We start from the raw sequence: 72089 nt of genomic DNA on the forward strand, positions 1-72089 counted from the left end.
AGGATAATGCAGTCAGTTCGTAACAAGCTCTGCCATCCAAACTCCTTCACTTTTACCCAATCCTGATTCTTAAGAGCCTTTACCCAGCATGTTTTAGTTGAGTCCCTGCTCCAACACATTTAATTCACTTGTTGAAATAACGTGTTTTGCTGAAGTTAACAATAAATTGAGGGTTGCAGGTTTGATTCCCATTCAGCCTGTTGCAGTCGTTTCCTTCAGCAAGACTCTTAAAGGGGGCATATCATGCTAAACTCATATTTTGCATCCTTTTTGTGCTGCCCTGCAGGCCTCTTCTGCCTCTATAAACACACCAAAACTGAAGAAAATATGTTCATCTGTTTTCTGTCAGTGGCTTTAGATATTATAGACCCAAAACAAGCTGTTTCAAAAAGTCCCAACTTGTGATGTCACAGCTGGGGAAGTAAGCATAGAACCATTCTTACCTGCAGGAAAGAAGCTATTGGAGAATTAGCACCTCTACTTTAAGTCCCTCCTGGATATCAGAGCTTCTCAGCTCATAGCAGCCTGAGCAGGGAAGGGGTGGGTGTGGCCAGCTTGTTTTCTTAAAGTGACAGAGCCTTGAAACAGTTTATTCTGGAAGGTACCGAAAGAGCCAAGAACAAAATTCCTGAAGTCACTTTATGTGAGCGGGATCTTGTGCAAAGAACTTCATAAACATGTTTTGTATCAACCTTAGAACTATTGTAACTTATGGAAAAAAGTCATAATATGTCCCCTTTAACCCACCTTAGCTGCTGGTGGTGGTGAATGGGTGAATGCTTGGATGGGTTGTAAAGCCATATGTTATAGAAATGATAAATGATGCGCACTTGTATAGCGCCTCTCAGAGTAAGGACTCCAAAGCGCTTTACACTACGGTGCATCATTCATCCATTCACACACACATTCACACACTGATGGTGATGAGCTACGATGTAGCCACAGCTGCCCTGGGGCGCACTGACAGAGGCGAGGCTGCCGAGCACTGGCGCCACCGGTCCCTTCGACCACCACCAGCAGGCAAGGTGTGTTAAGTGTTTTGCCCAAGGACACAACCGCAGAATTCTCCGTCCGGAGCCGGGATCGAACCTGCAACCTTCTGGTTACTGGACAACCCGCTCAACCTGTTGAGCTACTGCTGCCCCGCAAAAGGTGTTTCCTCAGAGAATGACTCACAAAACATTCATTTACATTAGAAACTATAGCAAATGTACTGCATTAAAATGAGAGAGAGCTTCAATTATTCTATTTTATTGGATGTTTTGAATGATTGTTGATGTGTAAATGGATGATACTTTGTTTATATGCTGTATTATGATGATTAAGCTATTCTATTCTATTACCATTGCATATATAATTCTAAACACTGACTTAGTTTTGTGATTTATAACAAAAACATGCAACAAAAACTCTTTTTGTAGATATTGCTTCCCAGGTCTTTGAGTTGGACAGAAAAAAACATGCAAATCTACTAAAAATATTTGATTTTAACTAAGTTATCAAAAACGTGTACAAAGACTTTCTTAAAAACTTTCTTCCACAGAACTGTCACTATGTAGAGGTTTGATGCCTCTGGAGACTGAATGTTATCATGATGGAAAAAAAACTGTAAAACAGATTTTAACACAGTTGTAATGTAGCTGACAGTTTTCTCCTTTTTGTTTGACTAATCAAATCACTAAAGCAGTGGAAGGTGTTTCGTGGGGAATCACAGTGGGTCTCTGGGGGGCTAACGTTGCACCGTTTTAGCTCAGGTGTCAGTAGTTCTATGGCAACCCATGAGTAAATTCATTTTTCAGTGACAGTTAAGGGATGATGGATGGATTTACCAGAAAGTGCAATTCCCTCACCAGAAGTATTAAAGTTAACTTTGTGCACTTGTTCAATAGCTGCATGGTGGAGTAGCATTTTTGCTTCTTAGGTTTGAAACCTGCCGAAGCCTTTCTGTGTGGCGTTTGCATTTTCCCCCATGTGTGGATTTTCTCTGCATGCTTATGGTTACCTCCTACAGTCCAAAGCATGCATGTCAGAATAACTCACTGAATTACACGAATGGGTGAAAATGTCTGCTAAATAAACGTTTCTGAAGACGGTTAAAATTCAGCTTCTGCTGACTAAAATTCTAGCTTTAACTTTGTATCATTTAATATAATTTAAGCTGAGAGAAAATACTTATATTTTATTGCAAAGAAAGTAAATAAACCAAGATAAAAAATTAATAAAAACATGTTAAAACTTTAGGCAGTGGCTCATTAGAATCATCATGGTAACCACACTTCTGCCTCTCAAACAGAAAATGTTTACTTCCAGTTTTGAGCTAAAGTTGAACTAAAGTCTACGCGAACTTGGGTGTGCGCTCACTGAAATCTGAGGGGATGTGACAGAAGAAGACTGGATTTTCTTATGTTCTTCCTTTAGCTTGATGCTTGGAAACAATTGTGATTTATTTTGTCCACAGTGTGCAAAAAACTGCTGTGAAAACTTCTAGCCCATTATTCCTAGCTAAACTGCCTGTTTTGATGTATAATTTGGAGATTTAGTTGAAGCTGATGGCCATAAAAACAGAAAAAATGGCACTTTGAACTGGTTCTATAACATTTTACACGGGTACCTATGATGGTGCACATACAGCCTAAATTGATTTTATTTAAAGGGACTTTACGGAGTTTTGAATTTTTATGCTCGCGATTGCCCCCTCAGGCCAAAAGCGTAACGGCAGCTTCAATAGTAGGCTCGTGCACGAGGCACACATGCTGTACGTGCACACTCCTTAACGAAAATAACAGCTGAGACAGTCCCTTGTGTGTGATGGTGTGTGTGTGTGGCCCGGAGGACAGAGGACAGGAGAATGCGCAGCTAATTAATTAAATAGTTTGGTTCTGTACCTTTCTCTTCAGCACAGCCGACAAAGGTTTATGATGGGTCAGTCTTCCTGCATGCTCAGATCATTCCCTTCCCTTGCTTGAAAAATTGTTCCAAAATGAGAGTTGAACCCACATCTTTATCTGTGAATTCAATGCCGTTCGGCGAGTCTCAAATAAAAATTTGGGCATCTTACTGTAAAAAAATATATACCATTAATGTAAAAAAGAAACTCTAAATAAACTATGTTCACACCCAGAATCAAACCCAGATCTTCTGCACGTAAGTCTGACTTTTTACAAGTCCTACTTTTTACCGGGTTAGCTAAAGCACCAGTGACGTTCTTTGTATCTATAACCTTTATATCCTTGATGACAGCTGAAACAACGTTCAAAGAACGGCGCGGAGCAAAAATGGTTATTTTGTTGCTAATTTGCAGGAAATATCTAGAAGAAAGATCTACAGAAAGTAGCTAAGGGTCCTCAGAAATGTAGCTAGCTTTGTCACAAGGCGTTAGGAACAGCGACAAAGTGGCACTGCCTCTCTCTCTGCTGCTAAAGCTACGGATAGCAAATGCTACGGGCGATGCCTGAGCGTGAACGCGCATGAAGCAGCCTGCTCGACCCGAGCATCTCTCTTTTTCTGTGATTTTACAGAAAAACAGGCAATCACAGTAAAAATGCCAGAGCTCATTCTACAGGACCAGGGCATTGCAGGAGAATGTATGAAGAAGAAATTTTATTATTTCTATACATGTTTTGGCTATCAAACTTCCATAACGTCCCTTTAATATGCATTCAGAGAACTTATCAATTCTGCTATTATTACTTTTTTGCTGCAAGTTATAAAATAATATGCAACAAAAGAGACAGAATTTAAACTGTGCAGCTGAAGGATTTACTCGGTTTATTCCCTTTTTGTGTTTGTTGCTGTTGAGTAAGAAGGACATTATTACTCCAACCCTCCACCCACACAACCACCCATCATCATACAGTTCATTCTTCCCTTCATCCTTCGTGTTTCCTGTTTCAGACCAGCTGCATTTGCTTCAGTTTGTCTTAAAATATTATAAAGGTTGTAATTACATTTGCTCCTTAAACCCATCTCATGTCCCAGTTATGAATCATAATACTCTTTTTTTTCATTGCTTCCTCTGCAGTGTATTTCCCCTTTTTACATCCAGCATCTGTGCTGTTGCCCCCACCAACTCAATTGATGCCATCTGAGGTTGCAAGCCCAGGCCGCCGGAGCTGCAAATTTACCCAGCAGCACACGTCACTAACAGGGGAGCGCAGTGCTCCCAAAATAGCCCAAAACAGCAATTGGTAAAAAAAAAAAAAAAAAAAAGCAGGGGTCCAAGTGGTTGTTGCCATGGACCAATTCTGAGAACAAAATTAAGCTTTCAGGGATTTTTTGCAAGCATCCCTTTTTTAATAGGTCACCCACACAAACTGTGCAAAGTGCATGAAGGAAATATTATGTCCTTTAAAAAATCAGATTGTATCTTTGGGTACATGTGAATATGGCGACCTGAGGCAGTCGTGTTCATCATCACATCCTGTTCTCCCGGCGTGAGTCATGTGGGAGGACTTATCCCACTGATTAGCTCATTAAAATTCCACCAACACAAAGTTGAAAAATAAAAAAAACCTCTTGCAGGATTTTCTTTATTTAAAAGAAATAATTTGATGTCAGATTAATTGAAAAAAGCTTGAAATTAGAATTGATGCAAGTGGAGCAAGAAAGCTGAAACGGCGTCGCCGCCCATCTCACTTCGTGCCCTGGCCCAGGGAAAGCTTTGGATGTTTGTGTAATCGCGGGCTTTTGTCAGGTCAGAGGAAAAGACACAGAGGGTTTAATTAAAAGCAGCTAACAAAGACAACACTGAAGGGTTTTCCTAGAATTCCAGTGTGTCTTGTATTTGTGGAAAGGGCTGGTTTATGAATCCAGCGCTTGGCTTGGAACTGCATTAAAGCCAAATAGCTGTTTTGTTTCATGTACAGCCCAAACTGTTAACCCATGTGCATCAAAGGCTGTGAACTACACACGACCTCTCGTAATTGCTCTGTTAGGTCACTTTTAATTAACTGATGGCAACTTCTTCCTGTTTGGAAACAAAAACGCTGCATTTAGTTGGTCTAATGAGTTTTCTGTAAAAGTGGATTTGCAAATGCACAACAACAAGCCACGGGGCGCTTCTTCTTTTATTGATATTTTGTCCAAGTTTACGACACAAAGTCCTGCCACAGACCTTCCACCCCCGGGGTTTGTCTCAACGTGACCCCACCTCATCCACTTAGCCGATCTGTTTTTCAATTAAATCATTACAGCTGAGCTCTTTCTAATAGATCTTTACTGCTCGCATGGTGGGATAATCACGAGCCAATTACAGATGTAAAACAGATGAAGTCTGTACTTTAACACATATTTCATATGGAGTGACTTCACTCGACTTCTCCGAGGCGGAGTGAGAGAAAGACGGAGGGAGTCTTTGCGGCGATGTTGTTTGTGGGCTGATCAGACCAGCGGAGGTTCATTAAATCAGCTCTCAAAGCGTTTCCAGGATTCCTCTCAATATTGCTCGCGTTACAATCTGACTGAGTTCATTATTTCAATAAACAACAGGGTTGTTTGTCTCTCTTTTGAGCTCAGTTGGAGAAGAAATAGAAAAGGTGGTGGCTGTTTTCAAAAAGCTTTTGGAAGGAATGTAGCTGTTGGGTATTGTTAGAGTTTATGGAGAAAAGACGTGCCTCTCTTCAGTTTAAGCAGCTTTAATGCCATCTTGATCTATTTTTTAATGAACATGAAATATCCGTACTGTTGGAGGAGTTGGGTGAATGCAACAGACGAATCCTCAGTCCATCTTTAGCTATGAGGGGTTTGCTTGTGAGCTGGTGAAAGTGGGATAGAAAATGAAAAGCAGATTTAATGATCTATTTACTTTCCAACCCTCACCTTGGCACACAAGATTGTGACCAATAGAATTCAATTCCTGACACAAGCTGCTGAAATAGGCGTTTTTTTGTTGGGTGGGTAGTTTCAGCCTTAGGGCTAAGGTGAGGAGCATCATCTTCCAGGGGAGCTGCTATAGATAGATAGATAGATAGATGATAGATAGATGATAGATGATAGATAGATATAGAGATAGATAGATAGATAGATAGATAGATAGATAGATAGATAGATAGATAGATAGATAGATAGATAGATAGATAGATAGATAGATAGATAGATAGATAGATAGATAGATAGATAGATAGATAGATAGATAGATAGATAGATAGATAGATAGATAGATAGATAGATAAACTTTATTGTCCACCTCAAATTGAGGCAGAAATTTGCCTTTGACATGACTCAACTTACAATACTGTAATTTTGTGAAAATTAATCTAAGATACTTAAATTAATAACCAAAGTTTATTTATTAAACAGATGATTCAGTAGGATTATTTTCATCCGATAAACTGGATATATGCCGGATTCCTGGAAGGAGTGGAAGATCATATGCCTCAGCCAGCTGTCCATTGTCCAAATTCTTGTTATCTGAATCTGACGCCCTGGTAGCCTTGAGCGGTGAGCAACAACCCCCCGCCCCCCCGCCCGCCTTCAGATTAGTGGACTTCAGCCTGGCAAGGTCTTCAATCTGCAGGAGTCAATGTGCTCTTCGCTTCTCCCAAGATCTTCCTCCCACTTGTGACTTACAGCAGATGAGCGCCGTAGATGGCTGCTCTCGCTGGGGGAAGCAGGATCACTGGACAGTCATCAAGTCTCATCTCCCTCCATGTCTCCAGGAGATCCCCGACTCATGCAAACCTGACCTCAAGCCTCCCCTCAGAAACCACTGCTCTGCGGTGAAACCGTAAGCCACCTTTCCTCACTTCAGTAAACCCGTGTCAGATTCTAAGACAGCTCACTAATATCTGTCTGTTTTTGGACCGCAACCTGAAGACAGTCCTGCTTGGTTTTCTGAAACAGCGCCCTTAGTTCTACCTTGTTTAAGTAAAGCTTATTTTCCCTTTATCACAGTCTCCTGGTTGATTCTGCCTGTTATGGTTCAGACACGTACCTCGAATCATGACAGTCTAACTCTTAAATCGCTTCATAGTTCATCCAACTTAAAAAAATCATTTGTAATTCACTTAAAATGTTCTTGCCTAAATTTAACTTTTTGATATTAATAAAGATAAATGCACAAAAGTTGAAAACAATGCTTTTATTGTGAAAGGCTCAGTTGGTATTTTCCTGATACATATTTACAAAAATAAATATTAAATATTTGCAGTCACGTTTTATTTTTTTCTTGTTTATTTCATTCAAAATAAAAACTAATAAAACATATAAACAATAAGATATACATAACAAAAAAAATCAAATTTGAATGAAAAGGAGCAGAATGAAGAAAAACATGTTATAATTTCTGCCACCTTTTCCAGAAAAAATAATTTATTTATATACAATTTCCATTTGTCAGACACACATACAGATTCATTTTAAACTTTTTCCTGTTCTTAATTCCAGTGCGATCATGTTCATTGATTTAATTTACATTTTCATAATTATTTAGTACACTCAATTTGGTACATTTTTTGAATATATTAAACGACAGTTTTTTTTATTTCCCTTTTAAGGTTATCCCATAATTTAACACCATTTACAGATATATTCCATTCCTTAATTTTAGTTCTAAATCTAGGTTTTGTAAACACATCAGTTTCTTTCTGTCACAAACTCATCCCGCTGACTTCTGTCCCATCATTCCTGCCACCAACGTGGCGGCTGACGTCATCACGCCGACACTACTTAAGGAAGTGCCGGCGTTTCATTCATCACTCAGTCATCGTTCTCACCAGACTTTGTATCGAGTCTCCAGGCTTACCAGCCCTCTAACCCTCCATCCAAACCCTCAGGAGATAACCACGCTGGTTATTTCCATCACTCCGCGTCTGGGCAACAGATCCCCTCAGTCACGCTTCAGATCTGCCAACGAACCTGACACTTTCAGCATGTAATTATTAGTTCTCTTTTCAAATACCCCCTGAATGTTTGTTGACAGAGTACCTAAATTGGCTTTTTACATAGTTTGTAAGATTTTCCAGTTTTTTTAATCATGAAATTTCAGTAATTTATATTTAATAAACAATGGGTTTGATGGATCTCTACAGCCACTATAATTGATGATTCTCAGAGCTCCTTTCTGTAAAACAAATAAGGGTTGTGTATAGCTTTTGTATGTTGCTCCCCAGATTTCTACACAATAGGTAAAGTATGGAACAATCAGTGAATTGTACAATGCCAATAAAATACCTTTTATGTAACTAATATGGGATTTCCATAACAAGTCTTCATCAATAAGAACTCCAAGAAATTTAGTTTCTTTTACTCTTTGAATTTCAACCCCATCTATTTCCAATGACACATCACTGTTATTTTTATCATTAAACAGTATAAAATTTGTTTTAAGATTCAGTGTCAATCTATTTATGTCAAACCAGTTTTTAATTTTAATCAGTTCATCATTTATCACTTTAGCGACCTCCTCAATATTTGATCCTGAGTAAAACAGTGTTGTGTCATCTGCAAATAGAATGGAACTGAGTGTTGTAGACACATTTACCAAGTCGTTAATAAACAAAATTAAAGTTTTGGTCCGAGGACCGACCCTTGTGGCACTCCACAATTAATATCACATAGTTTTGATTTATGGTCCTTTATCTGAATGGTTTCCTTTTTTCTAAATAACTTTTAACCCATTGATGAGCCACACCCCTTATTCCAAACTGACTTAATTTTCGAAGTAACCTTGAGTGATCAATGACGTCAAATGCTTTTTTCAAATGAATGAAAACACTAACGTCATTTTTGTTGTCAATTACTGTTGATATTTTATCCGTTAATTCCATTGTCAAGTGCTTCTTTTTCTGTGAGGCGTCTACACTTGAAAAGACCAGACTTTGGCTTCACTCAGATGTTTTTATTTGACCAGTTTCAGAATCATCATAAAGGTCAGCATCAGGTGAAAACCTTTAAATACAAAACAGAACGTTTTAACAACCACACAAACACCAAACTAAATCAACAAATAACATAAATTAAAAAGCATTTAAGCCAACATCTGTAATTTACTTTATACACAGTTACCTTTTCAGTATTTAACCTGTGTTTTTTTTTTTACATTTTTATTAAGGTTTGAAATAAGGATTATTGTTTACAAAGAATCTGATTTAATTCTAACCAAACTCAAAGAAAACACAAACTTTCTCCTAACACATTTGTTAGCCACAAGAGCTTGCCACAAGCCCATATGAATCAGTCCAAAAGCTTACCGATAGCCTGTCAAGATCAAAAGTCCTCCTCACAGTTGAATTGTTGGCTTGCCTCTGCCATCTCAGTTTCTCAAACACTGGCTGAATGCCTGCTGCATGCCTTGAGAAGCCACTGAACTGTGAGGTTGTGTGCTCTTGATTTCTTAATTTGTACCATAAAACCCTGTGGAACCAGACCCAGTCCCAGTAATAATTGAACCATATTTGTGATTTTACTACATATTATATGCATCTGTAACAGAAAACAAACATATTGGTCAGGGGCACCCTCTAGTGGTCAGATACAATCAGTTGATCAGTGGTAAAGTCTTGCAGCCAAAATGGCAATCTTTAATCCGAGTTTCAAAGAGAAGTATGACATGCAACAGCTTCAGAGATGGTTGTTTCTTGAAGGATTGAAAAAAGTTTTGTCCAGAAGCTTAACTTCACTCACTTACTTGAGGTGGAATGATTACACATCATAAAACTTCCATGATTTTTGAAAACGGTGAAACCATTGTTCAATTTCCTTCTTCTACACAGATTCAAATATAAGCACAAATGTGAACTGATGTTTCAGAACATTTCTCTTAGTAAGTTATAGACAAAATGTGTGTGTGTTTTTTTTTTTGCACTGAATGACATATACTCATACAATTCTGGATGATTTGACCACTCTTGACAGAATTGATTTTCTTACCAGGTTTAAACAAACTGCATAAATGTAAGTTTGAGGCTGGACTTTTGAAATGACCTGTTCAGAAGCTAAATGTTAGCCAGCTCTATCAGAAACTATTTCTGATGTTTGTTTGGGATCATTGTCTTGTTTCAACAACCTACAACACCTTTAGCAACTGAATTATTTAATTCAACATGATAGCCAACCTGTGTGACCGGTGTCAGAGCTTGGTCCGCATTGCTGGCAGTAAGTCGGGCTTGTTCCCAGAGAGAACTGGACCAAGCCAAGGCTGCCCTTTGTCACCGATTCTACTCATAACTTTTATGGACAGGATTTCTAGGCGTATAGCCAAGGTGTTGAGGGGATCCGTTTTGGTGGCCTGAGGATCAGGTCTCTGCTTTTTGCAGACGATGTTAACCTTTTGGCTTCATCAGAACGTGATGTTCGGCTTTCGCTGGAGCGGTTTACAGCCGAGTGTGAAGCAGCTGGGAGGGAATCAGCTCCTCTCAATCTGAGACCATGGTTTTGATTTGAAAAAGGGTAGAATGTCTTCTCCGGATCAGGGATGAGGTCCTGCCCCAAGTGGAGGAGTTTAAGTTTCTCTGGGTCTTGTTCATGAGAGAGGGAATGCTGGAACGAGAGATCGACAAGCGGATTGGTGCTGCGTCTGCAGTGATACGGGTGTTGTACCGGTCTGTCGTGGTGAAGAGAGAGCTGAGCCAGAAGGCAAAGCTCTCGATTTACCGGTCGATCTAAGTTCCTACTAGGGATGCACCGATACCAGTATCGGTATTGGTGCAGATACAAATACCGATACCAGTATCGGTATTTGTATCTGCACCAATACCGATACCAGTATCGGTATTGGTGCAGATACAAATACCGATACCAGTATCGGCAAGGGCGTCAGTTTGTTTTCAGAATTGCTGGGGACAATAACCATACACTTGAGTGGGGTTTAAAAATTGCTGGGGACAATAAAGTAGGCTAGCACAGGGGTCGGCGGCTCTGTAGCCGCATGCGGCTCTTCCATCCATCTGATGCGGCTCTCTGTGCTTATAAAATAATGAATGAATATTTAAATAAAAAGCTTTATATTTTACTGCATTAATTTTACATCTGTATGCTAATTCCAAATGTAAAGATTGTCTGCGTAAACCTGAACAGGTCAACCCGGTCTTACTGTGAGACCGGGTTGACGCGTCACGCTTGTGCGTAATCATATGCGCTTCCTGAGCTGGAGGATGTCAGATTCTGGGATTCTCCTCAGACGGCTCCTGGATGCGTCGCCACATTGGAGACAGGAATAAGCACTATTCAGCCAAAGTTTCATAATCAGGGAACATTTTCTAAGTGACAAATCTCTCTGAGAGACCGGGTTTGGAAAACTCTCGCTTCAGTGGGAGGAACCTTCCCGCATGCGCTCTGGTTCTGAGAGCCTGGATTTGTATTCTGAACAGTCTAAACATGTTTTTAAAAGAAACGTATGACAAAAGTGGCACCTGCTCAGTAAAACCACCAACAGGGTGAAAAATATCAAAATATTGTATAGGCAGAGACGGGCTACAACTTCTGGATCATCTTTATATAAATCGTTTTATGATTATCTTCTTATGAAAGATAACTTTGACGTACACGAGCGACCAGGCGCGTTGCAAGATTTTCAAAAGTGTGGGAGATGTTGTCTGTGCCTAAAATAATTTGATGTTATTCACCTTGTTAGTTTAATTTCCATAATAGCGGAGCAGGTGCGAATTTTAGACGCGTCACGCATGTCTCTGTTTTAAACATGTTTAAACTGTTCAGAATACAAATCCAGGCTCTGTCTCGTTAGATTGGTGTAACTAAAGTTTGTACTGAATGAAACTTAACATTAAACCATGTTGAAAAGAAAAGGATCCGATTAAATCGTTTCCCCTCATTTTACAGTCGGTACAGCGCATTGCGCGTGGCTCTGGGGTTAATCAAGTTTAGTTGTTTCTCTTTGCAACAATCTTCACAAGAAGGCAAAACAGTTAAATGGCAGGTTACAGATATTTCCATTTGACTGTATTTTGATGGATAAATTCAAGGATGCTGGCTGTTTTGAAAGAATTACCCCGACGCACACTGATGCGCATGATGAGCTTGGAAAAATGTTCTTTTTATGAAATTATTAAACTTTGGCTGAACAGCGCTTGTTCCCGTCTCTAATATGGAGACGCATGACGCATCCAGTTTGAGGCAGAACAGCCTCTTCAGCTCAGAGAGCACCTATAGAGACATTGATCACGCACAAAGTTTATGTGGATCAAAAGCGGTCGGGCCACGGCAGGTGAAACGTTCCTAGTCTACATGAAGTGAAACTGTTTAATTGTAACATTAATATGTTACTGGACATGCTGGTCTGGTTGGTTAGACCAGTGTTTGAAGTGGAAAACACACACACACACACACACACACACACACACACACACCAATTAAAATAATGCTGATAGCGTGGACTAGAAGACAGGTGATGGTTTTATTTAAATGATGATCAGGCTGCTGTAAAATGTAATCTCCATCCACATCCAGACAGAATGATCCTCTATTCTATTTGCTCTGCTCTTCTCTGGGCTGATGTAGCTGACGGTGCGCGCGCGCCTAACGGCTGTGGTGCACATTTTACGCATTTGGAGAGATGGGCTGGATGCTTTGCGTTTACTGGAAGATGGTCCACTTAACGCACGGGTGTAGACTACATATTAATGACAAATGAATGAAAATTAAATTGGGAGTTTTTACTTCATATTTTAGAAATAAAAATGACGGGGGAACACATTTATGACGTCTTTTTAAACGAAATTTTCTAGCGCGTCCTGCCTGCTTCACTAAGTCACTGCTTATTAAGGTCCGTCCAGAATTACCGTGGCCCACCCAAAAATGAAAACCTGGCGCCGCGCCTGTTATAAACCTCTGCTAATTGTTGTTCTTCACGTTATCAAACTCAGACTTTGTACAGCTAATGTCAAGATGTAAAATTATGAATTCAGTCGAGCTCTTCCGTCCCTCCCTCTCCTGCTCTCCTGGAAACCCGACATTGGCTGTCAGAAGCGGGAGGTGAAGAAGGAGATGAGGCAAACAGAGAGAGTGCGACATAAAGAAACCAGACTGGCGTGGAGGTGAGCAAAACAGCTGGAAAAGTGTGGGCGTTGAATCCCCCACGGGTGCGATGTCCATGCGAGCGACCGGTACCTGTTGCTGTCACCTGGTTGTGAGCAGCTCTCTGCTGTCTGAGGGTAGGCCCCGCCCACAACGCCGCGGCTGCTGCGGTGTTTTCTTTACTGTGGGAAACGGGTAATAATGGCTCTTTGATGGGAACAGGTTGCCGACCCCTGGTATAAGATCTGAGCTGGTAAAACAAAAATCCTCATCAGCAGGCTTTTTTAAAGTGGGGGGGACACAGCTGCCAATCACAATTTTTGCCGGGGACATGTCCCCGGCGTCCCCGGTTAAAATGACGCCTATGAGTATCGGTATTGGTAAAAGTTAACCAACACCAGGAACCGATACCAATGCGGTTGCTTGAAAGTGGCTTCACTGTCACTTGTCATTTCTGTTCACCTAATATTTTAGTTTTGTGATCATTTCTATTCATAAATTTTACTTTTTATCTACCTCACAGTCTTTTCCTGTTGAAAGCAGAGAAGAAAATAAAACCTGTATTACAATTCATGGCATTTTTTGTGTGGTAGAAGTATCGGTAATCGCTATCGACGAGTACTCAGATCCAAGAATCGGTGTTTGCAGCAGGTTCCAAGCATTTTCGGTCAGTGCCACGGCAGGCTCAGCGTGGGTCAATTCTAATGACACGCTACAACTTTCAACTGTGTTGACGTCTTCTTTATTCGTTCCACATCAAAATTGTAACATGATAATTGATCAGCACATGATTACGCAGTATTCAGGTAAACGGTCAACAAAATTATTTCACCCAAACTCACCCCGCTATCATCCTTCCTGCCATCAGTCTCTAATGAACTGCGACAGGTGAAGATAAGTAGCTCAAGGACGCACCCAGTGACACACCAACTCCCAATATGCAAATCAATACACATTAACAAAAAAAAACATCCTCATTTTTGGCTCCTACAATTGGTATTGTATCGGTTTGGAAAGAAGTGGTATTGTTGCATCCCTAGTTCCTGCCCTCACCTATGGTCATGAGCTTTGGGTAGTGACCGAAAGAACGAGATTGCGGATACAAGTGGCCAAAATGAGTTTTCTTTGCCGAGTGGCTGGGCTCTCTCTTACAGATAGGGTGAGAAGCTCGGTCATCCGGGAGGGCCTCAAAGTAGATCTGCTGCTCCTCCACATCAAGAGGAACCAGTTGAAGTGGCTCGGGCATCTGATTAGGATGCCTCCTCGACACCTCCCTGGTGAGGTTTTCTGGGCACGTCTGACTGGAAGGAGGCCTAAAGGGAGACCCAGGACCTCTGACCACAACTATATGAGTATGGATCTATATGAATTCAGATAAATCTTTGCTATTCCAACCCTAAAGGAGGCGGTTCAACACGTTCAGGCCCAGTTCGATGAGAACCAGAGAGAACCTCATAGGTGACAAACACAACCATGTTCACTGGGAATGCACGTAGACAGTTGACACCTAAGCTCTTGAAGAAAACCCCGGCTCCCTCCACTCTCACAGTCTCTCAACGACAGTGGACAAAACCCGTGTAACGCTTCATCTCCCGCACTCCGTCCACCTGCAGACGAGCTTTGATAACATCCATTGGTGTTCCTACAGTCCAGCCTGCTATCCCTGCTATCCCACCAGCTAGCATCACGCTACTCCAGTCTGTAGGAAATAAACACTCCAATCAATGTCAAAGGTAAAGTCTGCATGACTATGAATAAAAATGGACAGAACGGCATCGTTTACTCACCCAAACTTTTCATGCTGCCGCCTGACAGCCATTCATAGATGGTTGTATAAGTCAAGAAGTATGTGGCGTATGAAGGTCCGTCTCTCAGTGTGAGTGGGAGAGCTCCTCTGTAGAGCCCTGTAACTCCTTCACCTCTGATGATGCTCAGCAGGCAGTGAAGTGGGCCGTGATACTTTGGCCTGGGCGCATTGGTTCCCTTTCGCATGGACTCCGTCTGACACTGTAGACGTACCTTAACAATGTCACCAGGAGCCATCACAGAGATCTGTCAAAGGTAAAGAGTTTTTCAATGCTGTTGGTATCAAGAGCATTTTATTTAGATTAAACAAATCACAGATGGTTTAATGAACCCGCCTCTTTTACCTGAGCCACACCTCCTGCCATTCCAGCCAGGAAGACTTCTAGTTTGGTGTTCGGAGCCCAATCAGCTCCCCGTGCCTGCTTCATGCACTGCAAACAGTTCCTGTATGTGCCAAACACTACTGAGGACGTTAGAGAGACTGTGGCCATTGGTAAGGACATGCCTTTAAAGAAGCCATGCACCTGGTGGAAGAAAGATTAACAACCGTGAGACCAACTGGGATTTTGGCGAAAACATTGAAAAACACTGTGGTTCACTGAAAAAGGATCACTGGTAACTAATGCAGGTCTGCCAGTATTGGGGTGATGTGACTGCGTCTGTCTGAGTTGGTCATTAAAAAAATAAAAAATAACTTGAGCACCTGTGTGTGTGTGTGTGTGTGTGTGTGTGTGTGTGTGTGTGTGTGTGTGTGTGTGTGTGTGTGTGTGTGTGTGTGTGTGTGTGTGTGTGTGTGTGTGTGCCCACACGCTTGTGTATGTAAGGTTTCTCCAAAGGACTGCCCAGTAGCGAGTGTGAGGGGGCCACAAACCTGCCCCCCAAGACCCGTGGAAGACATGGAGGACATCTGAGCTGCACACATCCAGAGATCACCCCAGAATCAATCAATCAATACTTTATTAATCCCAGAGGGAAATTAAAGTTTCAGTACACACAATTCAGAGATCAGACATACATGGGCAAGACGCATGACAAGAATTTGTGACTGTGGTCATTCGCAACCCTGAGTCGCGCTACCTTAATAGAGGTCAGAGGGTAACATGAGGATTGGTTCAGGTGGAGGGAAAAAAAGGCACTTCATAGTTACCCTCCCACCAGGAGGGCAGCTTTGCTATGCAAAAAAACACCTCAACAAATAAGCAACAGAATACCAGCATTTCCCGCTGTTAAAGTGACAATATGTGCTTTCGGGCTGTAGTACTTCGTAGTTCCTAGAACTTTTCAGGAACCAGCCCTATTTGTTTTTAAACAGATAGGAACTAGGAACCTTTCCTCTCATTTCCTAGAATGCTTTTAGCTCCAACTCTATTATAATGTCAATCTGGCACAGCCGAAATATTGCTGCGCTCTCGCGAGAAAGCATGTCCTTTACAAAATAAAAGTACTTTTTAATTTATTTTCCCAATAAAAATTATTTTTATGGCCTAAAAGACTATAATAATGCAGACATCCACGGTAGTAACAGGTGATGACTCCTTTAAAGGTAGTTTGTATTATTAGATCTTGATTTGTCTAATCCAAACTCCAAAAAGTCATGCCACTCTTGCCACCCCGTGACGAACTGGCGACCCATCCACAGTGTCACCAGAGGCACATCCATAAAACTACACGCACCTGGTTCTGAATAATCTACCTTTTGAGATCTCCAAAAGCTGAACCTCAGTGAATGCACGTGGACTTCATTTCCTTTGTGTCTAAACACAACCCTCCTATCACCCTTTGTCAGAGCAACAAAGAGAAATCCTTTTGCAGAGGAAAAGAGACAGCTCACAGTGTGAGAGCTACTTGCTGATCACAGAGCAGGAAACTGGGATTATTCAGTTTATTCCTCTGAGATTAGCAACATGAGCAGCAACTCAGAGCCAAAGTGTCAGAGTTAACACATCCAGTTTATTGTTTCAGCCACCGAAAACTCAGAGGGAGCAATTGTTCTGTGTGAAGATATTGTCACAGGTGATAAAATGGAAACCAGAGTGTTTGGGTTCAAGAACAAACTATTTATCGAAAACCAGTAATCTGACGAGTCCGAGGAAACCAAATTAATCAACGACAGCCACATTCCAAAGGTTGTGGATTGAGATCTGATGACCGTGTAGGACGTTGTAGCCCATTGAACTCATCATCATGGTTAATTAACCAGTTTGAGATTATCAGAGTTTTGTGACCTTGTGCATTATTCTGAAAATAACCATCAGTCCATGTCAGTAAGCTGTTATGTTTAAATTAGCCTCAGGTGGTACATGCGTACCTAATAAAGCGTCCGTGCATATAAAACATCAATCAGGTAGACTGCACAAGTTTTACTCACTCCTTCTTTAGAAAATGTCTCCACTGCACACTGATACACTCCAGTGAACTGTCTCTGGGTTTGGATCCGAACCTTAAAATATTAAAAATATTATGTGAAAACCACACCTATCATGTTAGTTTATCTCGCTTCGCATCACAGACTTTAGCTACCTTCTGTACCTTCACAGTGTCCAAGGGGTAGCCCACAGCCACTCCACAGGCCCCTGTTTATTTTCAGAGGAAACAGAACACCAAGGGCAGCTTAGAGACACCATCATGGTCAAAGGTAATGGACATAAAAAACACTTCTAGCGTCATGAGGCAAAAAAAAAAAAAAAAATCAATGAAAAGTGGGTAAAAATTAGCTTAATTATTTACACATAATCCAAAATGAATTAGGTCTACATAGACGGATGTTGACAAAATTATACATCGGTTGCATTAGAAGTTATAAAAAATATTCTGATTTTAGGTTTGAACTGAGAATTGAAAATGTTATCAAAGAATATCAAATTTTTAAAACTTTTGTCATTTAACCCATAAGCACAGAACAGGCAACAGTGTTCAGTATCTTTTCTTAAACTATGTGGATTTAGAGGTAAAAGTGCTGATCTACCAATAAACAGTAAATATTAAAACACAGACGTTAAGTCAGGGTTAATCTAATCTTTGCAGATGTGAGTTATCATGCAATAAATGAGCAGCAGTTAGCTGATTAGCTACAACATGCAGACAAATAAATAAAACTTCATGAAAACAAATGTAACTGTTACCTGCAACTGAACCTGACAAGAAATCGACGATGTGCATCTTGTAATTTGCAGTCGAACTATGGCATGCTTATGAACAGATTGTAGGCTCATTCTTTTCCACGATCGGTAACTGTGGGTTGTTGTTATGTGACAGCTCGGCAGTTACGGAAAAAGCCGAAACTCCTCGACGGAAGCTCCGATTTTACCCGAGCAAAGGAAAGTACGGAAACCCATTACTGCCACTCAAAATGGGTCACATGGCTTAAAAAAATAACTTTTTGTGTCTTCATTGTTTACAAGACATTTTGTTACCTCGATCTGGGGTGGCATTCATTTAATTTATGTTTACAATGTTGTTTTTATAGTTGCAGAAAATATAGGCACGTTAAAACAATGGTTGTGTGTGACAGATTCATGTGCATGCCAAAATGGTGTGTGTGTGCACGCGCGCGCGTGTGTGAAATGTCTATTTTAGATCTTTACAGGCCTATCTTTTCATACTACCTCCTTATCTAATTATTGAATTGAGTGCAATGAAGATTTTCTAGTACTACTGTGAGAAAATAATCTTGAATCTTGAATAAAAGTAATCATGAGAATAAATACACAAGTCATTTTTATAAAATTAAAAGACTTCGATGTAAGACTAAGTCCTATTTATCAGATGCAAATCATTATGCGTTTGAAAATCAAAACTATGATATTCAGACTTATAATTATGAAATGCAGAGACAATGTTCTAAATTTGAAAGTCATAATTATAAGATACAAAGTAGTTAACCGTCATTTTATTATTGCTACCTATTGGCACTGTGCAGTAAAAATGGGCAATTCATGACATTTCAGAAGACTAGCATCCACACATTCAATAATACATCAGTTGAGCAGTATAACATGCAAGCATTTATAGTACTATTTATTCTACACAAAGAATGGCGCTGCTATTATGAATTTGAAGGTCATACATTTGAGTTTGAACATTTTAAATAATAACTTCAGTCATGGTTTTAGTCTGAAATTTTTAATTATGAGATTCAAATTCATGTTTAGGAGTTTTGGTATTTAGGATTTTGAAAATTAGTTAAAATTCATATTTACGAGTTCGAAAATCATGTTTGTAATGCACAGTGAGAATTTTTTTGGCGTGGCATTAATGGGCTTCCTTACACTGCCACTTTAAAAAACCTGAATGCTTTTTAAACGTAGTTCCACAGCTTCACGCCATGAAGGCAACTGTTGTCTATAAATTTCACTCACACTCTTTTTCATTGATCTAAACATTTTGTAAACACACTCGACACCAGCTGAAAACATTCGGACACTGAGAGCCAATGAAAGACGGGTATTATGTCTCGTGCAGGGTGTCGGCGTTTTCTCTTCGCTCTGATTGGACAGAAACCGAAGCCGGCGTAATCAGAGCCGTCCGTTTGAAGTTACTTCCTGTGACGAGGGCTGTTCGGATTAAACCCGAGAGACGGTGTCCACATAGATACTACTAGCATCACCGCGGGTAAATACGGGCTTGTATGTTGATAAAAGGCTGCAGATATCATGCAACCCGGTAAAATACTGCGTGTACCGTTTGTTGGTTTAAACTAGTTTGCCGGTCGTTTCTTACAGCTAATGTAAACACTGACAATATAAGCTAGCGGTGGTCCATCAACCTGATTAACAGCACTGTCTTCAGCGAAGTCACCGGTGTTGTACGTGCTGTAAACAATTTAGCTTCAGACAGCTTTATTAGAAATTATATATAATAAATCCCTCACAGCAAGGAGCCTTTGAAAGGAAGGTGATGGACTTCATTGCAGGATGCATCGGAGGTAAGTTGCAGCTATCAGGTGTCTTGATAATGGCTGAATGCGGGATCGTTTCCATTTCCTGTAAAGTCAGGTGATATCTTTGTTCAGTGTCAGTTGAAAACCTTTTTTAAATCCTCCAAAATCCACTTTGATTTTCTACAAAATTATTTTAGGACTTCATGACCAGCATCCTGATGTAAATTCCCTTGCCACAAGTGGTATTGCATTTTTAAGGCTGATCAAATCAATTACATGTGTGTCCTGCGGAACAAAAACGCCATGTTTCAGTCATGAGATCACCTGTTTGCCTCTGTGGAATTCAAAGCATGATGTAAACACAAAGTACACCCAGGGGTTTTGGTCTCCTCACCTTCCACAGCACACCCCTTCAACGGCCAATCCCATGCTCTTTTTATTTTCAGTAACCGACGTGTGGATTATCCACAATGAGGAAACCAAACCCTCAGATTAAAAGCGGATCACTTCCTGTATGGCAGGTTTTCCTTGAAAGCTAACATGCTTTTGAGTATAAGAAGTATTTGATGACACATTGTCATCTGATTTATTATTATGGTCACTGGCCACTTTTCTAAAAAAACAAACACCTGTTTGTGTGTGTTGGTAACATCAGTGACACAACTTTGATAGGCTTTACTTTACAAACAGGTCATGTGATAAACCAGGTGCTTATGTCAGCTTAGTTTGCCGTGTTTGTTTACCATGGGAGACTCATGAGCGTCGTTGTCCCCACCTCACCCCCAGGCACTCGTACTGTGACTCTCAACACATTTTAATTTTAACAATCAAATAAATAAAAAATAAAAAAATAACACTAAGCTAACTTAATTTCAATTGTCTAAACATGAACATGACAGCCATAAATCTAAGCAGCTGTAATGACATTAATCATAGGTGTGTCTGTACTGATTGTACGACAGACTGTAAGAGAAACTGACCACAGTGCCATTTGTTGTCATGTTTTATGACACTAAGGAAAAGAACAGAGGACAAACTCTTCGTTTGCTGGTTTCTCTATTGAAAACCTACACAAGTTGTCCTCGGTCCAAAACACAATGACATGTCTCAGTTGTACACTGCGTGCAGATGCATTTTGGCAACTAAATGAAAGGTTTTCTCATTTCACTTGTGAATTTTCATTTGATTAATTGATACGTTTCTCAATAAAAACAGTATTTTTTGGACACTTTACTTTTCTGTTTCTGGTGCTGTGAAGCTTGGAGGATTTTTACTGCTATTTTTTCGCTTTTTTCACTTTTTGAGCATTTGTTATGATGCATAACCATGACAACAAGCTGGTTTACAATCGGGAGCAGTTGATTAACATTGGAAAGGCTGAAATAATACCTCAACTGAAGCCACAAATCCCAAATGAACTAAAACGCAAGAAGCGTGGGTGCAGAGCGGGAGCAAGACAGAGACAGAAAAAGTGGAAATTCAAACCATCTCTTCCATCGATCATAATGGGCAATGTGAGATCACTGGCCAACAAGATGGAGGAACTCCAAGCCCTTTCAAGGACTCAGCCAGAGTTTTGGCAGTTTCGGAACCGCTGGAGGAGATAATGCAAAGAAGGATTCTCCAGAGAATCAAGAAAATGATGGACAACCCTGAGCGTTCTCTTCACAAGACTGTCCGACAACGGAAGAGTGTCTTCAGTCAGAGGCTTATTCAGTTTGGCTGCAACACTGACCGCTACTGGAGATCCTTCCTGCCAACAGCCATTGTAATATACAACAACTCTTTGATGACTTGATTATTATTATTATTCAGAGCTACTACAGCAATCAATTTCCCTCTGGGATTAATAAAGTATTTTTGAATTGAATAGAATTAAGTGAAAATAATAAGTCAACATATAAATGTTTCTATTCTTTCGTAAATATTCCATTTAAAGGTGGGGTGAATTCATCGACATATAAATACTGGACAATTAATTTCCATAGACTCCAATAACACGTTTTTGAGGAGAAATGGGAGGTGGCCACCACCGCCATTTTGACCGTGTCACAGGTTCCGTCAAGCCCAGACAATTCCAAAAAAGGGAAGAGAGGTGGAGCTGAGGGTGGGGCTGTAAGGCTGGGATCAACTGACGACACCCGGTCGAACTAGCTACAAGCTAACCTGAAGCTAACCCAAAGCTAACGTGGAGGTGGGAGCTAAGCTAACGGAGGTAGCAACCTAGCTACAACCAGAGTTAACTGGGCACAATACCAGAGCTTCTGAGTCAGAGATACGCCAGGCTGACTGCTGGGTAAAACCGGGTGGAGCACAGAGGTCTCCGAGACCTCCACTAGCCGGCAGCCCGCGCAGCTATCAGGAACCGCGATCAGACAGAGATGGACCGGGCTGCGGGGAGAAACAGCCGGCATTCCGGGTGGAAAACATCGGTCTCCTGAGAGCTCCACAAGCCGATAGTCGGAACCCAGCTCCACCAACATGTTATATTTCAACCCATTTTCTAAAGTGCAGCATTATGTTAAATGCACTGGGTTTTACCCTATTACATTTAAATTTCATGGTTAAACAGTACATGTTTAAATCTAAGCTCAGTGGAGACTCCTTGGACGCTCTATTAGTGCAATTAATGCCACAGCAAGTCATTTTGTCCAACAATTGCACAATAATATCCATAAAAGAAAACACAAACACAGAGACTCAAAATCCCGGAACAGTTTCCAGACCAGACCGAGGCTCTACTGAGGCCTTTCCACGGAGCTAGCTCTGCGGTCACGTGGGTCTGATGCTCATTAATTATACAGACTTTTAGGCTTTTAATACACTTAAACAGAAGAGTGAGAAAAAAATCACCCCCCTCAGAGTTGTCATGAGTGTAAACTAGATCATTTAAACAAAAAAACATGTTTTGGAACCAGGCTGTAAACATGTTTATTTCTGCTGTGAAACTGGCATTTTTAACATGGGAGTCAATGAGGATTTTGCTCGCTTCTGACACCAGCTCCTAGTGGATGAGGGTGGAACTGCAATTTTTGGTACTTCCGGGTTTGACTCAATTTTAGAGCCGCATTGTGGGGGCTTGGATGAATTATGTTTTTTTTAGAGCATTTGTGCGATTTTGCGTGAAATGTTCTTCACAGATGGCATGCAATTTATGAAATACTTAGTCCAAAAATTGGGTAAATTTAATCCCATCTGAATTGAGCAATTGTGGAAAAACCTCATCATCCATCAAGCTGCCCTCTGACTGCATGTACCCCTCTATGTACACCAGGGGTGTCGAACTCAAATTCCCACTGGGCTGAAATGAAAAATTGGGACGAAGTCGTGGGCCAAACTCAAATTTTTTAAAAAAGTGACTGCAATGTGCACATTTTCCTTTACCTACATCTATGTGTGGTTGAAACTTTTCATTTGGAAACAAACTTATTTTTGCAGTAACACTGAATGTGGAATAACCAAATTACACACGAGCAAATCGATTTTAAATAAAGCACATCGGTGGTATTCGTTTCTTATTATGTCTCAATTCTTTTAAATATTTGTATTCCTTAAAATGTGTATACATTCAGAATTTCTTTTTATTTTTGAATCTTTTAAGTATTTCTATTTTATATTTTCTTGTTTATTCTTATTTTTTACTCTCCTTTGTTGCTCCTTTAACAGGGTATCCGCGGGTCCTTAAAAAGTCTTAAAAAGTCTTAAATTTGCTTTTCCAAATTTAAGGCCTTGAAAATCCTTAAATGACAAATAATCCTTAAATCCAGTTTCCAAAGGTCTTAAATTACCAAAGACCCAATAAGCAAGATTATTTTATTTCTATAAAAATTTTCGTGAATTTCTAGTTAGTGTTCAGCATTTTTTGTGTACGATGTTGACGTAAGCGGAACCGTACACATTCAGTTGGTTGTGAAAGGGGGCTGTTTTTAGATGAGCACATTAGCTGGTTAAGCTAGTGGGAGCTTGCGCCATGGGGAAGTGCAAGTTTAATGGTAACTGGATGGCTAATCCCACGTTCACGACGTGGTTAGCACCGGCCCCAGGCATTAGCTGGAAATTATAGCTTAAATTTGATTTTAAAAAATAGCTTAAATTTGGTCAAAGTGGCCTTAAAAAGTCTTAAATTTGGCTCCCTTAAACCTGCAGATACCCTGTTTAATGATTGTTATTGCTGCTGGGACACCAAGCTTTCCCCACTGAGGGACAATAGTGGGATTTTCTATTTATTTCCATTCTACTATTCTATCTAATATTTCCAGCTCCTGTTTTAAAGTAGGTGAAATCATTTTTCACAGGCCAACAACAAAAATAAATAATAGTAATTCTCTTAAATGAAAATGTAATCTCACCTATTACCTTTCATGCTTTGGAGCAGAAAAAGTGCATAAAAGCAAAATAATGCAAGCTCTGTTTGCACCAGTCTAATTTACTGTGATGCTCACCTGTTCCAGCTCTGAGCTGAGGAAGGGGTTCATCAGTGAGACTCCTGTGTTGTCTAGTTCATCTTCATCACAGACAACAGTTGCTCACATAAGTCTGTGCTGCTGAACATGGAGAGCATCTGAGCAGCTGGACCATGCAGTTGTGTCAGTGTGGAAAGATAAACACTGCAGCACCCATAGAGTCATACTTGAGACTTGAGTTTCGTTAAATCATCTCGGTCTGGAAGTTGGTCGGTGCACTTTCTGTCAGCAGCAAACAGATTACTGAGTGGTTCAAATCCAGTTCTGGGCTTCAAAGTCGGCAAATTGCTGATTAAACTCGGTGCTGAGTAAGAGGAGTGTTTTCAGTTTGTCCAATGCGGAGGATGGTACCGCTGCAGACGCTGATACGAGTAGCAGGGGCGCTAATGACTGTAAAGATACCGGTTTTTCTCCTTGAAGCATAAACATGTGCCATCTTTGTTGAAACACCTTCCTTCTGCATCAATCTTTCTGTTCCTGGACATTTTGGGATAATTTGTGGATAGTTATTTTCACTTGTTGCATTAAGTAAACACGAATTTGGATACACTGCGACCGAGTGGCGAAATACTGCCCCTGCACTGGGAACACGATTGCCAAGCATTATGGGAAATGTAGTTTATAGCCAATGTATACTTTGAAGCAGCATAGACGTATTTTAAGACACTCGAAGCTCTCGCGGGCCACATAAAATGATGTGGCGTGCCACATCGGGCCTGTGGGCCTTGTATCTGACACATGTGATGTACACAAATCGCATGTTTATGTTCATGTTTATTTATTTAGCAGACGCTTTTATCCAAAGCGACTTACAATTTATAACCTATAGGGCATGTTGTGATCTGTGGGGGGAAACCAGAGTACCCGGAGGAAACCCACGCATGCATGGGGAGAACACGCAACTCCACGCAGAAAGGCCGCAGCCGAGTTTCGAACCTGCAACCTTCGTGCTGCGAGACAACAGTGCTAACCACTGCGCCACCATGCAGCCCCATGTTCTTGTCTTAGAGCAGCTGAACAGGGAGTGAAGCCAGGGTCGTGCTGCCTAGTGTAATTTACTGACTGTTCTGTTCTTTTTGTTTTTACTAGGGCCGGGAAAATTAGCGCGTTAATTTTTAGCGTTAATTTTGTTATTTTAATATGTTAAAAGTAAATGACGCAATTAATTTGACCATCTCTCTAACCCGGAGCCACCATCCTCCAAAATGTCTTGATATTTCCCCCTGGACAATATGTCTAAACCATAATTTACTGAGCCAGAAAAAAGATCAAGTTATTATGAACTCTCAGCATCGAGGAGTCTTTTGATTGGAGAAGATGAACAGAGGCAGAGCGCTCTTGCACTCCACCAGCATCTGCGTCTTGCACACGGCCACAGTAACATTCTCAAAGCGGCGCCACCAAAATATATTTGACACACGATCGTTCATAACTGCTTTGGTACTTTCTTTTATTCGTGGCTGAAACGCATCGCTGCTGCTCTCGTCATCCGAGCTCCACGGCCGCGGCCAGGCAGCGTTTTTTTCTGGAGAACTAGATCCTGCATCTGTCACAGGGAGATGCAGACAGGACAGGTTAATAGTCAACTAATAAGAAAACAAAACAAAGAGCTTGGAAAGAAAATTGTTGTCCCACTACATGTTTTAATTTTATAAAATAAATATTATTTATAAGCTCGTAATATTCATATATGCCATACAATTCAGATCACCTTCAAAACTCCGTCCCACCCAGGGCCGTATCAAAGCATTTGGGGGCCATGCCAACGAGGTGTCCCTTCTTTATTTTTGGGGGAGTTGGCAGTCCTAGTTCAACTGATGCTGTTGAAAATGACATTTGCATTGGATAACATAAGCTAACTGTGCTAAAATGTCCATTTTTGGTCCTTTTTTAAACACAAATAAGGTTTTTCTTTACCTTGCTGACGTTTCGTTTGTGGCTGCAAACTTCCTCAGAGCTGACGCCGATGGTGGCGTCACTTCCCACTCTGTTTATCCGCTGGCAGCAGAGGACGCTGTTGGCCTCCCCTCTCCGATTTTGCAGTCCCAAGTGCGATCCAATGAGCAAACTCCATCGTCTCTGTTCATGGTCCCACATCCACATCTCATTATCTCAATAGCTTCCTTTATCCATCTTTTGTATTTCTGTTAGGGATGTGGCCGGATACTCGTTTCAGACGAGTATCCGGTACGGATAAAGCATTTTTGACGAGTACGAGCATGAAACGAGTAAAACTTGTAAATATCTGTAATCGTGCTGAAGGAAAATCCTCATTGAGTAACTGATGCTCTGTGATTGGCCAGTCAAATAGAGCACCCGCCCCTCCCTACACACAAAACTCTGCAGCCGAGAGCTCACAGCTCAGTCCGCATCCGGTCCATCCACGCACACACACAGACAGTAACGGATCTCTCTGTGCTTGCTTCACTGTTTACGTTTCTTCAGTACTCCCTATGTTTTCTTCAGTTTGCTTCTTTTTAAAGTTATTTAAAGTTACTTTTTTCGTAACGTATGTGGTGCCTTTGACGAGACAGAGCTGAAAACGGCTCGTGCTGCGTCAGTCACTGCCTCCGCTCCGGTCGGGTTTTTTTTTTACCTCTCTCCTCTTCCTCAGGATCCACTCCCTCTTTCCTATTCACTCTCTCTCTTTCTTTACATTTTTTAATCACAATTGTCTATTTTTTGCTCATTTTAAATATATTTTAATCATTTTCTAAATTCTTTTTTCTATTTTACATGTTTTGTTTTTGTGAAGCGCCCTGTGATTTTTATCTTGAGAGGCGCTATAGAAAAGATCTTTTCTTCTCTCTCTCTTAATTCATGCACTTAAATATTAATGTTCTGATTTTATTGAAAAACTTGTTCTGTAATAGTTCCTTTACTATTGTGATCAAAAACATTTAATCTCAAATCTGAGGCTGCTCTGTAAATAGTTTTCAAATAAACAATACACATAGCAACTTCTGATCAGACTTAAAATAACGTATCGATTTCAACCACGCCCACTTCCGGCTAAACTACACCCACTTCCGGGTTAGGCCACGCCCACTCTGAGTACAGATACAGATAATTTAGCTGGCTGAACAGATACAGATACGGTTACAGATAGTGGTGTACTCGCTCATCCCTAATTTCTGTTATGGCTGACATCTTTATTGTACTTTCTGCTTCTTGTTTTGCTGCTCTTGTGTGTTTTCGACTTGTTTCTTTCTCACACTCACACTCCTTTCTATGTGCTATTGTTCGTGTGTTGAGTTGGCGTCCGGTTTCTCCTACGTATGTTTTATTGCAGAGTTTGCATGGGATTTCGTAAACTACTCCACATTTATGTCCTGCTGGTATCTTGTCTTTTGGGTGCACTAGTCTGTTTCTAACTGTTGTGTATGGTGTTGTTGGTGTGTTTATGTTGTGTTTTTCATTGTTGCTCTTACTTTTTCTGTTATGCCTTTGATGTATGGTAGGGTTATCACTAGGGCTGGGGGTAAACGATTATTTTTAAAACGATTATTCTGACGATTATTTTATCGAATAGTCGACTATTCTAATGACTATTTAGAAAATTAATCTAATGATTATTTTTCTATTGCACAATTAACAAAAACCAGAAAATCTCAAATAAATTCCTCAAAAAAAATTGATAAATTCTTACTGTAAGAGAATAAACACTACAGGCCTTCCATTTTGTATAACACTGCGTTTATTGTGTTGGTTGGTTATGTTCTGATGACGTGTAGAACTTGGGAGTGCAGGCTGCTGCCTGAGAGGTGGTTGGAGATGGGACTGTCTCCATGCTGCTTTGTTTTGGTCACTTATGTGCGTGAGGCGAGTGGTCTTACGGGTTAAACCAAACTCAGGTGGTATTTTACACTAAACCGAAAACCCACAACACTCTAAATGTAATAAAAGGGAGATCTACGCCACAAAAAGATGAACTCTAAACCAAAACGTAACAGCTTATCCCAACGCAAGAAGCTGTTAGCGAAGATGCTAACAGTAGCTTTACCAACATTAAGTTCAAGTTACCAAGTTTAAATAAACCAAAAACACCCAGCAGCAAACAGACCAGCACGGAGGAGAGACTGCTACCACCAAAACAGCTCTCCTAATGTCTGAAAGAAGCTCCTTTATGAAGGGAGAAGCGCTCCCGGTGATTTTCTACATCTGCGATAGACACGAAGCAGTGCATCTGACCCCGGAAGTTGTTGTCCGTTGCCGGGAGACGAAGGGGCAAAACAGGAAAATAATCTAGTAGTGGACGGACGTTGTTCCGGGTCTTCGGTATTTGGCGGAGATGTTAGTGAAGGCGGAGAAGAGGGCGAACTAGAGGAAGAACAGGCAGATTCCTCCTCTATTTACAAACTCCTGGGGATGCAACAAGTGGGCGCGATGCGTCGACTTCCGGATCTGACGTCGACAAATTTTTAGAATCGAGCCGTCGACTTCGTCGAGGCTTCGCTACAGCCCTAGTTATCACTGGTTTTGGTTCTTGTCTTTCTGGGTTTCTGGTTCTTTGCTTAGGTTGTTCTTTTCTTTCTGTTGTTGTTTTCCTTTGTTTATTGCCCATGTCGGGTATCCGCAGTTCTTTAAAGCGTGTTGTATGTGTTTGTCCTCTTGTTTACGGTCTCTTTCTTCTGTTACCATGTTTGCTCGGTGATATAATGTTCTGATAACTGACATTTTGTGTATGGTAGGGTGTTCTGATGTCCATAATAGATATTGGTCTGTGTGTGTTGGTTTCCTGTATGTGTTTATGTTTAGGGTCTCGTCGGTCTGCCTGGTTATTTTCATGTCCATAAATGCTATACTGCCTTCTGTTTCTGACGGCGGGCAGCGGAGGGCGACGGCGTAACAGATCACTGCACAAGAGAAAACTATGTAACGGACTGGGACAACACAAGGATCATAAACACCGAACAGAAATACAAAAGATGGATAAAAGAAGCTATCGAGATAAGGAGACGTGGGTGTGGGACCATGAACAGAGACGATGGAGTTTGCTCATTGGATCGCGCATGGGACTGCATCATCGGAGAGGGGAGGGCAGGCAGCGGAGGACGATGGCGTCCTCTGCTGCCCGCGGATGAACGGAGTGGGAAGTGACGCCACCATCAGCGTTAGCTCTGAGGATGTTTGCAGCCGCAAACGAAACGTCAGCAAGGTAAAGAAAAACCTTATCTGTGTTTAAAAAAAAAATAACCAAAAATGGAATCTGAAGACAACCACAGCAAGAACGTACAAAGGATGTGCTAGATTTATTTCCTGTTCATTGTTTATACAACAGACTTTTTCAAACAATGTTTTTGAACAGAAACTGGATTTGATTTTAGGTTTTCTCTGTTAAAGACATTATTCAGTGATTTCACACACCAACAAGTTATGCTCTTTCTAAATAAAATGAACCTCTCTAGTATATTTTTGCATGTTTATTGCTGGATTTTTCTAGAAAAAGAATTGCAATGAATTTTTTTCAGATTTTTGATTAATTAGTTCATTTATTTTAATCGATTCCCGGCCTTAGGTTTTACAAATTATTTGTACAGAATTGTTTTTAACGTACTGTTTAGAGCCTGGTTCTGTTCTTGTTGGTAAATGTTATCATGAGAGACTGGTTTTCTGCGAACTAATCTCCTATAGGGCTTGTGATCTTGCGTGATTACGCATAACATTCTGGAATGTGCGTGGCCATGTTGGAAGGCTGACAAGTGTAAACACTAGGGATGAGCGAGTACGCCACTATCTGTAACTGTATCTGTTCAGCCATCTAAATTATCTGTATCGGTATCTGTGCTTGGAGTGGGCGTGGCCTATACCGGAAGTGGGTGTGATTTACATCAATACATTATTTTAAGTCTGAAATTGATATGGATTGATCAGAAGTTGCTTAGTGCATTGTTTATTTGAAAACTATTTACAGAGCAGCCTCAGAACTGAGATTAAATGTTTTTGATCACAATAGTAAAGGAACTATTATTGAACGAGTTTTTCAATAAAATCAGAACATTAATATTGAAGTGCATAAATTAATACATCTGAACTCATGCAGTAGGAACTAGGAAATATGAAATACTAGCAGTAGGAACTAGGAAATATGACATACTAGAACCAGACACTACTTTTTTTATTTGATTATTTAAAATATAAATAATTAGATTTTCTAAAGATCTTTGAATTTGGTCCATTCCAGTCAGCATTTTAGTTGATTTACTCTGCTCACCTCACATAGACTCACACTGGCTAAATAAACAAAAGTAAAAAAAATAGAAAATAATAATAGTCCTTATATTTTAAACAATTTAAAAATAGATGGTTGAAAAAATAATTCTGGCAAGTGTAGCCCCCCACCCCCAACCCCAAAAGAAGAAAAAAATTACTGCTGAGATTGGGAGTTGAACCTGTGCAAAACAACCTGCCAGGTGCCATAACCACTGGGCTACCAAGTCTGTTACAAAACAATAGTCACCTAAAACACATATCCTGTACTGGCCATTACATGTGTCTGTGTAGACAGGACACATGGTTTTATGGTAGTATTTTGTCCCTAATGCAGAAGTAATTTGTCAGTGGATCCATATGGATGATTGCTTTAAACCTCGGCTGGTGCCAGAATATTCTGGAAGGTGCATCTGACCTTTAAACTTTGTCCTGTATGCAGGCTTCAAAAATTTTAAAAACAAAATAGAATCTGAGGCTTGTAAATGCATGAACGCAACCAGAAAAGGATTTGGGGATTTTTCTCATTAGAAAATGACATAGCATGGTAAAAAAGTCAAAAAAGTTTTTATTTTTATTTTACTTTTTTACATATGTAACACCAAAATCAAAGGATAAATAAATGTACCGCTTTTATTGTCACTAGGTGCAGCTGGAGTTTTGGTTGGACATCCGTTTGACACAGTGAAGGTAAGTGCTAAAAATAGTCTATCTCTACACACATTTTTAAAAAAGTTGTTTTTTGTTAAAATAACATACTTAAGGTTTCCGAGCAACATTTTTCTTTCCACAGCCCTGCTGTTTTATATTTTGATTGAGTGTCTCAAACTGTTCTAGGAGATGTTTTTCGGTAGCATGATTTTCCAGATTGTTTGAAATGCTCTTCACGTACAGATGGCAACCAATAAATGAAAATTTTTGTTACAAATAATGAATTTGAACCACTTATTTTGAACCGTACAATCCTGGAACTCATTCTATCAATATGAACGTCCCATCAAACTGTCCTCTGACTGTCCCTTCCCACTTGAGGCATGTCCACACAGCTAGCCTAGCTGTATTAGCTAGCATAGTAAATTATTTAGTGATGTAGGTTGAGCTGAATTAGTGAAGGGGGTTTTCAGTGTAATAAGCCCAGTCCTCACTTAAACTTTCAGTGGTAACAGCTGAAGAACTCCTGACCAGCACCGGATTATGAGTAGTCCGTAGCCTGAGCTCCAGGGCTGTTACGTAGATGTGACAAATTTGGAATGTGTCTCCGTCCTGTAGAGCTCTTCTGTGAGAGCGGGGGTTGCACATGTTCCACTGCTGTTTCTCACCAGTATTAGCTGATGGAGGGCTCTAGTTTCGTTGCGCCGTTTGTGTCAGCGGGCATGGTAGGGTTGGGGAAGGGGGCGGGGCATGACGCTTAGCCTGGCGGGTGGCCAAGCAAAGCCTGGCGGACCGCCAGGCTTATAAAGTGCTGGGTGAAACCCTGTTACAGGATTTAATGATTGGTGATATTTTTTTCCTTTTGTTCCCAGGTGAGGCTACAGGTCCAGAGTGTCGATAGGCCTCTCTATCGTGGAACCTTTCACTGTTTCCAATCCATCATTCGACAGGAGTCGGTAAGTCTACATCACATCAAATCTCCTTTACTACGAAATCAACAGTGTTGTTTCCTGTTGTGATGTCTCCTCCCTTTCACTCAGGTATTTGGTTTGTATAAAGGTATCGGCTCTCCCATGATGGGCCTCGCATTCATCAACGCCATAGTGTTTGGTGTCCAGGGAAACGCCATGCGCCTGTTGGGGAAGGACACCCCCACACACCAGTTTGCTGCTGGTGCAGCTGCAGGCACCATTCAGTGTGTCATCTGCTGTCCCATGGAGCTGGCCAAAACTCGCATGCAAATGCAGGGCACTGGAGAGAAGAAGTCCTCCAGGAAGATGTACAAGAACTCCCTGGACTGTTTGGTGCGAATTTACAGACGGGAAGGTCTGTGGGGGATAAATCGAGGCATGGTGACCACGCTGGTTCGTGAGACCCCAGGCTTTGGTGTGTATTTCCTGTCTTATGACGTACTGACACGCAGCCTGGGCTGTGAATCCAACGACCCCTACATGATCCCCAAACTGCTGTTCGCCGGGGGCATGGCTGGGATTGCCTCCTGGATCTCCACCTATCCCGTTGATGTGATCAAATCACGGCTCCAAGCAGACGGGGTGGGCGGGGTTCATCAGTACAGTAGCATCGCTGACTGCGTGCGGCAGAGCGTCAGGAGAGAGGGATACATGGTGTTCACTCGGGGCCTGACGTCCACACTGCTGAGGGCATTTCCTGTAAATGCAGCCACGTTCGCTACCGTCACCCTCGTCCTCATGTATGCTCGGGGGGTGGAGCAAGGACCTAAGGACTGCGAAGCGGCCCCGCACCACACACCGATCCAGGAGCAGACCTCCAGCCTGTGACGGCACAGAAAGTTCACTCTGAATATCTGCACTTTAAAAACACACGAAGAGACTAAATACACCCCATAAATACTCCGACACCAAATCACCTTACATTAACCATTCTCAGTCTTGAGTCAGGAAATAACTTATTCATGTAAAACGTGAATCAGTTTCAAAAGATAAAAGGGGGGTATTTATTTTTAATGACTTGGAGTTGTTGGGATCTTTAACGATGACATGATAGGTATGAAAGCTTTACGAGCAACTTTTCGGAAATAGTTTTAATAAGACGTTGACCCATCCTGGGCCGCTGCAAGTGTACAGTGTAGAAACTGGAAGGTTATATATCTTTATAAAATATCTGGAAGTGTGCAATATATCTCCATATACCGCATATGTGAGTTATTTCTTTGCCTGCCTTATTTAACCTTGGATGCTGTGTTATTTATGAACCGTTTTCTGTGAAGTGTTGAGAGAGAAGCGATGTAGCAAATGACAAATGCGAATTTTGTCTATTTTGTCAAACAAAAAAATTCATAAAACTGAGTAACTCTCAGTCAGGTCTGATGTTTCTTCAGCTGTAGATTATTGTTGTCTTCTACCAAACAATGTGAAGATTTACTAGAGCTACTGCTGTACTGAAGTGAAACTTATTACTGTTACTGGTGTTCTTTTGTGCTATTTATTGTATTGCTTTAAGTTTCCAGTTTAAATCGGTACATGAAATTTACAGGGATTTATTTATATTCGGGAGGAAAAAATAAATGTAGAGCTTAAAGAAAATATAAATATATATTTTTAAGGTCTTCGTTTGGTATGGTTTGCATTTTAGTAAAAAAAATCTTTCTGGTTGGATATTTCCCTTAAAATCACAAAAGATAATGTGAAGTGCTAAAAACACTTAGCTTGACACAATTTGCAAAATTTATATAAAAAAACTTAAGTCAACAACACTTCAGGAAAATGAAATAACTTTGATTTTAGCGTAAATAACCAAACGTGTTTTGGAAAATATTCAACTGCATGTCTGCATCCTCAAAATTATTGTTCTTCTTTTCCTTTTAATTTAAAGAGAAAAAAGATGAGTTTGAATGTCAGGTTAGCTATATGAATGCATATTTTAGTCAAACTACACTGTAAAAAATTAAATGTTGAATTTACATAACCAAGTTATGTACATACTGCCTAAATTTAAGGATTAATTTACATGACCATAACAATGTATATGGAGCTTAACGCCAGGGACACACCAGCCGCCGAAGCGCTGGGAAAAGGGGACCGCCTTCATTCGGCGCCCTTGTTATCCTATTCTATAGACCACATGGGCCGCCGAAGCGCCGCGTGTCGGCGCTTCAGCCCGCGCCGTGCAGCGATCGTTTCGGCATCTGCTCCATTTTTTTCGCGAGCCGCGGGTGAACCGCGTCAATTCTGGCAGGAAGTCAAACCTAGACATAAGAGGCAGGCCGGTAAATTTAACAAAATAAAGCATTTCAAAATACAATTCCGCAATAGTCAGATGTGTTCGTAAACAGACACTGCATAAAAACCACACACACACACACACACACAGAGCGAACTTGTGTGTGTGTGACCACGTGTCGTAGGCCAGCTATTAACTGGTTCACACCATAGGTTCACACACACACAAACAGCAAGGGGGAGGGGGGTGTAGAGGAAAAGAGCAGAGAAAAGGCAGAGAGCAAATGGAGCACACCAAGTGGTTAAAAGAAAAACTACGAGGCACGCCTCGACCGGAGCGGAGAAACAAGCGTCTGGTCTGAACTGAGGAGCAGCGAGCAGCAGCCGAATCTCGTGAGCGCTTCGCCTCCCGGCGCTTCGTGGGGCTTCGGCGGCTGGTGTGTCCCCGGCTTAAGTCTCCTCCCTTTCCGGTCGGCTCATGGGTCCCTGGAAGAATGAAAAAATGAATGCAAGTCAATGGGGCTAGAAGAGATATTTTCCAAACCACTTTGCCTTACACCCTGAATCGCACGTGTTTTGTTTCAGTTTAAATTAAAGTAATTCTGTGTGTTTCGAACCACGCCAGTCACGTACGTTGAGATTTATCAGCTTGTAAAAGGTCGTAATTAACATGACTACAAATCAGACGTTGCCACGTCGCATATATGACATCATCATATAATCTCCTCTCCCCTAGCATAGCTGCTACTTACCAAATGGCCAGATTTATGGTGGTTCTTTCCTCTTGAAGGAAGGATTTAAAGTTCATTGAACTTTTTCTCTGCTTTTTTTCGTGTCTGGTTTGATGATTTGGTGATTCACATTTGTAGTCCTGGACTTATTTTCATACAAAACCTAAAATAACATTTCCCACGTTCGAAAATAAGTGCATTCTTGGCGTCAAAATGTGTCTTTAAAATTCACAAACATCTTATGTAAAATCAATGGCACACAAATGGAATTAAAAATAGTCATTTTAGCTCAATTGACTCCATTTTTTTTTTGTTTTTCTAGGGACCCATGGTCCAGAATTAGATGGGTGTGACTTAAGCCTGATTCATGCTTCTCCATCAGCTCAGCAAGGGACAGACACGCACGGATTGACGGAAGCGTTTTGCTCTCATACTTTTCCGTCTCCTGGGGAGTGTTGCAAAGCAATTCCCCCCCAGGACAACAGAGGGCATAGCGCTGTTCTGTGGCATCTATCCCATGTATCGGTCCAAGATGGTGTGTTTATATTGTGTTTTTTTGTATATAAGAGACTTTTTAACACGGACATATTTGTCTCTCATCCTCCACCTCTTCATGCGCTCGCCACCTCTAAACCCACGTTTCCTGTCATTTCCGTCCACAAATAAAACGCTTGCTGCGCATCTTTTCACTCCTCCAGTCACGGGGGAATTAAACGTTCATGGTTTTAGAGTTTTTACGCGAGGTATTCTTCAAGCTGCTCCGTGTCTGCCGCTAGTTATCCTCGGCTCTCTTTATGTTTTTGAGGGTGCAATGGCGGCGATGTAGACGACAGCGGCGTCCTGACCAATCACAAGGTTGCGTTGTCCGTCTCGACGGACGGATGTTTAGTAAAGAGAGCTCGACTCCGTACGTCCTTGCGGAGCTCTCCAGCAGGCCCGCAAGGATGGATAATGGCGTGCGTGTCCCCGCACTGACGCAGACGGAGAAGCATGAATCAGGCTTTAGGCTCTGTATAGTATTCTTTACATCCATGCAGCTAGGTATAGCAGAAGCAGTTGACACAAATTGGTTAAGTATACTCAAAATTGTATTTTGTTGAGTGTAGATTGGAGCATTACTCGGAATGCAGATTCTGCACCAGCTGCAAATATGTCAGTGTTCAACCATTTTCTCTGTGTGTGTGTGCGCACGTGCATACATGCATGCATTTATGCTTACTTTTTTTTTATTGTTTTCAATTCAGTGACACATTTTGTTAAAGATTAATTATTTTCTCTTCTAAGAGCAGGCTAATAATCCCCTCTGAGCACTTACTGGATAGAAAAACTACAATCTGCTTCCCTAAAGGGATCCTCAGATTGGTCTAAAGCTGTCAAACAAATTAAAAGCACTTTTACAAAATTTGTCCTGGAGGAAAACAAGAGGACGAAGTCCAAGCTGCACTAAAACTTTGGGTTTATTGAATGTAACTCAGCAAAGGCGGACAGAAATGTAATTTATACTTTTTTGGGGGGAAGTTTTGTTTGCAATAATGTGTTGCTGTATAAAATGCTCAAAAATCCTCCAATGGTGAAAGTTGGAGGGATTTGCTTCAAGATTGCACCGTTATAACAGCGACAGTTTATAAAGTAAAGATGGAAACAGTAGACATCTGATCTGAAGGATGCAATAAATAAATATATATATAAGGTGCACATGTGGAGATGTTATTTAAAAAGAAAACGGACAGATTTTTGTCGTACTGAACTTGTTCGTATCTAAGGATCTGTATAAATAAGCAAATAAAATAAAATCACCAGCTATTTTGTGTCTGTCATATTTTCACAATTTTATTTTTTCATTTGATTTTTTACATGTACTTAATGATGCCATTCATAGTGTTTTCTGTATTACTTCAGTTATATTTCTTAGACATCCACCCACCCTGCTTATCAACGCAGGGCTGCGAGGAGCTGGTGCCTATCTCCAGCATATCCTCCTGAAAACAGGTGGGGTGCACCCGGGACAGCTTTCCAGGGCAACACAGACACAGAACAAACAGCCAAGCACACACTCACACCCAAAAACAATTTAAAGAGGCCAATCAACCTGACAGTCATGTTTTTGGACCATAAAGCCAGAGAACCCACGTGTGTACAGGTAGAACAAGCAAAAGATCACAGGCCAGGATTTGAACCCAGGACCTTCTTGCTGCAAGGCACTGTGTCACCGCGCAGTCAATTTCTAAAACATTTTAATCAAAAAATTTTAACACATTGACCTGAAGTCAGATGAAATTATTTTTAGCTCTAGAGGCCATCTTGATTTGGGTTGAACACTTAACATTAACGTCTATTCTGTGGTTCATTTTAATATTTTGAAACCAGACAAGCTAATACACACTGGTTGCTGTAAGGTGATGCGAGGATGAATGATTGGATAGTTTAACAATGCTATGGGATGAAATCATAAACTCATCTGCTAAATGCCAGCTAATATAATGTGAGATAATAGGGCAGCTTAATTAGAGAAAGCATGTTGAGTCCAAAAAAAAAAACAGTAAATGGTCTAGGAATAAAGGAAACAAGTGGCTGTGCTGCCATCTACTGACGATAAAGGAAACTTGCAATAAAAACCTTTTAAATTTCTGTTTTAGTCAAATTTTATTGAACCTGAGTTGAAACAGTTAAAAATTACAAATGTTTTGCCTTTAATTTCCTCAAATGTACATATGTATGTTTTTTGCAGTTCTAAGGAGTCTCCACCGATCATGAAAAACAGTTTAATCTAAGACTTAAATGTTGATTTTAATCCTCAGTAAAAAATTTAATTGGTTTAACAATGTGATTAACTTTTGGCTTTCCTTTTGACTCCAGAAGACATAAAAAGCACTAACATTTAACCATATTTTGTTTAGTCAAAATGTCTTTGCTCGTGTGTGCTGAACAAAAACATTTACATATACAAAAAATGGCCTTTAGGGGTTTGTAACAACTTGATAGAAAGTCTGCATACAGATTAGCACAACTGAAGGTTGCTAAGAAAGTATTTTTGTACATTTTTTCAATGAGTTTAAAAAGATCTTAGGTTGTTTTTGGATTTTGAACATTTTCTTGAACAGTTTTCTTATGTTTGAAGAGTTAATTATTTCAACTCTTGGCTTACATTTTCAAATGACATGAAAGAACAAATTATCCTCACGTATTCTTCACATTTCTTCTTTTTCAAAGGCGTGGTTCACTGAAAAAAACATTGTTAATGAAAATTTCTGATTATAATCGGTCACTTTGAGTGTTTCATGCCGGCTGAACATAAAAATAGTCTCCTACACCTGCCTCCTGCATTAGCTTCTGACAGAAAATAAATGGTGAAATGCTAGAATTTGAAAATCCTGACAGATCTATGTCACACTGTCACCAAACATTCATGGACTCATCCATCTTAGCTCGCCACGGGGCAGGCTGTTGTTTGTTTAGCTTTCAGGAAACCGCAAATAACTTCTTTACTAGTAGAAGCTAACTGTCAGCATTAGCAACTTCACCCCACAGCAGAACTCCTTGAGGTTTGTGTTATTTGTGTAAATAAAACATCCATGTTGCAGAGCAAAAGGTACAAAAGTCTTTCTTTAGAATAACATTAACTCATATGTTTCTGTTAATTTAGCATTTTATATGTATTTTTGTTATAAACAAAATAAGAATCTGCACACTTCAATCTGCGATGTAGGAGTTTATTGGTCAAGCTTTTGGTCAGAGACCTTCATCAGGAATTGGAATGTGTTTTTGTTGAAAGCACACTTTGGAAACTGCAAGGTAAAAATACAAAGAAATTGTTTAATCACAAGATTTTTTGAAAAGATAAGTCATTTTAATTTTATTAAAACAACAATAATTATAAATAATAATAATAATAAAGTATTTTGTCAAATCCATCTTTACTGCAGCAGAGGCCACAGCATCACTACCCTTTCACAATAAGAGTCTCAAACATGCACATAAAGTCCATTAGCCATCATCACACACTGGTGAAATTACATCACTGCTTTTGACACAGCCCCATGGGGAGTGGTGAACTGCAGCAGTGGCTGCGCTTGGGAATTATTTGGTGTTTTAGCCCCCCAATCCAACCCCTTAAAGCTGAGTGTTAAGCAGGGAGGCATTTGGCCCAATTTGTAAAGTCTTTGGTATGACCTGACCCAGATTTGAACCCCGAGTCCCAGGGTGGACACTCCACCACCAGGAAAATATGCTCTCCAATATTTAAAAAAGATAAATAAATAAATACACACACACACACACACACACACACACACACACACACACACACACACACACATATATATATATATATATATATATATATATATATATATATATATATATAACCCATTGAAATAGTTAAAATTTATAATTATCCAGTAAAAAGAATCACATTGTAGGAGTTATTTGCATGTTGTGTAAATAAATCTAGATTTAAGTTTCAGTGTTTGGGCTAAAAGGGTTTCTATATTAGTAACCCCTGAAGTATTCACTCTGTAATTCATTTATGCAAGGCATTATGGGTATTTGTTTTATGACCTGGGATGGATCTTTGAAGCTACGCGGATGTGCTAACTTGAATGTGAATTGGAGTACAGATATTTTATAACATGTCTGTTGATCCTTATTTCTGAGATCTTTTAACACAAATGTAAGAGTGATCTTTTACTGAAACACCAATTCATATTTTTGCTTTCAAAAAACCAAGAAGTTGCGCCAAAGCCGAGCAATACGATCAGCGGCAACCATGTAAGGCTCCTAAAACTCAGAACAATATTTTATCTGAGTGTTCTGATCAGATGTTTGTGTGTAGGATTCAGACGACGTGATCTACACCGAGGTTATTCTCCTCGTCAGCTCTGACAGGGGACCGTCCAGGACTGTGAGCCAACGGTGTACGCCTCTGTCCGATGCTGATGCTGTCAATTGAATTTCTCTGAATTCAAACCAAAACGTGAGATCTACACCTTCGTTTGTCTCAACAGGTGCAGTGAATGCATTTTGCTCACAGATTCAGAGCTCTAGCTTCTGATGAATACTTTATGTTTGAGCAAAACTATTCAATTAAACTAAATTAAATACAATTTTTTCCTGATTTTCTTCATGTTTGGCATTTTAATTTCAGCTGTTTTCTTTGTAACCTTTAAAGCTCTGTTGTGTGTTCATGAAATAAAAAATGCAAACTAATCTTTGTCTCTCTCAAGAAAGAGTGAACCTGAACAACCAGGATGGTCTAGGTTTTTTGTTGCCTGGTAACAGCTGAGCTGATGACTTAAAGCTTAGTTTATGCTTGACGCATTTACTTTCCGCTTGGTGATGCGGCTCGCGGATGGAAAGGGCTTCACAACTTGCAGCGTGTATGGTTCATGCGGTTCGTCTCTGCTGTGAGCCAATATTCTCCCAAACTGTAGGGGGCAGCATGGAGCTCTGTGGCATGCATCCAACACTACACCATAGTAGAAGTAAAAATTACTGTTGTTTACAACATGGCATTCCAGCATTTTTTAACAGTGTCCTCGTCTTTTCTGACAGTGCTAGCTATTTCTCTCCAAGAATTGTTAACAACATGTTGATCACGGTGATCTCCGAGAGCTGAATCATGCAAATGTCTGTATTTACGAACCTCTGCCATATTAGTTCTTGCCAGTCCGCCATGTTTTTCCACGTCCGACCGTCCGCGTGGTTAGAAAATTTCCTAGGTGCGCGGTACGGAAAATTTGGGCCATGCGGAGGTGCGGTGGAGGGGCGTGGTTGTTAATATGACACAATTTTGCCGCGCGAACCTCGTGGACATGTCAAGCATAAACCAAGCTTTAACGTTCAGGGTCAAAAGGTACGTAGAAGGAAGTCTACAGCTGTTCTTGTGTATTCAGTGATTTTTTAATTGTTTAATTCATGACCTTTGACCTCAACCAGTCCATAACCAAGTGAGACCAGTTTAGATTTTTTGGGTTCTTTTCTTTTCTTCTTGGATTTCTTTACATCTGTGCTTGATGTGTTGTTTTTTGAGATCTTTTAGCCTAGCGAGTATCTCCAAAATGCGGTCTGGGCGCCATTTGCAACTCTCTGGGCCGTTGACGACTCTTCATGGGGCGTGGACTACAATTGTTTTTCAAACAAACAATTTGACTCACCGCTACAGATGTCAGTCAACGAGGCAGTTCGCCATACTCCGTCAAAGAAGATTCATTCTTTTTCTAAATAAACTTAAGTACCTCTATCTGCTCTTGACTCAAAGAAAGGCTCGAGTCAAAATAGTCCAAAGATGATGTCAAAACGGTTTCAAACAAGTCTTCGCCATCTTTGTTTTTTCAGTGACATCTTGCCCACCAACAGAGTGCTGTGATTGGCCCACCAAACCAATGGAGCGCTGTGATTGGACCGCCAAAGATGTCAATCAATGCGACAGTCTGCCATACACGTTGAAGAAGATCCAACTCCCTCGAAACAGATAGATCACTATTATTGGACCAGTACCAGACACTGGATCTTTCCCTGAAAGATGTCTAGTCCTCATAATTCAGTCCCTGCTCCTGGATGAAAAACCGGTCATTTTATTCCATGCAGGAAGCACCCCCACCCCACCCCCCGGACGCCCCGGACAGAGGGTGAAAAGTGGACATATCCGGGGGAAAGAGGACTTATGGTCAACCTACCCTAGACCATCCTTTTGCTTTGGCAAACTGGTCAGGGGTATTCAATTCTGAGCCTTGAGGGCCTGTATCCAGCACATTTTGGTTTTAACCTGGCTTCAACACACCTGATTTCAATTAGTAGGTGATTAACAGGCTTCTGCAGAGCCTGATGATGCTGCACAGGGGATTCAACTACTGAAACAAGTGTATTGGACCAGAAAAACCACTAAAACGTGCTGGATACCGGCCCTCGAGGCCCAAAATTGAATAGCCCTGGTCTAGATTCTAGGCTATGAGTGAATTTCTTGGGCTCCCCCTGGGTGTGTCAGTTGAGGGCTTCGGGGGAGATCATCACCATTTCGGGCTCCCCTGTAATTTGAACACTGACTCTAAACTTAAATTTTAACCTTTGTCTTAAAAAGCTTGGACACTCATGGCCTATGTTGTCAGACCTGATCTCCTAATTCGACAAGTCTGGTAGTAATCAGCTCCGGGCGTGTCTAGTGAAACTTAGCTCTGCTTTCCACAAAAAAACAAGATTCCACATCGTTGTAGCCTGATTACCTGCCATGTCCTTCCAGTAACCACACAATCTGGTTTGATGACGACACGTTTTGTGCAAAATAGACAGAGAAGCTTGAAAATTTTGAAAGATCAAAGCATGAAAACACAAAATTAATTTAATCAAAACAATTACAGCAGCTGTCTTTTGAATTTTGATGAAAAAAGGTTCATTTTGGGCAAAACCAAACCGAGTTGGTTTTCCTGCGCAAAGATGCTGAATTAAATTTACGAATGAAACACACTGCTGGGCTTCTTTAAATTCTTTTGCGCGCGCGCACACACACACACACACGCACACACACACACACAGCTGGTAAGAGACTGCCGGAGCCGATCCCAGTGTCGCCCTATTTGCATTTTAAATGCTTACAGCAAGCCCACTACTGTGTTCACAGTGCAGTGCAGCACAGCTAATCTACACACCTAAGGTGTGTGGCTGGCTTTAGACATGGGTGTGTGTGCGTGGGGGTTGAAGGGGTAGGGAAGACACAAACATTGACAAGAAAAGGGGGGTGAATAGAGTCAAGAAGGAATGTTAGATCAGTTAAACGCTTGAAATGGGTCAGATTCAGATTAAACTGAGGCGTCTACTGTAAAAGTCAACAGGTGATCTTTGGGAGTTTATTAAAGGATATCCGTCCTAATGGGGGGTGTACAAGAGAGAAAACCTGGAAGATAAGAAAGATTAAATTTGAGAAAATGTAAAAAAAAAAAAAAAAAAAAACATGAATGTAAAAAATGAGCATTTTTAGTGAAATTATCCTGCAGGACTGTAAATCAGCGGTTCCTGGTAAGCTGACAGAAAACTATTGGATGTTATACTGAGTAATAAGTTTAATTTATTTTGGATAAATGGATAATTGATTTATTATGTGATTTTCTGTCTTTTATGACTACAGCAGCACATTAGGGTCAAAATTCAGAACTGAAGGAGAGGTAAAATTCTGAGAAGGAAAACTGGCTTTAAAAATGTCAACTTAGCAAATATAAAAAGGGAATATCCTTTCTCTACATTTACAACTTTAAGATTAGGAAAAAGTTTACTTTTCTTTTGCAAATATCCAAGTTAAATAATGCGTTTTTCTGTTACGTATAGAACAGTGGGCCTAAATTTGGACTTTTTTTCTTGCAAATTTAATGATTAAAAAATAAATAATCAAATTGTTTAAAGTTTAAAAGTTCAGTCCCAAAAGTCTAATGCACAATTTATGCATCTGAGTAGGTTTTCAGGTAAATTTAATATGTAATCCTAAATTGTAAAGTGTTTAAATTAACAGACAGTAAAAACTGATCTTTTCCCAACTAAATTTAAGATTTAAACCTGATTTTAAATTTTAAAGGTTCGGGCTTTTAGAATTTTATAATCTTATCATATTAAGTTCATGCCTCTACCTAATGAAACTTTTCTGTTTTTCTTGCTGATTTAAGATTTCCCAACATCAGCGAATATCCACTTTCCACATAAATTGTCTGAATTTCACCCCTTTCCCACGGAATCAACACATTTCTTAAACTTTAACCATCTAGTTGCTGTTTGTTGTAACCAAGGTGATAAAAACACATCTTCTTTCATGAACCCCACATGGAGCAGACAGCTGGTCAGATCTGGACCAAAGCCTTGAACCTCTGTGATCTCAGACACCCACATGTTTGCCAAGGCCGTGAAGCGGGCCTGATCAGATGTGGCAAACACCCCCTTTGTCTCCCAGTGTGTAAATGAATTTGTGTGTTTGAGGTGTAGAATGTCGGATCTACAGTGTAGGGCTGATCTGTGGGGGTTGGGGGACAAGATTGGTGTGTGTGTGTGTGTGTGTGTGTGTGTGTGTGTGTGTGTGTGTGTGTGTGTGTGTGTGTGTGTGTGTGTGTGTGTGTGTGTGTGTGTGTGTGTGTGTGTGTGTGTTGAACAAAAGGCTTGATTACTGGAATCCTGCGAAAGGGTGAGAGGGGAGGTGTCAGAAGAGATGCAGAGGAGAACCCCTCTGAGCTGGAGCTCAGGTGTCTTCCTCTGGTCTCTTGACCCACACCGTCTGCACATTCACAGCAATCAACAAACCAGGTTTGGTTCTGAGACACGATGATTTAATCAAAGGAAACAAATGGGCCACTGACTAAATTGGAAGCAAAAACTATTTACAACCCTTTTAGAGACCATTTGAATGATTAAATATTTATATCAACTCAAATATGCAAAATTTTTATTTTTTTATTTATTTTCCTAATCCGAATTAAAGAAAATTAGACATTTTCTTGGCTAATTTCCTGTGCATCTACAAATTATTTTTATTTACTGAGCAAGTTCAGTCTAAGCTGTTTAAAGTTAGTTTTACTTCAGCCTAACTGGCATTTTACGATGTTGTTGTTTTATTTTTATTGTTTTGATAGTAGTTACTGTACTACTTTTTATTACTTCTTCCCGTGGTTTGATTTTTATGCTCTTTTATTGTGCGGCACTTTGGTTGGCCTCGGCCATTTAGAAATGTGCTTTATAAATAAAATGGCATGGAATATATATATATATATATATATATATATATATATATATATATATATATATATATATATATATATATATATATATATATTAGAGGTGCTGAAAAAATCGATTCAAGTCTGAATCGGGATTCTTATTTATAAAGATTCAGAATCGATTCCAAGAACTCAAATATTTGGCATGTTACAGGTTTGAGATGCACATTTTTGACCTTTGTTAGGAGAGTCTGTACTTTGTCATTTACTTTTGTGGTCCCATAAATTGAGATGATTTGTGTTTGAATCTGCTGATAAGAGGGCACTTGAATGTAATTTTTTTCATACTCAGAAATTTGAGATATTCTCATATTTATTTTCTAAGTTGATAAATGAGTACTCAGGATTACTCGTGTAACTTGTTTCTACACATACTTGAAAAGTATTTGACCGTATTACTTTCAAAGCTACTGTTAGGTAACTACAGATTTGTTATATTTTAAAAGGTAAGCAAAAATAAATGTTGCCTTTTGGTCAAAAGATTGTTTTTGTTTACAGTTTTAAAATCACTTTAGTTTACATTGTAAATATGCACTTTTGGAGCATGACCAGTTTAAAGTCAAATAAAAATGTCCCATAGCTTTAACTAACTTGTACAACAAAGTAATTAATCCTGGAGCTGACACTCTTTGTTAATACTGATTGTGAATCGATTTAAATTGAGAATTGAGAATCGAGAATCGATTCTGAATCGAATCGGCACCCCAAGAATCGGAATCGAATCAAATTGTGTGTTGCTCTAAGATTCACATCCCTAATGTGTGTGTGTGTGTGTATGTATATATATATATATATATATATATATATATATATATATATATATATATATATATATATATGTATATATATATATATGTATATATATATGTATATATATATATATGTATATATATGTATATATATATATATATATATATATATATATATATATATATATATATATATATATATATATATATATATATATATATATATGTATATATATATATATATGTATATATATGTATATGTATATATATATATATATGTATATATATATATATATATATATATATATATATGTATATATATATATATATATATATATATATATATATATATAATATATTTGGGTAGTGACCAAAATAATGAGATTGCAGATACAAGTGGTCTGGGCTTTGTCATCCGGGAGGGGCTTGGAGTAGATCGCTGCTCCTCCACATCGAGAGGAGCCAGTTGAAATGGCTTGAGCATCTGATTAGGATGCCACCTGGATGCCTTCCTTGTCGGTTTCTCAGGCACATCCAACCAGGACGAGAACTAAAAGAAGACACAGGACACACTGGAGGGACTATGAATCTCGGCTGGCCAGGGAACGCCTCGGGATCCCCCTGAAGAAATGGCTCAAGTGGCTGGAGAGAGGGAAGTTTAGGCCTCTCAACTTAAGCCTAGTTTATGTTTCTAAGTTAGATCCATAAAGTAGAGACACGCACGCATGGACAGAGATTAAGTAATCTGGGTGGTGTTTTTGACCAATCAATGTCTCCTGAAGGCATCTCAAAACATTGGCCCGAAACTGTTTTTATCACTTAAGAAACATCTCCAAACTGCGAAGGTTGGTGTCAAAACATGAACTTGAAAGGGTTATCCATGCCTTTATCTCCTCCCGTCTAGAGTACTGTAACACTTTTCACATGTTTTAACAAAAAAAAGGCCTTGACCGCCTTCAGTTGGTCCAGAACTCTGCAGCGAGGCTCCTAACTGGAGCAAACAGAAGAGCATACATCACTCCTATTCTAAAGTTTCTGCACTGGTTACCCGTTAACTTTTGAATCCATTTTAGAATCCTGACTATAACTTTCAATGCCCTTCATGGTCAAGCTCCTCCCTATATTCCTGAACTGTTAAAACCTTATTCTCCAACCTGAGCCCTCAGGTCTGCCCACCAGAACCTTCTATAAGTTCCAAAGACCAGATATAAAAGTCGAGGTGATCGCTCCTTCCAGACTGTTGCACCCCGACTTTGGAATGATCTTCCTTCATTCTTATGTAGCGTTGACAGTCTGAACACTTAAAAACAGCTGACGACTTTTATTTAAAGCTGCTTTTGCCTAAATCTTTTATTTTCTTATTTTAACCCAAATTTGTATCATCGTTCATCTGTTTTTGAAATTTTATAATTTTATTACTTTATTTTTTCTGATCTATTTCTGTTTTGAAATCATTATGATTTCACAACTTTATGTTTTATTTTGTTTTGACCTGAAGCACTTTGTTATTCCATATCTGTGATAAGTCGTCGTCGTCTTCCTCCGCTTATCCGGGTCCGGGTCGCGGGGGCAGCATCCCAACTAGAGAGCTCCAGACCGTCCTCTCCCTGGCCTTCTCCACCAGCTCCTCCGGCAGGACCCCAAGGCGTTCCCGGACCAGATTGGAGATGTAACCTCTCCAACGTGTCCTGGGTCGACCCGGGGGCCTCCTGCCGGCAGGACATGCCCGAAACACCTCCCCGGGGAGGCGTCCAGGAGGCATCCTGACCAGATGCCCAAACCACCTCAGCTGACTCCTTTCGATCCAGAGGAGCAGCAGTTCTACTCCGAGTCCCTCCCGAATGTCCGAGCTCCTCACCCTATCTCTAAGGCTGAGCCCGGCCACCCTACGGAGGAAACTCATTTCGGCCGCTTGTATCTGCAATCTCGTTCTTTCGGTCATTACCCAAAGCTCATGACCATAGGTGAGGATTGGGACGTAGATCGACCGGTAAATCGAGAGCCTGGCTTTCTGGCTCAGCTCCCTCTTCACCACGACAGATCGGCTCAGCATCCGCATCACTGCAGATGCTGAACCAATCCTCCTGTCGATCGCCCAATCCCAAAGAAAAAGAAAACATCTTCAACAACAACAAAGGGTTGATCTACAGCCGGACGTACACGGTACGACTTTCCACTTTTTGAGCCGATTTTCCCTTCGTGCAATCATCTACAAGATTGGGGCGAGTTTTGCGCTGAGCGTTGTGTAGTATACGAAAGGCGATTAACACCACGTGACCAGCTACCGATCGGCAATCGTAAGCTCGCACGAATTTCCGGCGTGTTCGATATTTTGCTTGTCCCTAGTTTGGGTGTCGCACTGTCGAAGCGGCGCTGCAACCCAAAATGTACCAGAACTGCTCACGACGCAACCTCTTCATGAGGTTACAACACGGTTTTGTAAAAATGGCTCAAATAATATTTAAGATCCTTTTATGTTTTGTGAAAACATTTTCCAAGAATATGTACACATCCCAAAGAAAACATACTCTTAATGGCAAAGTTTTTTTCTTTCCATGACTATTTCAAAAGGTTGTAGCTTGGAAACTTGGTGTTTAAGGCGCTGAATGGTGTGGCCCCAGCTTATTTGGTGGAGTTGCTGCAGCTATATGCTCTGGCCCGGTCACTCCACTCTGAGAACCAGCTGCTGCTTGTGGCTCCCAAAGCTTGGTTTATGCTTGACACGTTTACTTTCCACTTGGTGATGCGGCTCGCGGATGGAACGCACTTCACAACTTGCAGCGTGTATGGTTCATGCGGCTTGTCTCTGCTGTGAGCCAATATTCTCCCAAACTATAGGGGACAGCATGGAGCTCTACGGCATGCATCCAACACTAAACCGTAGTGGAAGTAAAAATTTCTGTTGTTTACAACATGGCATTCCAGCATTTTTTAACAGCATCCTCGTCTTTTCCGACAGTGCGAGCTATTTCTCTTCAAGAATTATTAACAACATGTTGATCACGGTGATCTTTGAGAGCTGAATCATACAAATGGCTGTATTTACGAACCTCTGCCATACTAGTTCTTGCCAGTCCGCCATGTTTTTCCGCGTCCTACCGTCCGTGTGGTTAGAAAATTTCCTAGGTGCGCGGTGTGGAAAGTTTGGGCCGTGCGGAGGCGCAGTGGAGGGGCGTGGTTGTTAAAATGACGCAATTTTGCCGGGCGGAGCCGTGCGAACCTCGCGGACGCGTCAAGCATAAACCAAGCTTTAGGCTAGGTTAAGGTTAAGAGGAGGCAGGGCGTTCCCTGTCGCGGGTCCGAAACTGTGGAACGCACTGCCCCTAACTATTAGGGACTCTCCATCAGTAGCAGTTTTTAAAATGAGGCTGAAAACCTACTTTTTTGATCTGGCTTTTAATTCGTGTTGGTTAGCAATTGTTAATGTTTTATATTTTGTAATTCTCATTTGTGGTTTTAATTATGTCTGTGGCGCTATGTGTTTTATTGTTTTACTCTTTTGTTGTGCAGCACCTTGGTGGCATGCTCATGACTGTAAGGTGCTTTATAAATAAAGGCTGAGTTGAGTTGGAAACGGTTAGAGATAAAGGTAAACTGTAAATGAGAAAAATCTTCAGTAGGACCCAAAGTTTTTGTTGGGACCACATTCACTCATCTAATTTGCATATTATGACATCATCCGGCTGCCATATTGGAATTAATCTTTTTTACAGATGTTCCTTTTTTCATGTTATTTTGAGTTTTTTAATTTATAGAAACATAAATAAAGCTATTTTGACATTTTAATTTCATTGTTTAGCTTTTATATTTTACTTTTTAATATTTATACCAGCTTCACTCAAGAGAAATGCTTTTTAGCCACATTTGTCTGGTTTAATTAGGCTTGAACAGCTTCAGGGAAGTCCTTCCCTTGAGTGTAAATGATCATTTGATTCAATAGAAAGAATATTTTTATGAAAATGTGGCACACTTTGACTTCCACATGTAACACATCTGATGCTTTTTTTTTTTACAATGCTGCTACGTCTGTCACATTAGCAGTGTTATTGCCATCATTTCTACATCCACCATGTCCCAAACATGGTGAAACAAATTCCAAACCCAACGTTTGGAGCTTGTAAGCTCCATATGCCTCATTCTTGTGCAGCACCGGCAGTCTGTTCCTGCATGCTGAAGCAGCATCAATCTTTCCGGCAGTGGCAGTTTTACCATTAGGCATAGGTTGGCGGCCGCCTGGGGCCCCCTAGCCCTAACTCTTGGCACCCCTCTGTTAATGCCATAATGGACTATTCCTTTAAGATGCCGATGCACAAACAGGAAGTGATTGGTAGTCATTCTAGTCCAATCCATTTGGTGGAAGTAATTCACCTAATTGTTGTCTGCCAAGTGCCATAAGACCACAAATAAGAAGAAGAGAAAACAGAAAAAGAAGAGAGGCGGGTGCGTTCGTAACCAGACAAAGTCGCTGTTCCTAACGACTTTTTGACCCCCCTCAATGACTTTTTTTCCAAAAAGCGCCTAGCGACAAACCTAGCGACCCGTTACCGGGTTTCTCAGGACCCGTTGCTACTTTCTGTAGAACTATCTTGTAGAAATTCCCTACAGATTAGCAACAAAGAAACCATTTGCACTCTGAACCGTTCTTCCGGGAGTAAGGAAAGAGAACGATAATCTGCACATGTGCACGAGAACCGACCACACCATATCTGTCTTAATGTCACTTTATTGATACTTTGGAATTTATTTTAAATATCAAGGCAATTTGGGCCATTTTAATCATACTAATTAATAACTTTAACACATAAAATAGTTTTTAATTTTCCTCCCTTTTAGTCCTAAAAAGACCAACATGTTTTTAAAATCTTCAGTATATACATATATATATATACATATATATATACATATATATATATATATATATACATATATACATATATATATATATATATATATATATTAGATGCTATGGGGAAAATGAAAGCCAATCTGGCGTGATGACATCATAAATATGCAAATTAGCATTTGACATCATCTGGCGACATCTGGGAGACTTTCTGGGTCAACTTCAGCTACTTTCTATCAGGGGGAGTTGGCAACACTGTTCGTAACAAACGTGAAGCAGTAGTAGAAACATTAAGCATGAAATGGAGTGGCTCCTCGTTAACTCATTCACTGCCATTGACGACTAAAGTCGTCATTTTAGATCCAACCGTTTACTGCCAATGACGACTAAAGTCGTCATTTGCATTTTTTTACTGTTTGAGCATCGGAACGAGCCCCCGCGCTGAGAGAACAAACATCTCAGCCCTGAAGCCGATCTTCATCCATACGTCACAGATCACATGATCAGGAAGCAACACATCCATGTGTTAGGAGATCGTTTTGGGCCATTCCTGTAAAAAAAAGTGAGGCGTGAACCGGAAAAGCGTCTGCCGATCACAATTCGACAACGGATTATGAAAGGACTCTTCCTGATGTAAGAGGTGAGTCTCCTCTTTGTTTTGGTTGTTTTGGCATCGACATCATGCTAGCGCGCAACGTTCTGTGACTCTTAAAAAAACAGTAAAAACGGTGAGAAATGCTGGCAGCGAAGGCCGTTAGTGATCAGGAAATGGCTGGCAGTGAATGAGTTAAAGTCGGCAATGATGTTTGCCACACATGGATGTAATTTTGGGGGGGGGGACGGGGGACATGTCCCTCCCACTTTTTCCAAAGTCAAGTTTTGACCCTTTCACTTTTTACCATCCAAAAACAATATTACGCTATATTAAATTGACACTGGTTGAGCTCTATGACCAAGCAGAAAACAGCCGTTTGTGCTGAAGCCTGTTTCCCATTAGAACATACTGTAAAGATACCCCCCACACACTTCTAAAGTGAAAATTACGTCCACGTGTCACAATATTGCGACTATATGGCGCTTAAAGGGTTAAAACCTAATAATATTTATAATTTTTCTAACCTTATTCTCAGAAAATAAGTCAGAATCCTGATTTCAATCTCAGAATTCAAACCCTATTCTAAAAATGTGTAGAAAAAAAATAACCCCTTTTCAGTGGCACAAGTCCTCTGCCATAGCTTTCCCTAAACCTGGACTTGTTCTAACGTCCTATTGCGGCTGCTGCTCTAAAAGGTTCTGTTCAGGTGGACTGAGTAGAAAGTGGCTCTGGGTTGTAAACGGACCGCTGATCTAAACAGACGCTGTTAACGTTTGTTGGCACTTCACATTGAAATTGACCCTGGCTACAGGTGAGGGGAAGGATGTGGAGGAGGGGGGGGGGGGGTAGTAGAGGGAGGTGTTTCACATGGGGGAGAGAGAGAGAGAGAGAGAGAGAGAGAGAGAGAGAGAGAGAGAGAGAGAGAGAGAGAGAGAGAGAGAGAGAGAGAGAGAGAGAGAGAGAGAGAGAGAGAGAGAGAGAGAGAGAGAGAGAGAGAGAGAGAGAGAGAGAGAGAGAGAGAGAGAGAGAGAGAGAGAGAGAGAGAGAGAGAGAGAGAGAGAGAGAGAGCGAGAGAGCGAGAGAGCGAGAGAGAGAGAGAGAGAGAGAGAGAGAGAGATCGACTATTTCCTGAAGGGAGGTGCCGCTTATCAGTCCCTAAATCAAACTCCTGAGCAAACCGGAGCACCGGCCACTCGGGAGGAGCAGCGCGCGCTGAGGGCATGGAGCAGCTCTGAGTGAGACGCATCACGGTGAAACAAACCATTGGCTCTTCTTTCCTACCACACCCATGCTGGTCTCTGAACAACCAGGTAAGACACGATCTCGGAGTCTCTGCGGTTTATTTTACTAAAACATTGCTTGTTCTCATGAAGTTGGAGGTTAAAGATAATCATCTAACACACTTTTCAAATTGAGTTTTCATTCCTGCGCGACGCAAAGTAGGCCCAGTAATTCCAACACATTATAAGAGACCCACAATCACCCAGATTCATTATTAGGAAGAGATGTTTATTGATCACAGGGGCAGATGTAGGAGAGTCAGCCCCCAGTGAGCCGCTGCTGGAATAATATGGCTGCCATGTTTATTCTATGGTTAAAAGGACTGCATGAGGTGCGGTTCTATGGAAAGTTTGTGAATAATTATGATTTTACTCATGGAAGTCTATTTTTGTCCCCTGCACCTTTTACCATCTAAAACAACAATATTACACTATATTAAATAAACACTGATTGTGCACTATGACCAAGCTGAAAACAACCGGTTGTGTTCAAGCCTGATTCCCATTTCGAAATACATATTTTTTGTATACTTACTGTAAAGACTACATCCATGATCTCACTTGTAGATGGCTCTTTGGACCACCTCAGGTGAGCTAGTGGCTGGCCCAGGGGTCTGCAACCTTTACAGTCCCAAGGGCCATGTATCCCCTTCACTGAGGATGAAACTTGTTTTGAGCAGCAACTGTTACAGGACCTATTGAAAAATAACAAAATTTAAATGTTGAGGAAATGTATGGAAGAGCATTAGGGCCATTGGGGAAAAATAGGTTTTTGTTTTTCTCGCTTCTTACAGTAGCATGGGAATTCTGAGGGAGAAAAAGTAAATTACTGAGATTAAATTGAAAAATCTGACTCTTCTGGGAAAAGTCAGATTTTTTTTCTCTTTTCTTCTGTTTATGCTAGTTGTCATTTATGAAAAAAAACAATTTTGTTTTTTTTTTTATAAAATTTTCTAAAACAAACTTTTGGTATGGCTTATTTCTTGGAATATGGACATTTTCTGGAAAATTATTGAAAACAAACATGAATAAGTAAAATATATACATAGTGTCATTCTTTAAAAAAGCTTTAAAAGCTGCTTGAACCTGTACGTTTCATACCTATTTTTAAAAGCATGAGTTATTTGTGAAATGCTTATTAGTCTAAGTTATTTAGAACTACTGTGGAAGTCCCTAAGAGCTGCTTGCAGACCCCTGGGCTAGTGTGAACTGGGCTAGTGATGTATCACCAGAACTAAACAAAACAAAACAATTTTTTTTCAATTTATTATGTATGTATGTATTTTGTGGTTTAACCCCCCAATCCAACCCCATGCTGAGTGTCAAGCAGGGAGGCATTGGGTCCCATTTTATTTTTAAGTCTTTGGTATGACCCAACCAGGAATTGAACCCTGATCTCCCAGTCTCAGGGCAGACACTCTACCACTAGGCCACTCAGTCTTAAATCACAATGAATTGATCATAATATTTACTTGTTTTTATTGCATTGTTTTGAAAGGCATCAAAGTAAAGAGTCACAAAATAGGTTTTTCTACATCTAAATATAGTATAGCATTGCTGCTCTGGCAGTGTCAAGCTTTCCTTTAAGATCACCCATGTTAATTTTTGAATAATTTGTTGACTTCCCCCTCTTGTGTCTTCCTCACAGCTGTCATTACATTACATCTGCTGATATGATGCAAAGAAAAGAGATTGTCCTTTCTGTCCTCCGAGAGCTCCAGGAGGCCACAGAGAGCCCTGGCCTGGAAGCTGTGACCAGGGTGGCCTCAGATGTAGACCGGCGCCTTGCTACTTTTCAGCTCCCAAAGACCCCCTGTGGGGATTTCTCTGAGTGGGCCGGTGTGGACGACACAGCCAGTGGTTTGTACCCAGCTGATGCACCAGGGGGACTCCTGCCCCTGAAGTGTAATGGAGAAGGAAACTTACTGTTTGATGCTGTTAGCATGTTGCTTGTTGGCCATAATGGTTTGAGCTTGGAGCTACAGGTGAGCTAACTATGTGATTAGGCTTTGTTAAGTTTGTAGGCCTGTTTCATAAACCATTTGATCGTTCTTGTCCTTCGCAGGTGAGAACTGTAGTAGAGATGGCCCTGTGGAAGAGATACTACTTGTCTGGGATGATCGATTCCAAGATGATGCTTCAGGCGGTTCGTTTCAGTTTATGTGCAGAAGAATCTGAGGCTATGCTGAACCTGCCAGTAACTGTCTTGGAGGCTATTTTTGATGCAGATGTTAAAGCTTCCTGCTTCCCTGGCTCGTACGCCAATATGTGGCATGTGTACGCCCTATCCTCTGTTCTTAAATTCAACGTATACTCCATCTATCCCATGTTCAACCCAAAGATTCGGCCCTACTTCAACCGACTGATACGTCCAAGAACCTGGCCTGAAGATGCCGAACCGCACACAATACATATAATGTGGTCTGGGGAGCTGCAGTCCGAGTTTTCCTTCAAGCCGAAATATTTTGTTGCCCTGGTTCAGACAAGCATGTTCAAGAGCTCTGAAAAAGAGCAGAGGATTTTGCCTCTCAAGAGTGAAGAACAGCCGAACCAGAAGTCGCACCTTTTTTACCAAAGTCTGAAGGATAAGTATAACATCACCAAGAGGACCTTCTACCGCTGGAAAAGACAAACGCAGGAACACTGCAAAAAGTCAGCAGCTAGGTATGAAGCAAAGCATTTTCTCCAGGCCTGCTACCTGGAGGGCAAACCCATTCCTTTGCACCAGTTTAAGGCCTTTTTTCCAGAGATCTCAAGGTCATCCTACTATAACTGGAAGCACGAGCTTCTGAAAACAGGAGTGTACTTCTCCACTTCCTCTTCAGCAGGAGAGATAAGTCCCGGAGAGAGTACGGAGCAGGAGGCTTGGTCCTCACCAGAAGCAAAGGAGGATGAGCTGGACCACCATGACAATGTGGCAAACATGTTTGGCTTCAGCGTCATGGACACGGAGCGTGCTCAAAATGTAACATACATGCAGGAGGCTAAGAGATGTCTGCAGAACTCTGTCACCATGAATGCTCACTTCCCCTTCAAAGCGTTTAGGAGAAACTTTCCAGGGATCTCGAGATCGACCTACTACAACTGGAGAAGAGAAGCCCTGCTGCTTAACAGGGTCCACAAAGGCAATGTTGGCAGCAGCGAGGAGAGCTCGGATGCCGACAAGAGCCACAGTCCAAAAAACCAGGCAACAGTGCTGACCAACGTTCACCAATCTGTTGTTCCAGGGAAGAGGATCTGGAGACAAAACCACAGAAGTTTTACACTTGCATACGTGAGCAAAAAGCAGTTGAGGGAAGCAGCAAAGTTACACATCCAGAGCTCCAACTGGTCCCTGACGAAGTTCAAGCTCAAGTTCCCCTTCATGTCATCGTGCTTCTATTGGCTGTGGCGCAGTAGCCCAAACTGCAAGAAGGTGGTGAAACACTCTCAGAGTGCAGCAGTCACTGTCTCTGAGCCCGTCGAGAGCACGCTCAGCGAAAACAAGACAACAGAGAGTCAAGAGTGTGTTCCACGTGTTGAGCCCCCAAGATACGTGGAAAACTCACCAAAGTCCTCCGTTAATGACCCTCACTTGCAGCTCGCCTTGCACAGAAGGCCACCTGAAAAGGAGCGTATGTGTGCAGTGGATGTCGTGGCTCTTGCCAACTTCAAGGCCAAAGCCAAGCTCTTCCTGCAGCAGCGCTTTGAGGAGAAGTCTTTCCCCACGTTCAAAGAGTTCCGCTCTTACTTCCCATTCACAGCGCGCTCGACATACTACATGTGGAAGCGAGCTTTGTACCACGGTGTGTCGCTGGTCCACGGGTAAAATGCGTAACGCTTTAATTCCATTTAAACTACCTACATTTTGTTTGCCTCAAGCTGTAAACGAGGAAAGTTTGCATCACTGTGTTCACCCTCTATCCCACTTCCTTGAAGCAACCCCCCTCTCCCGGACATTTGCACATGTTTGCCAGTCTGCTAAACCTTGCATTTTGCCCTGAAGGCAAAAGGCAGTTCAAAGCTGTAGTTTACTGGCATTTTGTTTGAAGCCATTTTGCCTCCATTCATTGAATGTTTGTATTTTGGATTTTTTTTATATAACTTACTTGATTTTAATTGTGTCTGCTAATGCTTTCAACATTTTCTTTTTCTTGTTTTGCATGAATTGTGTGCCACAAGAGATTGGTCCTACGTTTTTTGTTAGCTATGAGGTAAAGAAGCTTATATTTACCACATAAAAGTTTTCTTTATTATTATTCCTCAAATTCATGTTGCAACTCAGGGATTGACTTCAGCTTGGTCCATGTTGTACAAAACATTTTAAAAGTTGAGTTTTGGAACAATAGATTTGCACTAAAATGGTTTCCATTTCACTGTTGAATGTATTGTCTTACCCAGTATGTATTCTCTGGTTAAGTTTTCTAGCATTTCCATTTTTGAGGAAAATAAACTTGAATGTAGTTGAAAATATTTAATTTTTTAATACACTTAATTACCAAACTACCTATTTTTGTGGAATCTTTGTGTTTCCATATAAAAAAAACGTTCTAAACACGCTTTCTTACAGCTTTGTAAAATCCATTCTTTCTCAAAGGTTGTCAACCCTGTAATCAAATTCCATTTTTTATGTTTTAGAAAAAAAATCATGAAATAATTTGAATTCTTACAAAAGGAGAAAAGCATGTTCAGCAATAGATTTGACTGAGTTTCATAGGGCATTATTCCAATAAAATGCATGAGTGAAAATCACTAAATAGTAGATAACATTTTACATTTATACTTTGTGTATTTATTGTCTTGGATTAAATACTTGTCTTAAATAGGTACTGTTGACACTGGTGTTTTTGTACAGGTGGTAGGTGAATACATTTTTACTATTAATAAAGGATTGAGCAATCTTGTACTATGGAGTTCCTTTGTATACATTTTTGACACCCCAGGCTTTTAAATGCAACAGTTTTGCTCACTTATCGTGTACGAGACTTATTTTTGTCTGATCATTTAAAGAGCAAGTCATCACCGCCTACCAGAGTATTACTCCATTTCCGCTTCCTGTTTGAAAAATAAAACAAATGCTGTTGCATGACAGACCGAGAAGGCGGAGCTGCTAAAACACACACACACACACACACACACACACACAGGCTCACAACGACATTGCGACCATGGCCGTGTTCGAGTTGAGCTGCGCCTCGCCTGGAAAACAGACAAGCAGCAGGGGGAGTGGCTGAAAGCTGGCGTTTAAGTCGGACACAATTTTTTACATGTGTAGCTCGTGGGTAATGATGGCTGAAGATATCGCATTAGAGTTCATACTTTTTTAATTTTCAATTTTAATTCTGGTGCCTGTTAGCAGCTGAAACATCCTCACGTGCTTGTGGATATCATATATTGTATATGAAGACATGACTGTAATAATAAGTAAAGGTTATCAGCTGTAGGTTTAGTGTGTTCATAGGAAACGTGACAAAAGAACACAAAACACATTTCTCTTTATGGCCTATATAGTTATTATCAATGTCGCATGATTTACAGAATACATGTGACCAACTAACATTTCATGTTCTACCACCGGATGTTTGGATCAAAATATGAACCTGTCAGATCTTAGATCAGGTGAGAGCCAGGCGTTTCTCGTCATCCCCTAGGTTTTGCAGCCGGTGGAGAGCAACTGCAGCGCCTTGCTCCAAAATCTTCGGCCGCCTTGATCTCACGAGGTTATCGTTGCCTACGTAGGCACGACATCAGAGCAAGTCGGCGTCAAGTCGGACACAAATCTAACCGGCATGCACTGCTCGCCGATCACCGCTGGTCTAATCTGCGCAGAACTGGCTCATCTCGAACACAGCCCATCATATGATACCAGCTAACATCATAGGGTCCCTCTTAGCCAATATCAATGGCAGATTTAAATTCAAATGCAGTGCAGAGTGCACAACACTTGACTGTTTTAGGCAGAAAATATGAGATGCACTAAAGTGCAAAATTGTTGTTGACATGTGTCTGCAGCACAATTACACACATTTATATAGTTTATCAGCAAAAAAAAGTTGATTTGGGGGTAACTTGCTCTTTAAGATGCTAAATTATTGAAGCAGAAGCTCATTTCTAGAAGTTGGTCTAACATTTAAAATTTTCACTTAGGCCACGTGTAGCTGGGTTTTTGTAAAACCGAATGTCTGTCCCACCCATCTAGGAAGAAAAAAATAACTTGGGTCCACACCATCTCGTTTTCTGCAAAAAAAATAAATCCAGTGCATTGTGAAGCACATTCATAGGCATGTGAAACCTGTAGGCAGCAGTAGTTCCTTACATCTTCAAAACATTCCAAGGGCATGGAATAACTAGCTGGTGGACAATAACTGTCCTTACTGTCATTTTTCACCTGTGGTTACTACACAGAGCAGTAATTAAGCTTATAGAAACAAGTGAGTGTAAGCACAGATCTCACACGTGATGTCAGAGCATTCTTTGTCACGAGCAGTGTCGTTGCGAAGCCTAAAAGCCTGCATATTTACGTTCACAAGCAAATCCTGACAGCGGCAAATTTGTAAATCTTTACTTTGGTTTGTACTTTTGAAAGAGTCGTTTTTGTTGGAGCATGTGATCACTTTCGTGTGAATGAGAGGCCTAACCGTAAAAAAAAAAATCCTTATTTTGTGGGCTACCTGGCTACGAGTGTACAGGGTCTTAATGCAACTCAATTATGGTTTGTATACCACTGTTGGTACTCAGGAATCACCAGCATTTCTGCTTTTTAATGTAAGTAATGTGAGAACTACATGAAACAAAACTGCAAATAACACTATTCCCAAAACCTTTGTAGAAACTGAAGTAAACAGCAGTTAATAAATTGGGCTGATAACGCAGCACCAATAAAATCTTTAAAATAATGACTGTAAAACCTACTGTATTAGTAGAATTTAGTATTTTATTAGGTGTTACTGGTTACTGACAGACCATTGAACATTGTCAGTTTGAGAAGACATGCAGAATTTTATCATCTATCAAGATAAACTGCCTGATTAGTGAACTCAAGCCCAGCTAGAACAAAAACCCATGACAACTAAAAGAGGTAAAGCTCTTGAGTTCATCTGGATTTTCTCACTGTCCCTTCTCCGCTGGGCTATTGTGCCTATGTTAATGCCGATGGGTGGAAGGAAGGCAGGCGGGGGAGGGGTTAATTGTATGTATGCATGTAGATGGAGGTGTGTGAGATAAGGCCAAGAACATCCAAAAGTCTTAGGGGGAGGGTTGAAGGTGGTCGAAACTAGTTGTGTTGATTAGGTGAAACATTTTCAGCTGAGAGTTAAATTTTCTCCACATGCCGCCTCCAGTTTGGGTTGTTCTTGTTATTCTAGTAATTCTCATGAAGAAAGTGTTCATTTTCTACCAGACTTTCGTTGAAAAAAGGAACCCACAACAATGGCCACTGAAATGTAAATTAAACCGAGAAAACTATCAATCAAAAGAGGAAAATAATTCATCCATATAAATGTGGCTTAATGTACTCTTAATAGTCTGCTCGTTTGAAAGGTTAAACGTTACAGGGCTGTTTGGTATCGGGGTGTGTGTCACAATGAAAATAGACCACGGAAAGCTACAGACAGATGTTTGAAGGTATTAAAATGACTGGTATGGTAAAGGTAAAAGCTAGAAGGCCATCTAAAGGCACCTTGAAGTTCCTCTGGTGACTTTTACACATATTCAGACGTTAAAGGTTCGTAAGAATGTCTGTTTTATTTGAATTTATCGCGCAGCTTTGTGCCTGAATGTTTTTCAAAGGTGCTTCGTATAAAAAACATTACCTTCTTACTAACCGACCTTTCTGAATGTGGTCACAAGACAGAAAACATGACACAATATTGAGAAGAAAGTCAACCAACAAACCCAAAAAAAAAACTTCTAAAAAGTGTAAAACTAGACGACTAACATCTTTGGTGTATTCTTACTGTGTCTAGTTTCTAATTCCATTTTTGGTTTCTTTTTAAAACACAGGAAAGGTTTCTCTTTACCTTGCTAACATTTCGTTTGCCGACTGCAAAACATCCTCAGAGCGTCAGACGACTAAAAAGAGACACTATCATAAAAGAAGAAGAAGAAAGTATTATTTCTATCACCTCTCAAGATAAAAATCTCAAGGCGCTTCACAAAAGCAAAAAATGTAAAAATATAAAAAAGCATTTAGAAAATGTTTGAAAATATATTTAAAGTGAGCAAAAATAGACAATTGTGATTAAAAAATGTTAAGAAAGAGAGAGAGAGAGAGTGAACAGGAAAGAGGGAAATCAGTGGATCCTGAGGAAGGTGGAATAGGTGGGGAGAGCAGAATAAAGAGAGAGAGGTGAAGAAGGTCATACAAAAGCCAGCTTGAACAAGTGAGTCTTCAGCTGCTTTTTAAAGGAGACCACTGAGTCCACTGATCTCAGGCTCAGGGGGAGAGAGGTCCAGAGTCTGGGGGCCACAGCAGCAAATGATCTGTCACCTTTGACCTTTAGCCTGGTGCTGCACAACCAGTAGGCTTTGGTCACTGGACCTCAGGGACCTGCTGGGGGTGTAGGGACTAAGAAGATCACCAATGTAAGATGGTGCTTGTCCATGTAAGGCCCTATAGACCAGAACCAGGATCTTGAAATGAACCCTGAAGTTGACTGGCAGCCAGTGAAGCTGGAGGAGAAGCGGGGCAATGTGGGTGTGTTTGGAGGACTTGGTCAGAAGCCGAGCACAGGCGTTCTGAACCACCTGTAGATGGTTCAGGGAGGTTCTGCTCAGACACGTGAAAAGAGAGTTACAGTAGTCTAAGCGTGAGGAGATGAAGGTGTGGAGAACTGTCTCAAGTTCAGAGCGGGACAGAATGGGACTCAGCTTAGCAACGTTCCTGAAACGGAAGAAGGAAGAGCGAACAAGAGAACTGACATGAGAATCCAGGGTGAGAGCTGGGTCAAAGGTCACATCAAGATTCCTGACAGAAGGTTTGGTGTGAGAAGCAAGCTGACCAAGAGAGTCTCTTGCGAGGCTATAATTTGCCAAAAGTGCATGTTGACAAGCCACAACATTTCTGGGAGAAATTCCTTTGAAAAGATGAGGAAAAACCTGGAGCTTGTCAGCAAATAATACCAACTACAGCAAAACTCGTTGGAGACTTCTATTCTGTGCTTGAACCAGGCTCAGTGGGTCTTGAATGTGTACAGGGTTCCATGAAATCTCAAAAAGTGCAGCCCCGAGTTTGAAAGCTTGGTATCAGTTACAGTCAACAGGAAAATGACCCAAAACGGAGCTAAAACATCTCTGAGTCCTGGTTTAGGTCTTGTTGAACATCAGTGCAAGTAGCTGAAACGTGCAGAAACCCCACTTTACTATTCTGATCAAACGAAGCAACAGAAAATATCCACTTATTGGTTTTGTCCGTTTGAAGTTATTTCAGTGAGCTTTTCTGATATGTGTCAACACCTAACCCTAACCCTAACATGAATTTGTAAGTTAAATAACGTCTTAAGGTCTCAAGGGGTGACCAACTTTGGTGCAAAAAACTTTTGAAAACCCTTCTTTGTCCTCGGACCAGTTTGCACCTCCATCTTCATTATGATAGAAAGGACCCTTTCTGGCACTCAGCTACGCTGCATTGTTTATTTCAAATACAGCATGAAAATAATGAGGGGTGGCAGGTGGGAGCTGAAGTGTGGGTGGATTAGCATACTGCGGTTGCTTCAGAAAGACAGAGCGATAAAGCAGAGAAGCATCTATCTTATGGATGCCAATTTCCCCCGGCAAACAAAAACAGACCTGTGAGAATCCTAAGAGCTTCAGTTTGTTGCCAGTTACCCTCTGACGGGAGCAGTGATACGAACTGAGGAGAAAAATGTGACCTCAGAGCAGAGAGAGCGAGGGGGAAGAGCAAAACAGGCTCTGACTGAAACTTTTTATAGATATTTTAAACACACACACACACACACACACACACACACACACACACACACACACACACACACACACACACACACACACACACACACACACACACACACACACACACACACACACACACACACACACACACACACACACACACACACACACACACATCATTATTTCCAGTTCTTCCACTGGGCTATGTAACCATGCAGAGGTTTGTCCACTAGGTGGCAGTGGTTTGCTTCATGTCACTTTTCTGTCTTGCTCTCTGGCAGAGAAACTTTTAAATCAATAAGCTGCAGATTTTCAACGGATTTGTCTGTTAATAAACACACACACACACACACACACACACACACACACACACACACACACACACACACACACACACACACACGTGCATGCATGCACAAACACACAGATACTGTCTGGGAAACAGCTTCATGCCAAATTAAGCAGAGGGAAAATAAAAGAATAGAATAGAAGATACACAAACAGCTATGGGCAGATCTAATGTCCAAAAACTAATGTTTATATAACCAGATATTTGCCTCAAACATCAGGAGAATTTATTTAATACAGGATTAATAGAAAATAATTAATAAAGGGCTAAAAGTTTGCTAATTTAAAGTCTCAAACCCAGTAAAGACCTGCTACTTTCATTTCAGTTCACAAACAAACATATTTCTTTGTAATTTTTGACAAATTCATTGATTTCCAAGGTCGTCGTCGTCATCTTCTTCCTCCGCTTATCCGGGTCCGGGTCGCGGGGGCAGCATCCCAACTAGGGAGCTCCAGACCGTCCTCTCCCCGGCCACCTCCACCAGCTCCTCCGGCAGGACCCCAAGGCGTTCCCGGACCAGATTGGAGATGTAACCTCTCCAACATGTCCTGGGTCGACCCGGGGGCCTCCTGCCGGCAGGACATGCCCGAAACACCTCCCCAGGGAGGCATTCAGGAGGCATCCTGACCAGATGCCCAAACCACCTCAACTGACTCCTTTCGATCCGGAGGAGCAGCGGTTCTACTCAGAGTCCCTCCCGAATGTCCGAGCTCCTCACCCTATCTCTAAGGCTGAGCCCGGCCACCCTACGGAGGAAACTCATTTCGGCCGCTTGTATCCGCGATCTCGTTCTTTTGGTCATTACCCAAAGCTCATGACCATAGGTGAGGATTGGGACGTAGATTGACCGGTAAATCGAGAGCCTGGCTTTCTGGCTCAGCTCCCTCTTCACCACGACAGATCGGCTCAGCGTCCGCATCGCTGCAGACGCCGAACCAATCCGCCTGTCGATCTCCCGATCCCTCCTACCCTCACTCGTGAACAAGACCCTGAGATACTTAAACTCCTCCCCTTGAGGTAGGACCTCTCCCCCGATTCTCAGGGTGATTTTTTTAAATTATAGCTGACTTAATTTAGTCAGTAGATGGGTTTTATCAGAGTTTCAAGTACAAATGCAAATTTTAAAGAGAATGGGACGGGATATAGAATGGAACAAAGGTTTGCACTATGGAGCATTTTTTTGTAGCAACCAGGGTTTAAATTCTCACTGGATCCATATCAGCTTCATTCACTCACCCCTGGGGGTTTTCTTACCCATTTCTCTGCATGTCACTCTTCTTCAGGAATCCTGAAAATAATATTTAAATGAAACTACAGATTTTAAAAATTGTTACAGCTACCCACCAGAGTGTTGTATTAGCATGCTCAGGATGATCATTATCCTGAAAGATGATCCTCTTTTGACAGCAATTTCCTCAAGAGTACAGCTGCGTTTATTATAACACACCCAGTAACACTAATGTGGTTTACTCTATGAATACTTGACCTTAGTGTCAATGTTGGTTTAGTTTTACCAGGCAGAAAATATTTCACATTTTGGAATTAAACTTACTTTTTAAAACCAGTTCAGTGGCCTAGTGGTAGAGTGTCCACCCTGAGACTGGGAGATCAGGGTTCAATTCCTGGTCGGGTCATACCAAAGACTTTGGAAAAAATGGCAACCAATGCATCGCTGCTTGACACTCAGCATTAAGGGGTTGGATTGGGGGGTTAAATCACCAAATGGTTCCCGAGCGCGGCTGTGTCTGCAGCTCACCGCTCCCCCAGGGGATGGGTCAAATGCGGAGAACAAATTTCGCACACACATCACTGTGTGTGACAACTAATGGGACTTTAACTTTAAAAGATTATTAAATTTTTTATGCGGATTGTGAAAATACATTTCTGTGGAATGCATGATTGAAAAACAATTCCGCTACTTTCTTGGTTCTGCTGGGAACATTATTGCTTTTTACAAAATCAAAATTTTTTAAAAAGTTATCAGCTGTTCAGAAGCCACGAATATTATTCATTCAAGGGAAAAATGTTATCCAAACTAGTTTGGCCTTGTGCGAATTACTACACCCTGTTGTGTATAAATTGGATTAAATTAACCATATTATTTGAAAAGCTGAGTTCAGTTTCAAAAGTCAAACCCAGTCAACGCCTGTTGAAGTTAGGAATCAGAATTAGAAAATTTCTTCAGTTGAACCGCTGACATGAAGTAGTCACCTAAACGATCTCAAAAGCAGCAGAACATTCACAGCACTGTAGCTTGATTAGCAAGATTAGGGTCAGAGGTCATGATTCAGCAATCATAGAGAGACAGAAGGGTAAAAAAAAAAAGGCATCCATGGAGTTCTAAGACCAGAATCTCCAACTAACAACGCCTGTTTCACCAGTACCAAAAAATAAAAAATAAAAAATCGTCTTCACGATCCTTCAGAAATATTCTTTGGACTACGGAAACAAAATTGCAACTTTCTCAGATATGTCGAGTCACTGGTGGTGGCAGCGTGATGGTCTGGGTCACAAAGTTTAGGTTTTACCACACTGTATCAGTTGGGTTGGATGGATTATTTCTCCCTTAATCAACAAAATCATCCATTGAAAACTGCTCTCTGTGCTTATGCAGGTTAACTGACTGATGTAGAATTTTGTTTCTTAAACATTTAGATGTTCCAGAAAAAAAAAAGAAAAAGCAAAACAGAAGAAATCTGTCAGGAAGCAAATACACAATATATCAGTCCATCCATCCATTTTCTTCACCTGCTTATCCACGCAGGGTCGCGAGGGGGCTGGTGACTATCTGTGGTGGTTTCTAGGCAAACAGGCGGGGTACACCCTGGACAGGTTGCCAGTCCATCGCAGGGCAACACAGAGACACACAGGACAAACAATCAAGCACACACACACACACACACACACACACACACACACACACACACACACACACACACACACACACACACACACACACACACACACACACACACACACACACACACACACACACACCAAAGGACAATTTAGAAAGAACAATTAACCTGACAGTCACGTTTTTGGACTGTGGGAGGAAGCTGTAAAACAAGGAGAGAAAACCCGCATGCACAGGGAGAACATGCAAACTCCTTGCAGAGAGACCCCAGGCCGGGATGTGAACTCAGGACCCCCTTTTACTAACAGCACCACCACTGCTCCACCGTGCAGCCATGAGTATCAGTGCTTTATGTAAAAAAAACAGCACAAATTTATTTGTTTTAATTGGCCAAAGTAAATGATGGAGACACTGTGGTGATTGAAACCTGCTCTCTGTGCTTATGCAGGTTAACTGACTGATGTAGAATTTTGTGAGCTCATAAGAAAGTTCCTCTTGTTGAGAAATTAACATTCTTCATGTTCCTGCCTGTTGATCTTCAATGGAACAGGTAGATCAAGACTCCTAGTTTTAAAAGAATAATTGAGATCTTTTGAAGTTTGTTTTCCCGGAAAGGCCATGAACAATTAATCTCTCGCCTGCTGTTTGAACAGCCTCTGTTTTAATTCTGTTGAGAGTGATATGCTAATAGCTAGTTGGGACAAAGACAAAGTCGACCCCCCCCCCCCCCCAAATATATAGTGCTTTTTACAAAGCCAAGTTTGCGAAGCATAAATAATAAATTACACAGATATTTACATTGTGATCTTCAGAATATAGATTCAGAACCAATCCCTGTTTATCCTGCAACACGTTTGGAAGAAATTTCATAATCTGTCTACGGCTATACTGTTGCATAAATGTTTATGAAATGACTTTCACCTGAATGATTTCTTTCTGATCATAGTGTATTTAAGATGGCATAAATCCACCCTGTAACGAAACCACTGTGACTCGCCTTTGGCTTATTAATCAATTTGGTAAGAACTCATCTCTGCTTCTCCAAACTGAGGTCAGTCAAACAGGTAAAAAATGCAAATGCATAGAGATTTTCTAAGTCAGGGCACTCAAAAGGGCTTAAACACATACAAGAATCATACTGTGCCTGTAAACGGTCAACGTTACGTGGACAAGCAGATCGTGTCTCTTTTGAGTCCGTTGGTCCAGACCACGTCTGTAGGATGTCCAAACTAGGTTTTTGTAGTGGGGTTAATAATTGATGTCAAAATATACATATTTAAAACATTTGTTTAAAATTTGATGTGTTCTATGTAGATGACAGGAACTATATAAACATTGAAGGTAGCAGAAAGTCAATTTTGAATAGTTTAAAGGGCGTTTTATAGTGATGGAGCATGCATGCACAAAAGAAGCTGGAGAGAATTCATTTCTGTGAAGATGGTGTGAATTATTAAATTCACTTAAAGAGACACGATCCTTTGTGTTTATGTTCCACGAGTAATGAGTTATTTCCATGCCTAATTATGCATAATGTTGTTTGTGTGCATGCTCGCGTCCTGAGGGCACGGCGGGCAGGATTCTGTTAACTCAAACACAAGGAGGGAAACATTAGTTAATTCTGTGAGAAAATTATTTATTTAGTGCTTCTTTTTGTTTGGTGGCTATAATTATTTCCCCCTCACATTTATTATCGTGCTCCAGAACTGTTGCTGCGTTCGGCTCCTCCTTTTTCATTTCAAGACAAACACACTTCAGCTGCTGATCAGAGACACTGATGAGTAAATCAGTGAGCTGCTCTTTCTTCTCGTGACAACTATTTGTTTGCACTGAATCAATTACGCTGAATGTTTTCTTGCTGTTTATGTGTACACGAGAGAAGGATTGTTTTTGCATGAAAGAGTTGCTGCCCCTCTGATGGAAGATTACATATAATGCTGTAGATAACAGCCAGAGCTAAAAATGTGTATTTTGTGGTTAATTTGGAGTCAAAACAAAGTGATAAAATAGAGAAGAAGGTCCCTTGATTCAAAAGTAGAAAGTTCAGTCGGCTTAGTTCGGAGGAGAAAAAAGTAAGAAGAAAGGAAACATTTATAGTCTAAGTGTGAATTCAGCCATCCATGTCAGGTCTTTCATCAGCTGCTCCTGTTAAAATTGAGGTTCAAGGGCCAAAAAGTAAGAAGAAAAGGTTAAACTCCAGTAATGCACCCCTCTCCCTTTAGCTGCTCTTCAACATTTTTGTACAAATATGATATAAAACTTTATTCGTTTTTATTTTTTTAACCATGTCCTGTCTGGGCTGTGAAGCAATCAGAGAGGATGTCTGCATGCCGAAGACGAGCCTTGTTACAGCTTCTATACCAAAACTTCATTAGAAACATTTTCGGGTGTTTAAAATATCAACGGACACGGAGACAGAAGTGTAAGAGAAAGGGGGAGAGAGAGGGAAGAGGTGGGGGAGGGGGTTCACAAAAATAAACAATAAATGATGAAAAAGAATCTGCTTCTAGACCTGCAGAAAGAAATAGAGAAAAAGGGGACACACAAAAATAAAACAAGATCAAAATAGCACTGCGCCAACATGAGGATTTACAAAAGGAACTATTTTTGCTGAGAAACACACGGTAATAATTCATAGTGCATTTAGTGCCAACCACAGCCACCACACAGGTGATGTGTTGAAAATGCCCAAGTCCATCCTTGTGAGAGCGCTATGTGAGCACCTGTGTGCGTACACGCGCTTGTATATGTGAGGTTTCTCTATAGGAATGTCCAATAGTGAGTGTGTGTGTGTGTGTATGTGTGTGTGTGTGTGTGTGTGTGTGTGGGGGGGGGGGGGGGGGGGGCACAGATCTGCCCCAAAAGATGTGTGGAAGATGGAGGGAGCTGCAAGCTGATGCCACCTCCTTTCCTCTAGTGGGTTGGGTTTTCAGAGGTGTGCTCCAACAGCACCCAGTGGTGTTTCCGTCGCTGCTCCTGGTGGATGCCATCCTTCAGCCACCTTTGACAGAGGCCCCTACTGTCCCGCCTAATCGAGGGGCCCCTGCTTCCCTGTCTCTTCCAGGCCTGCAGCTGGTCACTGGAGGCCCCCATCTTGCTCCTGCCTCTTGTGTTCCTATGATCCTGCCTCCTGGGTGCTGGCTTCACTGACTCTATGAACTTGTTTTTATTCCAGGTCTTGGACGTTTTTGTGCCACCCGTTTATTTATTTTTTTATTTATGTTTCTTGTTGGGCATCTGGAGCCACCCTTGAGAGGGGGGTATTGTCACGTGCTGCTCCCCAGCCCTGGTTGTCTCTCGTCTCCCCTTGTTAGTGTTTCATTTGTTGCACCTGCCTCTTGTTAACCTGATCACCTGCTCCCAGTGTATTTAAACCTGTCAGTCCTGTGTCTTGTGTCAGTTCCTCTGTTTTCCTTGCCTTATGTCTCCCCCATGTCAACGTGCTTCTGTTTCTGCACTCCCAAGTCCCTGCAATAAATGGATTTAAGTATTTTGCTGCCTCTCAGAGCTTCACTCACCTGCACATGGGTCCAACCATGACAGCAGGTACTCCCGCCCAACGCAGAGCAAAGAGACACACCACCTCAGACCCCAACCAGACGACCAGCTCCCACTCCCACCAGCCCCAGGCAGCTAACTGAGAACAGGTGTGAAAAGACCTCTAGTCTCCCTCCTTTTTACAAAAGTGCTAAAATAAGCTGAAAAGAACTAAAGCAGGACTCAAAAAAGAGTCTAAGATTTTAGTCTAAGACAAGTAATAAAAAAATGTGCCCACATATTCAAAGTTAACACACGTTTCTTTTGACAGTGGTAGTTTTTGCATCTTTACTGTTCCCCTAGCCCTCTCCCCCCTCCCCCTGCGCAGCGGCCGCAAACTCACTGGTGCGCCTGCAGGCTCTCAGAGTTCCTGCTGATCTAAACATTGAAAGAGTCATTTCATTTTCTGTTCCTCACTTCTGAATCTTTTCAATGGTGTCTGTTTGTTGCAACCACCATGTACACAAACAAACTTGTTTTTATCTGACTATTTTCTGTCCTGTCTCTGTTTATTATCTTCTGAATCTCCTCTCAGTCCTAAAGAAAAACTGCTGCCTGGCTTCATATTTTCACCTCATGAATTACCTTTGAACTGCAGTTCAAAAAGATCTACCGACCGCAAATATAGCGGAGAGCGCGCCTCGCGCTGACCGCACCGGTGCGGTGAAGTCAACGGAGGACGAAACAGGTGATGCGCTCCGCAGCAGCAAAATGCATCAGGCACAAATAAAAGACAGAAAGCATGCAAGGATATGAGCCGACATAAACGATCACGTGATAAGCTTGTTTTTGAGGTGGCGACACTTTGATGATGTTACTGTGGCCGATCTCAGGATGCATCTTTCTGAAGCGCATCAACGATCAGAGCTCTGCGCCTCTCAGCTCAAAATAATCCCTGGAGAGTCCTCGTAGATAATTTAACATAAGCAGAACCAGGATCGTTTTTGGGCTCCCCCTGGGTGTGGAAGTTGAGGTCTTCCAGGAGCTCCCTTTAGCTCACCTGTAATTCGAATCCTGCGTATAGCACAAGTTTGTCGTGTGAGTTGCCGGATCCTAGCAGACAGTTGCCGGAACGGTCCTTTCAAAATAAAATAGTTCCCAGATCTTGTTCCGGCAAGAGCCGACTCAACTTAAGTCCTGCCTTTACATATATCTAGTGGTTAAGGGTGCACAAATTTGGAACAGTAAAAACAAACTAGTTGAAAGTAGGGATGGGTACCTTTGACATTTGAATCGATTCGGTACTAATTCCCGGTACCTAGAAATAAATACCGGTACTTAACGGTACCAATTTTAGATACTTTTGAGTGTTTAATATTTTAATTCTCTTTTATAATTAAATATATATTTTTCTCAATCTATAACAATATTTGATAAATATCACGATAAATAACATACAACTGTTTGTATTTTAACATCGTCCTTGTAGTTTTATAAGCTGATAATTAAACTAAAGCAAACATCTTTACTGTGAACTAAATTTACTGTGCATCTTCATTCCTTTTGCCGTCCTTTTCCTTTGATTTTTCCTAATGGGAAGTTAGAATTTCCGAGGAGAAAGCGAACGCACCATTAGCTGATAACAATGGTGGCAATGGAAGCTAATTTATCAAGCTAACATTATCTTAAACAGTTTATTTAGCTGCTGGAGCAGATTAAAACGATGATGCCTCACACTTAGATCGTTGTCGCTGGTTTCATCTTCACCTGTCACATTTAGTAAAGTGAAGCCAAACTTTAGAGCGCGTTCATGTTCTTCTAGTCAGAAATTCGGAGTTCCAAGGAGAAAACAAACGCACCATTAGCGGAACGGAAGCTAACGTATCAAGCCAACATTAACTTAAACATTTTATTTACCTACCGGAGCAGATTAAGATGAGGATGTCTCACTTAGATCGTTGTCACTGGTTTCATCATCACCCTAGTTACCCATCACATTTAGTGAAGTGGACCCAAGCTTTAGCGTGTGTTCTTTCTACCATGCTGTCTGTTTACAACTCGCTCGCAGCGACCAATGACATAACGCTCTTGCGCATGCGCAGCTGTCTTGGCAAGTTCTCGTCATAAAGGACGGGTACCGAAACGAGGCACTGTTTCAAATGACGTGAATCGGTGCTCAGTCCGTACTATGGAATTCGGTCGGTACCTTAAAAAGTACCAAATTCGGTACCCATCGCTAGTTACTCTACTAATAACAAAATAATAAAATGTTAAAGAAAATGTTTAACTAAAGCTAAACATTTTCATTAGTATGTAAAAAATCTAAATGATCTTTGTATGCAAATAAAGGTTAATCAATCACTTCCATAAAAGCAGGTAACTTGTCCATTAAGATGCATAGAACAATGAAACTCAGCATGTTAAACAGAATCCATGAGCAAGAAATTGACTATGTGCTAATAAATGTAAACTCAGAATGTGTCGCTCTGGAAGAAAGCATTGTCAGACTAAGTTATTATTAATAGCAGGCTCCTGTCAATGCTGGCTCCAGTTGTGACAAATGACAAACGCAGAAAAAGTCCCTGACGTGACCTGAAGTATATAATAGTAATAAAAATGACACAGCCTGTGCCTAAAGGGGCGATTATGTTTTTTTTTGTGCAAAGAACGCACCATTTTTGTGCAGAAGCCTGGAGGACTTCTGTTGTGAAGTGGAGTTGCTAATGCTAATAGTTAGCTTAAACTGGTCAAGACGTCCGCTGCTGATTCCTGGATGTTAAGACAACAACGGCCTTCCCGTTATGAGTCAAGATGGGTGAGTCCATGAATGATAATGACAGTGTGACGTAGATCTGTCAGGATTTTCAAATCCTAGAGTTTCACCGTCTATTTTCTTTCAGAGGCTAATGCAGGAGATAGGTGTAGGAGACTCTTTTCATGTTTAGCCTGCATGAAAAGCTCAGATTGACAGATTATAATCAGAAGAAAAAAAACATTTAAAAAGTGTTTTTTCAGTCAACCACACCTTTAAAGTGACAGAGCCCTGAAATGGCTCAGTTGAGGCCTTTTCCTGTTTTCTGGTTCTTATTTCTGTTGCCAGAAACTCTATAGTTCTATTTATTTAGTCATGTTCCATTTCTTTAGTAGGGTTAGGGCCAGTGCTTCATTTGCAAATCAAACGCTCCCGGAACGCAAATACCAATGTCAAACCAAAGTTCATCAAAGGCAAAACAGATGCCGGAACACGCACGGGAGGGGGAAGCCGAGGTGTTTTGACAAGTAATTAAAATTGTGCCCACATTTTCTAAGTTAACACACATCTCTTCAGTGGTGGACTGGTAATCGGGAGAAACGGGAGATTTCCCAGTGGCCTGGCCGTTAAACTGGCCCGCTCAGTGATTG

General features: G+C 40.9%; 3 protein-coding genes across 5 annotated transcripts; 2 read left to right on the forward strand and 1 right to left on the reverse strand.

Annotated features, from left to right (window-relative positions):
• Positions 1-13694: 13694 nt before the first annotated feature.
• On the reverse strand, positions 13695-18063 carry slc25a47a (solute carrier family 25 member 47a). Its single transcript, XM_015948089.3, has 6 exons — positions 17898-18063; positions 17296-17348; positions 17144-17215; positions 15120-15299; positions 14757-15021; positions 13695-14668 (listed from the first exon to the last, which is right to left on the reverse strand). The coding sequence occupies exons 1-6, from the start codon at positions 17932-17934 to the stop codon at positions 14523-14525; spliced, it is 753 nt and encodes a 250-aa protein (XP_015803575.3). The 5' UTR covers positions 17935-18063; the 3' UTR covers positions 13695-14522.
• A 1051-nt stretch (positions 18064-19114) lies between these two features.
• Positions 19115-37779, forward strand: LOC107378071 (mitochondrial basic amino acids transporter). 3 transcript variants are annotated; one of them, XM_054748457.2, is made up of 4 exons: positions 19115-29275; positions 30974-31017; positions 31851-31934; positions 32038-37779. In XM_054748457.2, the coding sequence occupies exon 4, from the start codon at positions 32052-32054 to the stop codon at positions 32775-32777; it is 726 nt and encodes a 241-aa protein (XP_054604432.1). In that variant the 5' UTR covers positions 19115-29275; positions 30974-31017; positions 31851-31934; positions 32038-32051; the 3' UTR covers positions 32778-37779. The 3 variants fall into 3 exon arrangements, with proteins under 3 accessions (XP_054604432.1, XP_054604431.1, XP_015803573.3); XM_054748456.2 differs by having other exon boundaries at positions 19118-29275; positions 32019-37760; XM_015948087.3 differs by having other exon boundaries at positions 19118-19699; positions 32019-37760.
• A 13899-nt stretch (positions 37780-51678) lies between these two features.
• vrtn (vertebrae development associated) lies at positions 51679-57004 on the forward strand. Its single transcript, XM_015948086.3, has 3 exons — positions 51679-52149; positions 53768-54104; positions 54185-57004. The coding sequence occupies exons 2-3, from the start codon at positions 53793-53795 to the stop codon at positions 55925-55927; spliced, it is 2055 nt and encodes a 684-aa protein (XP_015803572.1). The 5' UTR covers positions 51679-52149; positions 53768-53792; the 3' UTR covers positions 55928-57004.
• Positions 57005-72089: the final 15085 nt, after the last annotated feature.

Source organism: Nothobranchius furzeri, chromosome 2, assembly GCF_043380555.1.
Source record: "Nothobranchius furzeri strain GRZ-AD chromosome 2, NfurGRZ-RIMD1, whole genome shotgun sequence".
In the NCBI taxonomy this organism is placed as follows: Eukaryota; Metazoa; Chordata; class Actinopteri; order Cyprinodontiformes; family Nothobranchiidae; genus Nothobranchius; species Nothobranchius furzeri.

Bases quoted from the DNA above. Each gene is read 5' to 3' on its own strand.
- slc25a47a (XM_015948089.3), bottom strand. From the start codon at position 17,934: ATGCACATCGTCGATTTCTTGTCAGGTTCAGTTGCAG. The intron at 17,216-17,295 runs GTAGCTAAAGTC...TAATATTTTAAG, and splicing joins ACACTGTGAAGGTACAGAAG to GTTCGGATCCAAACCCAGAG. The intron at 15,022-15,119 runs GTAAAAGAGGCG...TACCTTTGACAG, and splicing joins TGGCAGGAGGTGTGGCTCAG to ATCTCTGTGATGGCTCCTGG.
- LOC107378071 (XM_015948087.3), top strand. From the start codon at position 19,672: ATGGACTTCATTGCAGGATGCATCGGAG. The intron at 31,018-31,850 runs GTAAGTGCTAAA...TTTTGTTCCCAG, and splicing joins ATCCGTTTGACACAGTGAAG to GTGAGGCTACAGGTCCAGAG. The intron at 31,935-32,018 runs GTAAGTCTACAT...CCTTTCACTCAG, and splicing joins CCATCATTCGACAGGAGTCG to GTATTTGGTTTGTATAAAGG.
- vrtn (XM_015948086.3), top strand. From the start codon at position 53,793: ATGATGCAAAGAAAAGAGATTGTCCTTTCTGTCCTCCGAGAGCTCCAG. The intron at 54,105-54,184 runs GTGAGCTAACTA...TGTCCTTCGCAG, and splicing joins GTTTGAGCTTGGAGCTACAG to GTGAGAACTGTAGTAGAGAT.